The sequence below is a fragment of the Pipistrellus hanaki genome (assembly GCF_964339955.1).
Source record: "Pipistrellus hanaki genome assembly, chromosome: 8".
Classification (NCBI taxonomy): Eukaryota; Metazoa; Chordata; class Mammalia; order Chiroptera; family Vespertilionidae; genus Pipistrellus; species Pipistrellus hanaki.
In genome coordinates this window covers 75,480,678-75,552,766 of record NC_140510.1, presented here as the reverse complement: position 1 = coordinate 75,552,766, position 72,089 = coordinate 75,480,678, and the positions used below count along the sequence as shown (strand labels likewise).

At 39.1% G+C, this 72,089-nt stretch overlaps 1 protein-coding gene and 1 pseudogene across 3 annotated transcripts; one reads left to right on the top strand and one right to left on the bottom strand.

Annotated features, from left to right (window-relative positions):
• Nucleotides 1-9,552: 9,552 nt before the first annotated feature.
• Nucleotides 9,553-10,516, top strand: LOC311626896 (glyceraldehyde-3-phosphate dehydrogenase-like; annotated as a pseudogene). The gene has a single exon. The product of its transcript is annotated as a glyceraldehyde-3-phosphate dehydrogenase-like (transcript).
• Nucleotides 10,517-15,196: 4,680 nt separating this feature from the next.
• On the bottom strand, nucleotides 15,197-35,666 carry ICOS (inducible T cell costimulator). 2 transcript variants are annotated; one of them, XM_084891953.1, is made up of 5 exons: nucleotides 35,531-35,666; nucleotides 22,350-22,673; nucleotides 20,313-20,419; nucleotides 19,194-19,324; nucleotides 15,197-17,056 (listed from the first exon to the last, which is right to left on the bottom strand). In XM_084891953.1, coding segments are annotated over exons 1-5 (621 nt in total). In that variant the 5' UTR covers nucleotides 35,589-35,666; the 3' UTR covers nucleotides 15,197-17,055. The 2 variants fall into 2 exon arrangements, with proteins under 2 accessions (XP_084748079.1, XP_084748080.1); XM_084891954.1 differs by having other exon boundaries at nucleotides 19,240-19,324.
• Nucleotides 35,667-72,089: the final 36,423 nt, after the last annotated feature.

Genomic DNA, 72,089 nt, shown 5'->3' with positions numbered 1-72,089 from the left:
ATGAAGTGATAGAGAGTTCAGAGAGAAAAATGCAAATAATTGGAAATATGGTCATCCTTTTTAGGGAAAATATATTAATCTTTAGAAATATGTTGAATATCAAGGGGGGAAAAAATTTGGAAGAAAATAAATGAAAAAGAAGCCAGTGAGAGAGAGAAAAGAGCATCACAATAGGAAGGAATAATAAGAAGATGGGGAAGATAGGAAGAGTGATGAGTCAATAACTCTGAATGCTCAAGAGAAGCAAGCTCTTCTTGAGGCTGTTTTGCATTTCCTGTGCCCTTTATGTAGTAGGTACTAAATAAACATCGTTAAGTCACAAGTTGGGCAGAGAAACTTTAAAATGCCAAGTCAGGAGCACAGTGGGGTGAGTGCCTTCCTTGTCCTCAGATTTAGTTAAGGCCTTCATGTGAACACATCTTCATATTATTTGCTACATTTATGTTTATATCAGCTCTAACCCATTTCCTGCTACCTGTGTGTCTAGACTCTATAGAGCTTTCAGAAGCAACCCTTTTATCTACATTTACCTACCCTGGTTGCTAGCTCTTTGAGGAATAGGCATTCCTTCCAGATTCCATTTGATTTCTTCTTCTGCCTGGCATTCCTGACTTATTCATGTCCTAGGACACAACCTATGGATCCACCTGTCCAACCTATGGATCCTGGTTAGTAGCTCATCTCCCTCTGTAACTGTCATATGCCTGCCTGTGCAGTTACACCATTCAGCAGCTCTCATTTCCTTCTCTGGTCCCAGCCCTGACCTCACTTAGGTGTGACATATTCAGCGATTAAAATGCTCTTTTTCCCTTGGGCTAAGTGTTTGAAGACTATATCGCTTTGTGTGTTTTTTGTTTTTTGTTTTTTTCCAATGTAGCTTAATTTAAAATCACTATAAGTTCTTAAAAGACTGACAGTTGGTCGCAAAAGACAATAATTATTTTTAAGTACTCTTTCTAAAATCTCTACCATGTTTTGTAAGAAATTACACTCAAATGTTTCTGATTTTAAAATTGCTCACTTATAATTGCTATTTAAGTCCAGGAAGCATTTCAACTTCATTTATAACTTTTTTTATATAGTTATTTCCCCCTTGAAAATCTCATAAAAGAAGCTCATATCACATATATTCTAATTCTAAAAACTAGGAACTAGGTAGTTGCTAATTCAAACATATCCCCCAGTTGGATTGCCACCAATAAAACTGCTGCTTTTAGTTTACAAAGTTGTTCCTTTGCTACCCATTTTCATGGGGCAATCCCCTTCTCTCCATCCAAATATCAAGGGGGAAAAAATGCACAATATAAAAATAAAATGTAAAAATGGGGACTCCGAAATTGAAATAAAAATCTAAACAGACTACCACTTTCCTAAGCAAGTTGTCAAACAGTAAAAGATTGAGGTAGAAAATATCTTGTTAGTAGAGTAGTTTTCACAATGACAGAATTTCCCAGAAATTAGAGAAGTAAATTGTTGAATCCCTGCCTGTGCAGCTTTAAATGCAAGACTTTACTGAACAATGTTTTAAATATAAATTCATCTTGTGAATGTAATTATTATACTTTTGTATACAAGGGTTCTTCTGTTAACCAATTAAAGAAAATAAAGACCTGAACTACAAGTGTTCAGCAGTGAACTAAAACAACGCAGAATCTGATAATCTTTAAAATTATCACCGGGAAAGATTTTAAGAAATGCTAAAATTTAAGTGCTGGGGATGGAGCTAAACATTTTTAAATACTAGAATAGTAAAATTGTAAAGGTCTAAGAGAAATTGGGAACTATTTTGTAAATGAGAGAAATGAGACCTCAAGTGTATCTGACTGTCAGTGAAATTATTGGAGTGTGTGGTGATAGGTGCACAGACAATAAAGAAAATTATGTGTGAAGGTTAAAACCAAATGGGATTCGGCGTAATAATGATGCAATTACAAAGTGGCCTCACCTGCAAGGACCCTAAGCTTCAGTCCAGCCTCCCCTATAGCACACTCCTAGCTCCCTCTCCCTCAGTACAAAGAAGCTGGCAACAATGAAGGTGATAGTATTTTTTTTTTAACTGGAAAATTCAAAGCTAATGATAACAGTGAGAAAATGAAGAGGTGTGAGGTGTGAAAGCCAAAAAGCTCATGCTAATTATAAGAATAAAAAATTGACTAATTTTACACAGATTATTAGTAAAAAATGTATAAGCACATCATAAACGTTTTTTTCAAGCATATAATTAAAAAAGCATGTCGTAACCTATTTTTTAAAGTGTCTTTTTTAAAATTCAGTTTTGCCTTTTGTAAAGATTCATGTTAATTCAATCTACAGCAACAGTAAGTGCCACTTCTTTAGAAAAGCAAATTATACTATTTAAAAAAAAATGCTTAGCAAGAGCTTTTGTTTTGCTCTTCCTTGGGGTGACAGAGCTTCTAGATTATGGGCACCAGAGGTAACATTATCTCTCTGTGCATTGTGTTCTGCCTTTGCTAGCTTCTTAGTAAATGGCCCTCAGTTGCACCCCACCCTCATAGCCAGCTGTGGTTCAAGGTGCTTAGCAGGCAGAGTTTGAGTTGGGTGGGGTGCTTAAAATGGTAATATTCAATGCCTTCAGGCACCAGAGTTTGCTGTTGATAATGAAGATAATAAAAGGAGGGGAAAACCCAAGACTTCAAATAAGTCTCAACATCAAAAGTTTCAAAACTCAGAGGCTGGTAATTTAAGGTAAGGATCTTTTATGGGCTGAACTTGACTTAATGTCCCACCCCTGCTTTACCGATAATACGTTCAAAAGAGAGAAATTGAAACCATCTTTTGGAAATCAGATGAAGGAAAAAAAAAATTAGTTCCATTTGGCCTAAAGCAGAAAAAGTAGAGAAGAGATTTGCTAATGATATCATGAGAGGGTTGGTAGACTTATCCTAACAGGCATTCATTAATTGTGTGTTATTTTCTTTAACAAATGAAGAAATTGAGTTAAATTTTAAAAAATAAGCCCATTCTAGTGAAAATTACTGAAAATGAACTATATAGGAAGTATCCATCTCTGAATGCTTTAATAATTAAATAGAAGACAGGAGCACAGGTTATACTTCTTCTCGAGGTCATATCATGTATGAGCACGTCAAAGTTCGTCTTACATATTGCTCTTGGATACCTCTAGGATTATATGGGAGAAACGATATTGTATTTGTTTTGTGTTCCCAAATTACTAGTAATCCATTTTCCACAAAGAAGTGAGGAAAGCTCTCTGTGGCCACAAGCTTCCCTTGCTGACCCTATGAGCAGCAGAGGATGAAGGAGGTGGGATGAGAAGCCTAGGAGAATAGGAGAAAGGATACATGAGAGTGCTCAGAATCAAAGACAGTCATCTCAACCCAAGGAAACACATGACCCCAGAGTCAAGTAGATATCAGGGACTCATCCTTCACCATTGCCTAAGCTGCCCCATCTGAGGAATAGGACTTCTGGGAACCTGAACTGAAAGGTAAAGATAGTGGATACCATCTCTTGTCATCTTAGCCTGTTTGTGGAACCCCTGCCACCCCAAGAAGATCTACCTTTCTTGAAAAAGCTTAAGTCTGCTCAAGTTTGGCTCAGTGGATAGAGCATCAGACTGTGGACCAAAGGGTCTCAGGTTCGATTCTAGTCAAGGGCACATGTCTGGGTTATGAGCTCAAACCCCCAGTAGGGGCAGAGCAGGAGGTAGCCAATCAATGATTTTCTCTCATCATTGATCTTTCTATCTCTTTCTTCCTCTCTGAAATCAATACAAATATATGTATATTTTTAAAAGCTTAATTCAAGATAGAAAACAGATTTCTAGAATCTATTCCTTATTACATTAGCCAAAATATATTTTTCAAACTTTTCCTCTTTCCCTGAAGCTACCAGACTCTCTAAAACTTGGGAAGAATAATGATATCTGAACTATAAAATCTCAACTATAAATTCTCTAGAAAGCCATCCCTAAATACCACCTACTGCTCCGTTGGTATCCTCCTGTGGAAGCCTAAAAGTGCTCCCAGACAGTACATTCATTAGATAAATTCCAAAGCTACACTTCATCCATAGCTCAGATTTTGCTCCATTTTCTATTTCCCAACCCAAATTATACCCAACTACACTGCCCAATATAGGTATCCAGAGGTTAGGCATTACAATTCACTGGCAACACTAATATATTCCACTAGCAAATTTCCAACAACATAAGTATGCCCAAAATTTGCATATGAATTCCCTCCCATTGTTAAGTTCCCAGAAGAAATTGTGAAGTCCAAAGATTACATTCTCTTGTGTGTTCAAGTTCTAACAATTTAATGTGCACAAGAATTAAGACCCTTACTTCTTCCTCCCCAAGTTCTTATTCTTCTTAGGCTCAGCTAAAGGACTACAAATATCTGGTAGAATCTGGGTTCTTTCAACCACTTCTGACTGGGATTTTTATCACTGAAATAAGTGTAATTTCTTGTGTTCCCCAACATTTCAAGAATCCAAAGACACACCTAGATTATCATGACAGGCAGTACTATGGTCGTAAAATTTAAAGCAAAACAAAACCCAGCTCCTAGAAAGTTTCTCAGGTGAAACTATTTCTTGAACATAATACTTAGTCTAGACCCACATTAATGTGGCCAAAGAACCATAGCAGTGAATCATGGCACTGAGGAAAGAATAGTCAGAGAGGAGAAGACCTCAATGTTAGCCTTGCCCGCTTATGTCAGCCAGCTTATGTCAGTTATATAAAGTTCATGACTATAAAATTAAACCCAATTGGGAGAAATTTCTAAAAAGAGATTAATTTCTCCTTATGTCAAATTTGAGGGAAAATCCCAGCAAATACTACCTTTTCCGTCAGAGAGAGGTGTAGGAGACGTGGTAGCCTTCTTAGAAAGTGTAGAAATTTACAGTGGTTACAGCACCAGTCACAAGATATTTCTATCTCCCCTTCAAGTCTTGTATTTCTGGTGCCCAGGTGCCGTACCTAGTGTGGTATCTATTTGAACCATTATTTCACACCAATTTCAGAACAAACATCTTCAGTCCTATAACATAATGGCTGCTATTCCTATCTCTTGAAGTAGAATTGCTTGGGCTTTTGAAACCTATTTTACAGAAATGATATTACCTTACTTACTACATTTTTTCCCCCTGCTGAAGTCTCACCCTCTGAACTGCAGCTCTTACCATGTTTCAGAATATTTTCCTCCTAAGTATCTTGTCAAAGCTGATTATTTTTTTTAAATATATTTTATTGATTTTTTACAGAGAGGAAAGGAGAGGGATAGAGAGTTAGAAACATCAATGAGAGAGAACCATTGATCAGCTGCCTCCTGCACACCCCCCTCTGGGGATGTGCCTGCAACCCAGGTACATGCCCTTGACCAGAATCAAACCTGGACCTTTCAGTCCACAGGCCGACGCTCTATCCACTGAGCCAAACTAGTTTCGGCAAAGCTGATTATTTTTTACCTTGTATCCTCAAATCATATTGTCTTACCTCATATTTTGAATATTCAAGGCTTTTAGTGGAATTTCATCATTCATTCATTCTTCTTCTTTTCAATCATAGGACCTACTATGTTTCCCCGAAAATAAGACATCCTCCGAAAATAAGACCTACTTACAGGTTTCCTTCTGAGTGAAATATAAGGCATCCCCCTGAAAATAAGGCTCCCCCCTAGGCTAAACATGAGAGATTTGGTCCAATGATTCTGAAAGAAATGGAGTCACAAGAAATTCACCAGGAAATTCAGGAATTGGATTGTTAGGATGATGTTCCAGAAGATGATGACATGATTGTCATTGAATAAACGAGTAAATTCTTGATACTGTAGGATTCACATTTTGTCTGGTTTGTGTTGACAACTACCGTACTACCGTACCGTATACAGGTAATAAATTTCCTTTATTTTCATTTAACAATAAATGTGTACCGTATTCTTCTTCATGGAAAAATAAGACATCCCCTGAAAATAAGACCTAGCACATCTTTGGGAGCAAAAATTAATATAAGACACTGTCTTATTTTCGGGGAAACAGGGTATCTCTGGGGGTTCATTTTTCTCTTCTGCCCTATAAATTTTTCCCCAAAGGCTCAGTTGAGATTCTACTAAACCTAACACTTAAATGGATTATTTTCTTACTTACCACAAATAGGAGTACCATGACTTTTGGACTTCAGTATTAGCAGTTAAGGGCCATTTTGGATGTTCACATTTTTTTAGTTATTATGAACTAGAGGCCCAATGCACAGAATTTGTGCAAAGAACTGGGCCCTGGCTGACACAGTGGCTGTCTCGGCCTCCTCCACCATGGCAGCTGCCTCTGCCTTGGCCCCCACCACCGCAGCTTCGTCAGGAAGGACATCTAGTCTAATTTGCATATTATACTTTTATTATTATAGATAATGCTGCTATGAACATTTGCTTACAAGTTTTTGTGAAAATGTGTATTTTCATTTATTTTGGGATGATTCCCACTAGAATTGCTTAGTCATATGGTAAGGGTACACTAAATTTACAATAAATTGCCAAACTATTTTCTAAAGTGGTGTTACCATTTGGCACTCACACTAGCAATGAATGAGTGTTGCAGTTACATCTTATCTGGCCACATTTTAATTTTGGCCATACCAGTGAGTGGGTAGTGCCATATTGTTGTGATTTTAATTTCTATTGTCCTGTTAAATAGCAATGCTAAACAGATTTTTTTTGTGTGTGTTTATTATATTTGTTTCTATATATCCAAACCAGTGGCAGATCCAGAGCCTAAAACTGGACCATATTCTGACTGGTAGTTAGATAAGTGGATGATACCAGCTGGATTCGTGATAGCACAGTAAAATACAGATTCTGATAAGTTTGGTGTGAAGTTCTGAAATTTTAGTGACTTATCTGTAACTACATCTCTTATATAAAATGCTTCCAGAAGGAACCTTAAAGGCAAAGGTTATTGATGTCAAGTTATTTTCTTGCTGGAGTAATGAGGAGGTGATTACCTTTCTTTCAGGTTTTAGTGATGATGATTAGTAGAGCTGCAAATAAACAGGAAATTTAGTGGGAAGTAAAAGGATATGTCCTGAGTCCCATAACTCAGATATCTAGTCTTCATTTCCACTGACCCTTTCATCCAAAAACCGTTTTTGCCATAGCTTCTCATGTATGGTTGAAAGTTGGATGACAAAGGGGGTGTATCATTGTCTCAGGGGTCAGGGGCAGAGTGGAATGTTGGGAGAACACTGGAGGATAAGCAGGGGCTTTGGAGGTAGAGATGAGTCTTGATGAAGTGGGAGAAGAATGAAAAGGAAATGAATTGACAAACCTCCTTCCATAAAAGGTTCTCCTTCACTTGCTGCCCAGCTTCTTTATTCTCTTTGGTCTTCTTTGTGGGAGGAGGAAGAAGGATGATAGGAGGGGAAAATGAATGTTTATGGGGAGGATATGGGGTATTTGAAGTTGGATTGAGTAAAATAAAGCAAGTGGGAAATGGGAAAAGCAATGGTGTCAAAAATTAGAGGCTTTTTTTTTTTTTTTTTTTTTTTTGCATTTTTTCACTTTTGGTCTGCTTCTGATACTCACTATGATTATAACCATAGGAAGTCATTTTACTTCGTCAGACCATCTATGAAGTTAGACTGTGGATCTTTGGAGACTCTGTGGTTGAAGAGCTTGTGGAGATTCTGTAGCTGTTCTGCTGAGCTTTATAAATACCTTTCTTTGTGGTAATATTTGATACCTTAGACCTTGCCTTCACTCACTTGAAATGGATTCTTCTAGACATTGGTAAATCTGGACAGTGGAATTTCTGCAACATTTTTCTGAAATACAAAATTCAACATCTCTTTAGGGTGAATGAGTGGGGGTTTAGTCAGTGAAGAGAAGGGTATTTGCAGGTAGGCATTTTGATCATTTAAAATCACTCCTTTGCTCATCACATACCAATAGAATGTACTCTCAAAGCTCTGTTTGAGCAACGTTAAGCTGGATCTAAGCTTCAACTGGAAGGCAGTGGATGATTCCCATATTTTTTTTATGTTAATTCACTTGGGTTTCTTTACATTAAAAGAGGAATGCTTCCCAGAAATAGCCATTTATCTTGACTGTTGCTAGGAAATAAATTCAGACTCCACAGCATTTAATATATACCAAGGGATGGAAGGAAATAGAAGATCCCCGCCCTGATTTCCATTAAAGGGAAAACTCTGACCCAAAACAATTTAATTAAGTCTAGTTCACTTTCCACATTAATAAAGTGAACAGCCACTAAACACTAATGTCAACTTCTCTTAGGATTCTGACAAGTCCTGTCAGGTAAAGCAAGAAAACAATTTTATTTCACAGTGACAGGGACCCAGTGGCACAAAAGCAGGATGGGCTTGTGGCTTAGTGAGACAATTGAGTCTTTTCTTAACATGGGTTCAAAATGCACTGATTTCCAAGTATAGACTGTTCTTCAGGAATGTGTTTATTATAATGTACCAACTAGCAAACAGCCAGTGGGACCACAGCTCCTTCCCATAAACATCACATAAAGGAAACTAGAATTGACAAAGTTGAGGTCACCATTGTGCACAGAACTGAAGTTCATACTGACCTGTTCTCTCGACACCTTAGCATTTACTCTGCTAAGAGTAATCAGTGTCAGCCATTGAGTGGGTTGACGTCTAAAATTGGCCAGAGGTGTGGACTCTCAGAAAGAAATAATTAGAGCAGAGGGTGGGGAATCCTAAATATAAGGACCTAGGTTGGGAGTAGAAGGAAAGATTCATAGAGAATACTCCAACCCCAAACCTTGGTGGTTAGGGGACTGTGATAGGCTAAATACTGGTCCATGAAAGGGACCCACGTCCTAAACCCTGGAACCTGTGAATTGCCTCATATGCTAAAAGGACTCTACAGAAGCTTGCAGATATGATTAAGGATTTTAAAAGTTATGGAAGATCATCCTGGATTATCAACATGAGCCCTAAATGTCCTTATAAGTGCCCTTATAAGACAAAGCAAAGAAATATTCAATGACAGAAGTGAAGAGAGAAGTATGACTATAGAGATTGGAGTGATGACAAGCCAAAGAATAATGGCAGTCACCAGAAGCTTAAAAACAAGAAAATGGATTCTCCTCTGGAGCCTCCAGAAGGACCAGACCCACCAGCACCTTGGCTTCAGCCCAGAGAAACTGATTTCAGACTTGTGACCTCCAGGACTGTAAAAATCAACTTATGTTGTTTTAAACCACCATGTTCCTGGTAATTTGTTAGAGCAGTTATAGAAAATGAATGCAGGGGCAATATGAATTAGGAAAAAGAAAATGCTGTTTCATCAGGTTCTTGGAATGGGAAAATAAATATAGGGAGGAGATAGAAGAGGTGAGCAGGCTGCTTAGACTAGGCTTTAGAATAAGCATGTCAAACTCGCAGCCTGAGGGTCACATGTGGCTCACAATGAATATTTCTGTGGTCCAGCCAATATAACGGTATGTAAAAACAAAAAAAAACATTTTAATAAAAATTCCTTAACTCGGCTCTCTGCTCCTCCTGTTTGTCAGACAGCCTCTCATGCGCAGTGCCAGCAACCACAACCCTGAGACACGATGGTGAAGGTCAGAGTGAACGGATTTGGCCACATTGGGTTCCTGGTCACCAGAGCTGCTTTTAACTCTGCCAGAATGGATATTGTTGCCATCAATGACCTCAACTACCTGGTCTACATGTTCTAGTGTGATTCTACTCAGGGCAAGTTCAAAGGCACAGTCAAGGCTGACATTGAGAAGCTTGTCATCAATTGAAAACCTATCTCCATCTTCCAGGAGCGAGATCCTGCCAACATCAAATGGGGTGATGCTGGTGCTGAGTATGTTGTGGAATCCTCCAGTGTCTTCACTACCATGGAGAAGGCTGGGGCCCACTTGAAGGGCAGAGCCAAGAGGGTCATCCTCCCTGCTCCTTCTGCGGATGCTCCCATGTTTGTATTGGGTGTGAACCATGACAACTCCCTCAAGGTTGTCAGCAATGCCTCCTGCACCACCAATTGCTTGGCCCCCTGGTCAAGGTCATCCATTTGGCATTGTGGAGGGACTCCTGACCATAGTCCATACCATTAAAGCCACCCAGAAGACCGTGGACAGCCCTTCTGGGAAGCTGTGGCATGATGACCAAGAATATCATCCCTGCTTCTACTGGCACTGCCACTGCCAAGGCTCTTGGCAGGATCATCCTCCAGATGAATGGGAAGCTCACTGGCATGGCCGTCCGTGTCCCCACCCCCAATGTGTCGGTTGTGGATCTGACCTGCCTCCTGGAGAAAACTGCCAAATACGATGATATCAAAAAGGTAGTGAAGCAGGCATCAGAGGCCCCCACAAGGGCATCATGGGCTATACTGAGGAACACGTTGTCTCCTGTGATTTTAACAATGACACCCACTTCTCCACCTTTGATACTGGGGCTGGCATTGCCCTCAAAGACCACTTTGTCAAGCTCGTTCCCTGGTATGACAATGAATTTGGCTATAGCAACAGGGCTCCTAAGGAATAAGAGTCCCCTGGACCACCAGCCCCAGCAAGAGGAAGAGAGGCCCTCAGCTGCTGGGGAGTCCTTGCACCAGCTCGATCCCCCAACACACTCAGAATCTCCTAACCCCCATTTCCATCCCAGACCTCCTGAAGAAGGGGAGGAGCGTGGGGAGCCCTACTTTGTCATGCCTCATCAATAAAGTTCACTGTACCCAGCCTCTTCCCCCCGCCCCCAAAAAAATCTATAACTTAATTTTTACAATATGCTGTTTAAACATAATTATTAATAATAAACTACAATGTTTGCTAATAACTTATTACTATAATCGTGTTGCATTCATTTCCCTTACATGTCTCATGTGCAGGCGCACCATTTCTCTCCACTAATACTAGCAGTGAATATTTCAGCAGCTGATTACCACTTCTCATTAGTCTTGGACTGACTTGTTTGGTGTGTGCAACAGGAAATATTTCACTTTCGGAGAACAAAAAAAAATAAGTTTATTTGCAATACGTTTATTAATTTGGGCAGTTAGTCAGTGTCTGGTAAGTTAATGTTCAAGAAAATGTATTAATTTTTATTAAAATGTTCTATTATTTTATGTTAATGATTACTACTCATTTATTTCAGTACTTTGTATTCAGCATGTCTCTATTGAAATAAACCTACCTTTCTATGAACATTGAAGCTTTTTCTTTTTTTTTTTTCTTTTTTTTTTTGCGGCCCACATAAACTTAAACCTTGTTTATTTGGCCATGTTAGCCTCTGTGCTTGACCTGCTGCGTTAAGAATAGGAAAGGAGGAAGGAGTTGTTCAAGATATTGCCTCCAGGCATGTAGAAGGCACTGATACTGATGAAAGGGTTGTTTGTTTGTTTGTTTATTTGTTTTGTGTGTGTGTGTCTATTTGTGTGTTTAATGAAGTTTTGCTGTGCTTTGTAAATTAAACCTATCCCCATTTTAGCATGTTCTAGAAAGACTGGGAAAAGATATATTTTCTGTTAATTCTGATTGAAAGTCATTTCTTTCCATGCAACTCATGTGAAGAATATGCATTTAACACTATGAAGGTGAGGATTTTCACTCATTTGAATTCAAGTTGATGCCCCTAAAGAAGGTCAGTTCCTAAGAGGACTCTGGGTCTCAGCAGGGGAACGGAGCAGGGAACAGGCTGTGATTCAATCAGAGCCTCTACAGAAATCAGTAATAACCTAAAGGTTAGAAGTGTAATGAAGAGATGGTTTCCAAAGATATAGATGAAATCAAGGAACAAACATGAGAAGATGAAGCACCAGCGGAAAACCACTGTTCCCTCTGGGTCTGGAGGGACAAAGGGTATGTGGCTTGGAGTTTCCCCAGAACAGAAGCTGAGACAAGCGGCTTATGTGGGAAATTAAAGAAACACCAGTAGGGAAGTAAGCAATTTATGTGAAAAGTGAAAGAAATATCAATGGGGAAGTTAGAAAGAGACACATACCCTGTTTCTTTGAAAATAAGACAGTGTCTTATATTAATTTTTTCTTCCAAAGTTGCGCTAGGTCTTATTTTCAGGGAATGTCTTATCTTCCCATGCGCTAGGTCTTATTTTTGGAGGATGTCTTATTTTCGGGGAAACACGGTAGAAGGAATGGCTGCCAATAAAGAGTATCAAACTAATAATCACTACAGGCAATTGGAACTTAACACAGGCCATAAGGTTAGCCACCCCAGGCCAAAGGAGCCACAGTGGCCCTGGGCTAGGGATGGAAAGACCACCCAGCCTACGGTGTTAGAGCCCAAAGAGGGTGAGAAAGGAATCCATGGGGTGGGAGAGCCAAGCCTGGAGAGGCAGAGCCCAAGCCACTTCCAGGAGTATGTGTACTGGATGGAGGAGTCAGAGCCAACACTGAGAGAGGAGGTTACCACATAGGAGAGGGGGTACTACCAAAATGGGAGATTGATTTAATACTGAGGCATTGCACAAATAAGTAAACATATTAATGATAATGAGCCCCGGCCAATGGCTCAGTTGGTTGGAGCATCATCCCACACACCAAAAAAGGTACAAATTCAATCTCTGGTCAGGGTACCTACAAGAGGCATCTGATCAATGTCTCTCTCTCACACTGATGTTTCTCTCTCTCTCTCCCTTCCTCTCTTTCTAAAAAAATGAAAAGTTATCTTTGAATGAGGGGAAAAAAGGATGAGAATCAGGTTTCTCACTGTCATAAGAGGGACAAATAATAGAAAGGAATAAATGTAGGCTGAACCCTATAGGGTTGTATTGGAGTTAAAGGCATGAGTATGAGCATATGGATTTCAACATATATTTATAGTTACTGATATAAATATAGATGTAAATGTATACATATCCATAAATATATATATATATATATGCACACACATTTATATCTATGTGTGTGTGTGTGTGTGTGTGTGTGTGTCCCAGTTCTGCTCACTGAGGAGCCTAGGAACAGGGAAATCCCAATAGTAATAAACAAAACTAATTCCTAAATCCTGGCTATTAAAAATTATTGCTTACTCCAAAGATACCAGGGCTCCTTGGAGAAACTATGGATTCCAGCTCTGGGACAGGAAAAACATGAGCTAAGTGTGGAATGCTTAATTCTGCCAGAAAGCAAGGAAGTGCTGAAAGAATGATGGGGACTTGTTAGAAGAACACAAGAACTAGTTTGAACAGTTTCCCACTGGCCAAGGAGGGGACAATGTATGCATAAAAGTAAAATGATGATAGTAACACATGTCTATCCATTGGTAGGGAATTTTGGTGAAAAACAGAAGAGTTATGAAATTTCAAAGTACCTCTGCAAAAAAAGAGGAAAGAGTACTTTATAGTGGAGAACTTGACTAACAACACCCCAGTTAACTGACCAAAATCAACATTAAAAGAACATAGCGCCACTTCTTTGTTATTTTTGCCAAACATCAATCACCTGTTGTTGTTTTTTTAATTATGAAGAAACATCAAACTGAATCAAATCAAAGAACATTCTACAAAATAATGGCTCATAATCTTCAAAAGAGCCAAGGCTGTGAAAGTATAGATAGAGGAACTGTCCACAGTGAAGGACACAATAGAGATGTGAAAAATAAATGCAGGGGGAGATTCTGCTATAAATTATATTATGGAAGCATCTGGAAAAACTTGAATGCAGTTTGAGGATCAGATGGTAGCAATGTATCAATGTGAACTTTCCAATGTTGATGGATTGTGGTTATAAAGAGAAGTATGCTTGCTTGTAGGAAATAGATACTATTAGTCATATGTGATAGGGCATAAGGTCAGAAACTTCCTCAAGAAAAGAATAGTAGTTTGGCTGTACTTCCAACTTTTTTATAAGTTTGTGGTTGTTTCAAAAAATTTAATAAGCCAGTCAGAGAAGAATAAGTGTTACATGATCTCACTCATTTGTGGAATATAATAAACAAAAACTATTGAACAAAAATAGATCCAGAGACATAGAATCATCAAACAGACAGTCAACCTCAGAGAACCAATCAAAGGACTTGAATGCATGCTTATAAGCATAACGAATAGATACGGACAGTAGGGGGTGAGGGCATCTGCTGGGGACGGGGGTTGGGAGTGGTCAGGGAGCAGACAATGGGGTAAAAAAGGAGACATATGTAATAATTTCAACAATAAAAAAATTAAATTTAAAAAATAAAGAAATAAAAAAGAAAGAAGGAAGAAAAAAGAAAGAAAATGAAAAGAGTGGCAATAGAACTATCTTCAAGAAGAAGGAGAAAGGACTTAAATAGACACGTTTCAAAAGTGGACATACAGTAGGCCAAGAGACACATGAAAACATGCTCAAAGTCATTAATCATCCGAGAGATGCAAGTCAAAATGACAATGAGGTACCATCTCACATCTGTCAGAATGACTAAAATTAACAAATCAACAAACAACAAGTGCTGGCAGGGATGTGGAGAAAAACGGAACCTTGGTGCACTGCTAGTGGGAATGCAGACTGGTGCAGCCACTGTGGAAAACAATATGGAGTTTCCTCAAAAGTTAAAAATGGAACTCCCACTTGACCCAGTAATCCCACTTCTAGAAATATATCCCAAGAAATCAGAAACACCAACCAAAAAGGATATATGCAACCAAAAAGGAATAGCAGCACAATTCACCAAAGCTAAGATCTGGAAACAGCCTAAGTGCCCATCAACAGACGAGTGGATTAAAAGACAGTGGTACATCTACACAGTGGAATACTACATTATAGTAAAAAAAAAAGGAATTCTTACTATTCACAACAGCATGAATAGACAGGGAAGCATTAAATAAGCCAGTTGGAGAAAAATCTCACTCATTTGTGGAATATAATGAACAACATAAACTGATGAACAAAAATAGATCCAGAGACAGAGAAGCATTGAACAAATTTCAGAAGGAAGAGAGGAGAGGGTATGTGTGGGAGAAGAGGGTGGGAAAGAGATCAACCAAAGGACTCATATGCATACATATTAGCATAACCAATAAACACAGACAGTAGGCAGGTGAGGGCATGTGCTGGGAGGTCGGGGTGGCTGGGGAGAGGTCAACTGGGGAAAAAGGGGACATATGTAATACTTTAAACAATAAAGAATAAAAAAATAAATAACACACACCAAAAAAAGGAAGAAGGAAAAGCGGAAATGTGCTAAGGTAATCATTTCCCTCCCCCAAGAAAACACTGAGAGGTATTTTCAGTTGCTGAATATCAAATGTTTATTATTTAGTTTTCTACTACTGCTAGAATCCATTTCATAAGCAGCTCCTCTTAAAGCCAGCTTTTATTTCACAGAAATTGTATCCTTCCGCACTTCACTTTGAAATGTGCCATGCTGAGAATGGGGGTGCTTCAGGGCACAGCTTGGGCAACCATGCCACATGAAGGGTCTCCCCACCTTGAGCCTCCTCACAGAAAGCTGCCAATACCTTAGGAAACACCTCCTCAGAGTCAGCCAGGTTGTTGGAGTCAGCTGGAAACAGAGAACGCCATACTTGATTCAAATTACAAATTCAGTATTGTACTGTACAAATCCAGCATTACACATGCTTAAAATAATATAAGCATGCCTAATGACAAATCAGATCTCAGTTTTTAAAAAAAATAAACTATAAGCAGGCAACGACACATACTAAAGCTACCATAACATCATTTTTACCTATAGTTAAAACTATTGTTGAATACGCACTGGCTGTTTCAGAAGTCTTTGTCACGCACACAGGAAGTAGAGAAAATATCCAGGCTAAGAGTGACCATGTTACACATATCTGAGAATCCCCCAACCAAATCTATCTTGAAGGGCCAGGCTGGCTTCCAAGTGGCATGGTTTCTAGGAGAGGCCATCGTGCTGATGCTTCTTCACAAATCCTGGGAGTACAAATGCAGGCTCACCCACTGTTGTCCCAGGATTATGTCAGCCTCTGAGGGCAACAGTGCCTGGTTGGCCCTCGCTCGGGGGAGTATCTCAAGCCGTGGAATTCCATCCAGGTCTGGATGGCTACTCCAGGCTGTTGGGGCTCATTTTAACCAGTGGAGCCCAGAGGCAGCAGGGCCGGAGTTTGAAGCTGAATAGATCATTGTCTCTACCCCAGGACTTTGATTACAAAAATAGCCTAGCTTGTAATTAATAGCACCTTGAAAACATAGGTAATGGTAGAAAACAGGATCATAAAATGAAGTCACTTTCCATTCTGGTCAATGTTTCCTACCACTAATACCAAGTCAAGAAAATATACCATTTTAATTGAATCTGGGGGAGGGGGGGGTGGAGATGTCTTTTTGGAGCAAAAATATTCTTGTAGGAAGAATATAGGTAAACCATATTCATCAGAATATATATATATATATATATATATATATATATATATATATGTATGTATTTTATGGAGCAGTAGAGGAAAAAATATAGACATAGCTCCCTCCTCAGAGTGTCTATCAAATAGTAGAAGTACTTTTAAAAGGAAAGTTGGGAGCAGACAGTATCTAAACTCTTGGTGGAGTGGCGGACTGGGGTTCAGAAGTTGGACAAGAAAGAGTACTGTGCACTAATGCATTAGTACAATATAGTCACACGTTGACACCTCAGAAATAAAATACCGACAGTTCTGAAGCAACTCCTCTACTGTCTGATTTAACAAGGGAAGCTCACCCTACAAGAAGAGGTAGTCTGTTCGTGGGTTGCGGACACATGCTGGCCGTCAGCTGCCTGTTTGCTTTGTAGGCTCAGTGCCCTTGGAGTATTCTAACAATGTTTGTAGATGTGTGTGTGTTTCACTGGCTAGAAGCAGATGTGAAAGTGACCCCATTCCAGCCAGGTCTGTTTGTTGGCACACATGACCCCGGCTTTCTGTAAAGTTGCTCTGAGGCAGTCTGTTACTATCCGTGTTCACTGATATAGTCACTGGTCCAGTTTGAACAAAGCTTCAGTAGAAGATGTATGTCGTCAAATCAAGCCGGACACTCCAGGGTCCAGGAAAGGAGGAATTCTTGCACTTCAAGTAGGCGGGAGATGGCCAACGTGGTTCATGCCTGGGTGCTAGAGAGTCCCAAGTTATGAGCAACATCTGTAACAAAAAGGTAGCATAAATTCTTTAAAAGCTCTCCATGTGCCAGTTCCCTTCCTCAAGCTTCCCCCCTTTTCTGCCTCTTATAATCACGTGCACACACACACATGCATATACACACCCACAGACACAACCCATCCAAACTTTTCTTTATCAGTCAAAGCCCAGCACCACTTCCACATTGTCCATACAGTTTTACTCGGCCCACTCTCAACTCCTATATAACAGATTGTATCTGAAATGTACACTTCGCAATTGCGTACTTCTGACACTAACACGTAACTCCACCCTCCGTGTAAACATATCATGTGTCCCGATGACAATTACAAACTGAAAACTAGGACTGTCTTGGGTCTTCCCTCCCTCTGTCCAGTACACTCAGCGCAGTGCTATTCACATGATAATCTTTCAATAAATATTTGACAGAGGTGCTGGGTCAGGCTCTGCTTAGAATTGGGTACGCGTAATGCTTTCAGAATACAGAGAAGGAAGGTCCTGCTTCCCCTCAAGAAGCTTACTCTCTGGCCATTTGCACAGTAATTTGTTTACATCCAATTGGAAGGGATATGCTAGGCTTGGTGGGTGGAACATGAAACCACCCACCTCTGATTTCAGCCTCAGGGGGTGGTCACCTCTGTGCATGCCCAGGGTTCTAGCACAAAAGCCCTTGGTGCATTTCTCTGCTTTTCTGCCTCAGGGCTTTCTCTGAAGACTTCTGAGCCACTCATCCCAAGCACAGCGCACAGTTTAGGGATGTGGAAGATTAAGGTGCTCTGTAGGCAACCCTAAACCAGGGCGGGTGGGAGCCATTGGATAATGCCCCACTTAGAGGAGACATCTGTACACTCCTCAGAGACTCTGTGGCCTCTAGCTGAGATCTCAGTAATGCAACCTTCATTTGTGTTTCCTCCTTACCTGTCTCACTCTCCTTGTTCCCTCACCCCTTCTTCTTGGGGCCACCTTCCACCTATATTACTTGCCCCCAAGACTCTGTCTCAGGATCTGTTTTAAGTGTTCCATACCAAAGCAGACACATTATTAAGAGCACAGAGATTAAGATAAATTATTTTTTAAATAGCAAAGTTATATGAAACACAAGCTCTTTGCTAGTGTCAAAGCTATGGTATCAATTTCTGAGTAATAAAGACACCCTGAGTACCAATAATTTCTTGCATCTGAAAAGTGAGATGGACTAAAAGAGCATTTAGCTCCCTTTCTATACTTTAATTCTATGGCAGATGTTTTGTGTGTTTCTTTAATATAAGTTCTTCACCACTGAGTTGTAGCAAAAATGCAATGGCTTCTGTCTCATCATATACCTCATATCACTGCAACCTCTAAAGCATAAAATTTACATTTTTCTACAATAGATGCTTCAACTTTTTTGAATGCTTCTCAACTTAATTACACTCGAGTTAACAATGCTTAATTTGAATGGAAAAGGTCAAATTCCCACCTAACTGGCCTTCTGTGATATATCCAAGTTCTTTAAACTTGCACATTTTAACAATATCTTCACCAATTCCTCATTCTTTCTCTTGGTAACACAACCCAGATCTCTCTTCCAAATCTGTCTAAAATCTCCATGTATCTACATATCTCCCACAATGCCTCACTTAGATTTTTGCACTTAATTGATATTCAGTAAATCTCATTGTATGACTTAATGAACTTCTTTAACAAGAGAGGCTTTGAATAACCTCAATTTTTAAAATATCAATTGGAAAAGTTATTTGATACAACAGTGATTTATAAACTTGTTTGTTTAATTTTAATAGTAGTTTATAACCTTGTTTATTTTCAATACCCTGGAGAAAAACATAAAATCAGGTAAAAATAAGAGTTAATTTTTTCACAGAAAATAGGAAAAGTCAGACTTAGAGGCATTATTCCTCCCTTTAAAATCATAAATTAAGCCCGGTGTGGCTCAATGGTTGTGCATGGACCTATGAACCAGGAGGTCAGGGATCAATTCCCAGTCAGGGCACATGCCCAACCAAGGAGTGTGGAGGACGCAGCTGATCAATGACCACATCTCTCATCATTGATGTTTCTATCTCTTTCTCCCTTTCCTTTCCTCTCTGAAATCAATAAAAATATATTTTTTAAAAATCATAAATGAAAATTCCAGGCTTACTATGAAGACAGCTCTTCTCTTCCCGAAGCCCTAAAAGTTGCTGTACCTTTGATCCCAGGCTTCTTTGCCGTGTTCACCGCTGCCATGAACATGTACTCACTGTTCGCATCGTGCACACTGGCTTGATGCTTCTGAAAGAGAAAGTCAGACAACAGGTTGGTCATCTGCTCTCTCCCATCTCCATCCCTGTTTTTGTTTGTTTGTTTGTTTGTTTGTTTTTGGTTTATTTGTTTACTGTTTTCTATTCTTTGTCGGACTGGTATGTGACAAATGTTATAATGGGACTTAGGGTCCTGGCTTTCAACTAAGTAAGAGAACAAAACGAAAAGGGCTTTAAATAAAGAGCTGACTTCCTCATTTTGGCCTTTATTGTCTTCCGTAGAATTAGATCATGGGCTTTATCTCATTCCTCTTCATTCTTTATCTCCTTTTTTCATATTCCATTTGGCACAAATATACCCACTGCTACACGTGGGTATTAGCAGACTTGCATCATATTCAGGGAGGTATAAGTTCTTTGAGAAGGTGTATTGCAAAAGGCTAAAAAGAATATTCTCAGCACAGATTTTTGTTGTTGTCATTATTGTTGTTGTTTTATCATTCTGCATAGCTTTTCAGTGGTTTTTCATAAAAAAAATAAGGAGCCCTAATAATTTACCATGGAAACAAGCTAGCCATTTACTTCTCAGCTACTACTGGTACCTTATAAGATTTTATTACTGATTATTTCTTAATTAGCCAATGGAGTAAAATAGAACAGTTTCATCTTTGTCCCGACTCTTAGGAAGCTTAGGATAAAATGTGCAGCCCACATTAAATAATTTTTAAAAGCAAGAAGCATCAATTTTTATGTTTTTACCTTCCTCCTGACTTTTTGTCTTTTATGGGCTTCAATTATCTCATATTTGTTAACATATCTCTTTGTAAGCCATTGAATAAGTTTTGAAATGAAGCAGTTGTAAAGCTTAGTTTAGTTAGTAGGTATATCTTGAGAGAAAAAAATATATAGTCTTCCTGTTGATCCATGTACTCTGATAAGAGTAATATGTACTTTGATGAGTAAGTTTCCACTGATGTTCCTAAGTAAAGTTGATTCAACAAAAGGTAGATATTGCTCACCTTATTTTTAAGCCAACAAAAAAATGTGCATCCAAAAATGAAGACGACACCAAAAGCTGCACATCCTATCGGTAGCCAGAACTTCAGCTGGCAACAAAACTGTGATTCTGGGTTAGAAAAAAAGAGATGTTAAGAACAAATTCTAAAAATCAAATCTCTTTCAGGGCTGAATCCCAAGGTGGTTTTTGTTTTGTTTTTTTTAAATGTAAAGAACGATTTAATCAAATGAGCTTATCTTCATTCATTGCAACCATAAACCCAGTAAATAGTAAAACATCATTTTAGTATTATAACCAGGATCCAAAAACTAAAACCTAAAAGACTGTAAGCACAAATATGTTTACAAATGGGACTAATAAAAAAGACTTTTCTATCTATACTTTTGCAAAAGAATAAGTAGAAAAAAGTAATGACTTAACACTGTTCTTTTTAGTCATCTCACTGAATTCTGCAAATTCAGCAAAAACCCACAGCCTTATGTGAATAGAACTAATAGTCATTAACCATGGGTTTGGATATTTGTCTACATTTTTCCTGATTTTTGATGGCATATGTGTTTTAGTTATTTTTTCATATTTTTATTGATTTAAGAGAGGAAGGGAGAGAGAGAGGTAAAAACATCAATGATGAGAGTCATTGATTGGCTGCCTCCTGCATGCCCCACTGGGGATTGAGTCTGCAATTCAGGATTTGCCCTGACTGGGAATCAAACTGCGACCTCTTGTGCACAGGTCAAACCACTGAGCCATGCCAGCTGGGCAATGGCATATTTGTTTTAGAGACAGCATGATCTATTTCTAACTCAGCAATCTACATTATCAAATGGCATATTACTGATTAATATCAATTATTATTAATAAACTAGAGACCTGGTACATAAAATTCGTGCATTGGGGGTGGGGGGTATCTCAGCCCAGCCTGCCCCCTCTCACAATCTGGGAGCCCTCAGCGGGGATCAGGCCTAAGCCACAGTCTGGCCTCCCTCTGCAGGAGGTGACCAGGCTGATCAGGGGAAGGTGCCATCCCCATCACCCCACTGCTGCTGCCACTGCCAGCCACCACAGCTGCCAAGGTATTTTCATCAACATGGACTCCAGTCCCTTCACCATGAAAAATGACAACTTTCTTTAGGCATTTTCAAGATGTGTCTTTCATAGGATATGTTTCCATTGATTTTTAGAGAGCTTGGAAGAGAGAGGGAAAGACAGAGAGAAACATCAATGTGAGAGGGACACTTTGATTGGTTGCCTCCTGCATGAGCCCTGGCGTTGGCCATGGTCAGGGAGGAGCCTGCAACCTAGGTACATGCCCTTGATCAGAATCCAACCAGACCCTGTAGTCAGCAGGCTGAGGCTCTATCCACTGAAACAAACTGGCTTGAGCAGGATATGACATTTCTTAGCCCCTCAGCTTTCATTTTTTCCTCCAGGACTGAGGTGGAAAAACCCTAGATCACCTTCTTGGATTCTTATTACCCAAGTTATCAAGAATACTGCAAGTGGCGGTGTACAGGGAGCTTAGCCAATGAGTGGTCAGAAAAGGTATAAAAGGTGTTTTTCTCTGCAGCTCATACACAGAGGCCCCCCGTGTGTGTCTGCAGGGGTGGGGTCAAGCTCCAAGCTGTGCCATAGGCTGCTGTGAGCAGGCCCCCACCCCTGTGTGTGTCCACTGGGGGCCTGCTCCCAGCCATGCTGTGGTGGTTCAGAGCAGGCGCTCCTGTGTGTTGTGTCTCTGCTCTGGCCCGTCCCCATCTCCAGCCTCCCCTAGGCTGCTGGGGCTGAGGGTGGCACTCAGTCCCCTCCCATCCATCTGCATGCACAGCTGACTCCTGAGCCAGTCCATCCCAGCTAATTTGCATATTACCTCTTTTTATATATATATATATAGATCATTCCTTACATATTTTCATCATAATTGTCATCAATTGCACCTAAATGAACTCCAACCCAAAATATACTTATTTTTTTTCATTAGCAAAAAAAAGTTGTCAAAATGCATATGTATATTTACATCCAGAAGATGAAAACAATATCTTACCGTAAATATGCAAATATTCGCTCTTGATCTGCTCTCGAAAAGGAGGAGGATCAAAAATTGATAGTTTGCAGGAGTAATAGCTGTCATGAGAACTGTCCAAGTTATTCAGAAAGTAAGAGACACTGTTATTGGATGGTTGACAGGATTCCAAACTCTGTTCGGATATGGTGTTTCCTTTCTTTGTCTTACTGAAATCACAAATTATTTGCGTCCCTTTCATCAACTCCATTCTAAATTGCTGGACATCCTCATAGCATTTGCATAACATTTGTACACCTCCATTGTGAAATGTAAATATTTTAGACTGGGCAAAATCGATTTTTTCTGGATAAAAAGGGGAAAAAAACAACATTTTAGGAATAGGTTGCCCTAATAATTATATTTGAATACAAAAGTAATCTCTTCATAAAGTCACCTCTATTGTATAAAAATGGAAAAAAAAAACTTCACAACAATAAAGAACATAATAGTTAAAACTGTGCCCTAGAAGAACCCTAAACAGAAGCTTGTTTGTCATATATGAATATATAATATGCAGCATATTAGACAATATATTTACAGAGTATGAATGAAACAGATATGGTTCCTGACCTTTGGCAACTTCCATATTGGAAAAAGATGGTTAACAAATAAATATGTAGTAATGCACCATGATTTGTGTAAGGTATGGAGAACTAATTGAATGAAGGCGGTGATACTGGTTCTAATTTTTATTGTAAAATCAAAAAATGCCACTTTTTGGCTGGTGTGGTTCAGTGGTTAAGCATTGACCTATGAACCAGGAGATCACGGTTCGATTCCCAGTCAGGGCACATGCCTAGGTTGTGGGCTTGATCCCCAGTAGGAGGCATCCAGGAGGCAGCCAATCAAAGATTCTCTCTCATCAGTGATATTTCTATCTCTCTCTCCCTCTCCCTTCTTCTCTGAAAGCAATAAAAATATTGTTTTAAATAAGAAAATGCCACTTTGAGGAAATTATTTTTAATATTGAAATTGAGGGAGGATTTACACTTAGTCAAACAAGGAGAGTTTTGGGAAGATATTTTGAGAATGAAACAGTTAAGAAAAAATTTTTAAAAGTACAATAGCTTACACTAAAAATAAGTGATAATATTTAAATATACATTGATAGTATACTCTCTTGCTAAAATGTAAAAGAACAGATGCATCATTTTCAAATGATAGAAATGTGTGTCTTCTCAGAACCTCATCCAATAAAAACTAAATTAAGGTCTGATGAAAAAGGTAAGGACCCAAATATTTATTTACTGTTTCATTTTTTAAAATTAATTTTAATCTTCTAGGAAGACAAAGTTGTCTTTGAGAGCTACATAGGAATCACAGAAGGAGGAGACTGAGATGGTTTTGGCCTAGCTACAGATTCTGAGTTATTAGATTACTCAGCTCAGCCTGCACCCTTTTGCAGGCTGGGAGCCCTTGGGGGATGTCCAACTGACAGCTTAGGCCTGGCTTGTGGCTGAGCAGCACTGACCACCAGGGGACAGCTCCTGCATTGAGCACCTATACCCTGGTGGTAAGTGCACATCATAATGACCTGTCATTTTGTCATTTGGTCAATTTGCATATTACTCTTTTATTATATAGGATAAGTTCAAACTGCGCATTGCCTTCCTTTTTTTCTTCTTCCTTTTTTTTAAATGTGAGAAAGTTTTATGCTGAAATTGTTTTGGGAAAATATTATCATGAAAGTTTTCTACTTGTTTTAAAATCTCTATATTCTGAAACGTTTGTATATTTTTGGGTTTTTTTTTTCCATCCATATACATACTTGTTTTATATAGCAAACATATTATTTTGTTTTTCTCCATTGTCCTTTAAGGATATATCATAAATGTTCCATTTTGACATAGTCATAATAATTATCCTTTTTATGGTGGTATAAAGGGCCATAATGTTAATCTATCATAATTTGTTAAAGCATCTACTAATGCTGAAAGAACTGCTCCAATTTATAATGTGATTGGCATTAGGCAGGAGGATTCATTTACTAGGACTCTACTTGCACAAATTTTATTTAAAATTTTACTTAAGATTTTTTATTAATTTTATTTAAGGTTTGCCACAGTTACTTATTTTTCTTAATATATGCAGGCTTCAATGCAAATCTGTCATATTACTTGGGAATAGATTTTCAACTTGGGGTTTGCTTGTGAATATACACACAGGTATTCTAGCTTTCAGTATGGCAGTCCAGGTTGTTCAAAATCACCTCATACCCCAACAACTAAAATGCTGAATAAAATGTCTTGAAATATTATTAAAAGAGAGGAAAGTAGTTTAAAAGTACTAGGTTAAACTTGAAGAACCAGAACTCAGAGATATAAGCAGAGTTTAGGAGCTACTTTTACTCTGAAAGCACTTGCTGTTCTCCCAGATTCAAACTTTTGTTTTCCTGTTTCAACTCCCAGAGTGTGAAAAGTGAGAAATCTAGTAGGAGATCTTTTACTCAATAAGCTGGGATCCCAAAAGGTTACATCCTTGGAGTACAGGTAAACCAGAAGTAAACCAGCCCTCATGCAGATTATAAACCACCTTTGAATCTCTTCAGTGGTCTATCTCAATTCTTACATTTTGTTTAAAGTGATTTTGGATTATTATTACCCAGAGGCTTTAGAAAATAAAAATGCAAACTATTCCAGGAAGAAAAAATTTACATCTCAGGCCTCACATCATATTTACAAATAATAATTAAATACAATGACAAACACACTATAAAAAAATAATCAGACACAAAGGGAAACATAACAGAAACAACAGACTACAAAAACAAATCTACAAACAATTATATATTTGAATTATCAGACCCACAAAATAAAACAATTGAGCTTACTATGTTTAAGGAAACAAAAGACAAAGTTATAATAATAATATCTGCAGAGCATAGAAAATTCAAAAAAGATAAACTAATTTGAAAAAAAACCACACACAACAACTAATACTGGCAAAAACCACACAGATTAAAAACTCAGTGGAAAGATTGAGTATGAAAGGTAAAGAGAAAGCTGATAAACTGAAAAAATAGGCTAGAAAATTTATTCACAGTGCAGTCATAATCCACAGATTCAAGAATCCCAACAAATCACTAGCAGGTATTTGCAAAATATTTACATCTACACATAGCATAATGAAAATCCTAAAAGCAGAGAGAGAGAGAGAGAGAGAGAGAGAGAGAGAGAGAGGGAGAGAAGAAGAAGAAGAAGAAGAAGAAGAAGAAGAAGAAGAAGAAGAAGAAGAAGAAGAAGAAGAAGAGGAAAAAGACTGATTATCTTCAAAGAAGCACCTATTAGATTGACAGGTGATGTTGCAACAAACATAAAAGCCATGATACAGTGAAATTGTGTCTTATATCTTCAACGTGGTGAAAGAAACCACCTATAAACCTAGAACATACTGTCTAGAAGGACAGTAACTTAAAATTTTGATAAGTGAAGTATGCATGTTATGATAATGACTAAAAGGATAGATAGAAACAGAATATATAACCTCAGTGAATATCACAAAGTTCAGTCTAAAAGGGGAGAAGAGTTGGAATAGTTGACATCAGGAAGGAAAATACAGGCATGGAAGACTTCTATGTGCTGACAATGTTTTATTTCTTAATGTTTGTGGTTGTACGAATGAGGTAGTATGCTTTATAACTTACTCATGGACAGAACATTTATATTTGCTCACTTTTCTTTATAGATGTTTTGTTCTAGAATTAAAATTTTTAAAGTATAGAAAAACAATGCTTAGTTCATTTTTAAAATAGAGGGAATAATATAAGCTAAGGGGAAAGAACCAATAGCATGAGTATAGATGAAGTCTGTATTATATGAAAATGAAAGTTGTTTTGCTTGGGGACTTACTTGTCTGAGTAAAGTATGTGCTACTATTGTTTTGATGCTTATGTCTCTACTGCTCTACTGTCTGCTGTAGAAGATAAAAGCAGTGGGCTGGTTCCTTTAGAAATAATCATAGTAAATCTCCCAGGGACTTTACAATGGCACTAAGTAAACCACAAAGACATCTTGGAGTAAAAGTTTCTGCAGCCACTGAGTGCACAAACAGACATAAATGCATTGCTCTCTATTTCTGAAGATGATTTTGTCATCATATTTTTCCCCTTTTGTGTTCACACAAAATGGTTGACAGTACAAGATGGAAGAAGTCCAATTCAGTGGTTCCCAAGGAAACCAAAAGCAAATTCTGGCTCTGGCATTAGCAAGCCTCTGTGACTAGAGTACCTCTCTTGACTTCAGTCTTTTCACCTGTGAAAGGATTAGTGTCATGGTTATGGTTAGGGTTAGGAAGTTAGAAAACATCTTAAAGTTTTCCCTAACTACTAGTCTCCATGGATCCAGGACCAGAACATACCATCTGAGGCTGCAAATAACCAAGAAAGCTATTATTTTGTTGTTGGGTCTTCCAGAGAAGAAATCATATTCCCATAGACCCCTCTCTGCCCAGCATCTTAGTGGGCTGTTTCAGGGTGTTGGGAAAAATATAAATGAATGAGACTATCTTATTTGCCCATAAAAGTATTTTGGTAGGGCTAGAAAGACTATCTCAAGTTTTCTTGAGTGACAGTGCCAAGGGTTTGTGCCTTTGACATCAGAGGAGTAAGTGGAGATATGCTCCTAAGTGTCATTTCTACTGGACATGCTTACTTTTTTTATTTTATCATAATTCATGTAAAAATTACTGGTCACCTCTTTATTATCAAACTAGAGGCCCAGTGCAGATTCATGCACTGGATCCCTTGGCTGGCCTGTGGAAATTGGGCTGAAACCAGCTCTCTGACATCCCCTGAAGGATCCCAGATTGCAAGAAGGTGACTCACCCTGGAATTTGGCTCCCTCCTTTCTGGTTCAGGTGTGTTACCCAAAAACTACAGCTGCCAAGTCATTACATCTCTGAGCTCCTGCATGGAGCATCTGCCCCTTGGTGGTCAGTGCATGTCATAGCTACCGGTCAGATGGTCAAATGGTCAAATGATTGCTTAGGCTTTTATATATATAGATGTAGTGATAAACAGCCTGACTTAAGTTTCTACATATTCAGTGCTTAAGTTCTCCATCTGAAAAACCACTTGGTAAATCTGTTTGCAATTTGAATGGTTTCAACTAAAGAAACTAGGTATGGCATTTAATGGATTGCTTCATAATTATTTTGGCATCTACAGAACAGATATGCTCAAATACCTAATCACAAATTCTCTTAATCTTTGGTGACATTTGAAAAGCAGTATCAAAAAGGATAGTTACAACTATCACCAAGACTCAAGTATTTAATGGATAGATAGACACTTTAAGGAAAATCTGTGCATTATTTTATACAACAAGAGAAGAAGCTAGAATGTTTTCTTCACTCTCCCTGGATGTTTTTATCTCCAAGTCTAATTAATATCCAACCAACATTTTTATAGCCAGTGCTTGGGTGTCATTTCTGCTTGATCAGTTCCTCTGCCACATCAATAATTAAAAATTGCAAGTGTCCCCTTCACCAATCTCTTTCATCTTGCCCTTTGTTCCTTTCTCTCATGCTTGAATTTTCTCCAGATACCAACTCAGACAACTGACGGCTTAGGCAGTTTAGATTGTCTATAAGGTCACATAACTTCTTGGGTGCATGAAATATTTGGGGTTTAATTTAAGATTGGAGTGCCACTAGCAACAACCAAGGGAAGGGTTATGGAAGCAGGGAGCCATATGATGCTAAACGGTGTTCACCACAGTCTGAGTCTTATAAGACCACTGTTAAAATCTGTCTATTGGGAAGAAAGTCTAATTTCCTGTTTCATGCCCAGTAGAATGTACTATTCACTTCTCCATCTAAACTACAACTGTCCAAACCAGCATCATCTATCCCTGGGACTATAAGAGCTTCCTAACTCTCCGTTGTCATTCTTTCCCACTTACCATCCATTTTCCTCAAGGAAACCAGTATGATTTTCTAACACACAAAATTGGATAGTGCCATTGCCATGCCTGTATCTCCCAAGTTCATAAAGATGTATTTAGATGATTAATGATTCTCTTGTCTTTTTTATGTCTTTAGAGGGAAGGTCAGGTTTAAATCTGGTTGGTTATTAGGACCGCCAGAGTTCACAGTCATTATATTTGTCCAATGTGCAGGGGCTCTGGGACCAATGAGTATTCTAACACACCTAGATGTCTCATAACCACAGCATGTGAGTGATTTCTGCTACAATAGCCATGCTATATCTTTTAGCATTTAATACATTATTAAAAATAGGAATATGTTCTCTTGAATCCTGGTAAGGAGTCTTAAAAATTTGGTTATTAATTCTTAGTTTTTTTGTTGATATTGTATCTATTTACTTCTTGTTGGTATTCTCGGATTATAAATACTGTAGAGCAGTGTGCCTTTTTCATTTCATGGCACACATAAACTAATTACTAAAATTCTGTGGCACACCAAAAGATATATTTTTTGCCAATCTGACAAAAAAAAAGTTAAATTTTGACTCATTCACACTGGATGGCTATTGTTATGTTGGCTTTTGTCATTTTTTGTTTGTTTGTTTGTTTGTTTTCACAATCTAAGGGAAAGAAGTCAATGTCCCTGACTAAATAGTCAGATATTGCACATTTTAAAGATTCTTGGGGCACACCAGCTGAAAATCACTGCTCTAAAGAACAGGTACTATATCTTCTTAATCATGTTGACTACATGTCTGTAGGGCACAATCTTTTCCCAAGAGGTTCAAACCTGTTAACTGCTGCTAACTATGATTTGTATAATATTACTATTGATATCCATGGACTAATGTTTTCAAGAGAAAAAACAGAATCTTTATATTAGGTGACCTTTCTTTAGGTTTTCAATTTTTTTCAGATAAAAGCATTTGCATCTTTGTTTTGGGGAGCTGTTAAGAAAATTTTCTGAAGAAAAATGTATTCACCTGGGAAACGTTTATTTGCAAGTTGATTCATTTAATATCTAAACTATTTCATTTCTTCAGTATAAGACAGTCTTGTCTGAACCCATCCTGCCAGGACTCTTTGTAAGCAGTTGTACTATCCCCGGTTGAAAATCTTTTGACAAAAACATTCAGAAAATCCACACAGTGCAGGGATGTGAGACAAATCAGCAATTTGACTTTGTTCTCCTTAGCTCAGACTTCTAACCACAAACCTCCCAAAGGTGTCAGGGTGATAGAAAGATAAGATCTCCTGAGTTCACATTATTGATAGTGCTTATTAAACACATTTTCTTTAATCAAACCATGATAAGCTATAGCTGAGCACAGCACAGGAATGTGACATAGAGGCAAGTTCTAAAAATTGCAACGTTTATTTTTAGGCTTCTGTTACATTTGATCTTTTACTAAGAAATTCTAAAAATGTGCTTTCTAACACTTTTTTTTTTCTCCTTTCATAAAAGCATTGTCACTTCTTATGAGTTCTACTAGCTAAAAATTTAATACATAGATCATTTCTATATTTGTATTATTATTCAAAGGCACCCATAAGTGATTGAAATCAGTAAGAAGAGTAGGCAAAAAAACTAAATCCAAACACTTAACATTAACTAGGGAAAAGGCCAAAATGTGGAAAAGGAGGAAATGTAAAATAAAAAATAAACAAACACACACACACACACACACACACACATACACACACACACGAGATGTGAATTGTTTGTATGCTCCATACTCTCCAAGGAACTTTGTACTGGGGAATAAAACAAGCCTTGTCCTCTAAGTCAAATGAAAGATTAATTTTCTTCTAGTAAAAACCGATTTTCTTCACGAAAATTGAAAAATCCCAGAGGTGATATAAAACTTTGCAGCAAATACTCACTAAGTAATTAATTTGCAAACAAGTTATTTCTTCAGTTATTTCATTGCCATTGATTTGAAATTGTCCTCCTAGGAAAATCACATGAGATTAAAATAGACCCAACTCTCTTCCAGGGGGAGGGAGAGAGGGTTTTGTCAGTACTCTCGAATATCCACATACTTCGCTTCCTTCAACTGCTGGGCAAAGCCCTTAGGGCACGCAGACAAGGTGTTCACTGGGTGAACTTGCTCACATTTAAGGATCCACTGACACACCTTTTTCTCAAGCCCTGGCTCCAGGGAATGTTTCCCATTTCCTTTCAACATCTCCACCTGGAAATCCCCTGACACCCCAAAATTAGCATTTCCAAACTGAATTCAATATTCACTCACAAACCCCAAAACCTCATGCTTTGAGGGAGTCACTTGTCCAACTCTCAGAAACTCAGAGTCCTCCTATTCCTCCCCCTCTGACTCTCCTAATCCAATTGGTCACCACAGCTCAAGGATGTCTTTTGAATCCCATTGTTTACCTCCCCTCCCATTCCCAATCCAGGTCTTTCAATGTCTTCCCTCGTCTGTGAAAGCATTTTCTTGACTGTCTTTCTCAATAGCAGTCTCTCTCCTCTTGAGTCTCTTCTCCAAGTTGCTCCCAAAATTGTATTTCCAAAAAGCATTTCACTCCCCAGCTTAAAAGGTCCTATTGCATTGTTGCTTACGACGTAAAAATAGTAAAAAATGTTTGCCATGACACAAAATTCTTTGACCATCTCAGACAGTATATTTAAGCCATACCAAAAATTTTGGCCATTCTTTTTACATTGTTACTTCCATTTCCATAGACTAGGGTATCCTATTACCCCTTTATCTGCCTAGAGAAACCCTCATTCATTCTTTAAGAATCATTTTGAATTTGTCCCTTCTCCCACAAAAAAAAAAAAAAAAAAAAAAAAAACCTCTCCTATTTCTATTCTCTCAATAGTATTTTGTTTACACCAGTATATTTGTAATGCATATATGTTTAGAGCATAATTATTTTTGCCCATCTTTCTCATTTAACCATGAGCTTCACAAGAATAAGAACTGCTGCCCTGCCAGTGTGGCTCAGTGGTTGAGGGTCAATCTATGAACCAGGAGGTCACTATTTGATTCCCTGTCAGGGAATTCGGGCTTGCTTGATCCCCAGTAGGGGGCGTGCAGGAGGCAACCTCAATCGTGGATGCTTCTATCTCTCTCCCTCTCCCTTCTTCTCTGAAATCAATGAAAATATATTTTTAATAAAAGAATAAGGACTGCATCATGGTCCCCAAAATAATGCCAGGACCTGGAACATATTAGAAGCTCAATAATATTAAATGAATAAGTACATAGAAAAATATAGAGGATAAGCATGGTGGCAACTGTCCTGCAACAGGCTGAGCAGAGCAAGAAAGGCAGAGCAAGAGACCCTATTTACCATCAGAGGACACTGGTTTCCCAGTCCAAAGACAAAGATTCATAATGATGGGAAACTCAAGATTTTAAAAATCTTAGCTTGTTATATAGTTACTGGGCTTGGTAATCAATGCATGTAGAAAGCTATTGTTCCAGGGACTGGAATGTATGACTGGACCTGACCTGACTTGGGGAGGCCTGCCCGCAATTCGACCTCTGTGCCCCAGGAGGACTGCAAGGAACCAAGAGGGACCAAGACGATATCTGAGTCATGTGCTCCAGGGAGAGGACATCAGCCCCCCCAGGACACAGATGAAGAATCACCAGTCATCAGAGGAAGGGATGCCTGGAAAACCACCAGATTGCAGCTCTTATCTGAGTAACCATTTTCCCTGGATCCCAAACCCCTTACCAATTGTTTTCCTGAATCCCAAACGCTTTACCTACTCTTTTCTTCTCATAAAAAGGGTCAGCTTGAGATGAGCTGGGAGACAGAATGTAGGGTGTATAACACGCCATCTTCTCCGATCCCTGTCCACCTGAATAAAATATAAAGATTCAAGCCTTGTCGCTACTTATTGGTTCTGTTAGTGACAGGCAGCACGAACACAGGCCTTTCTGGTTTCAGTACTGAATGATTCCAAACCAGTCCTCTGAGGCTCAGTAGGTCTAGAAGTTATATAAATATCTAAGCTTTCAAAAGCTTCCAAAAATAACAGCAATAACTTACAAGCATGGAGTGTTTCTTATACACCGAGTACTATGTTAAATGCATTGCACGTATTTGTTGTTCATAACAGCCTTTTCAGTCAAATTGTCTATTTTTATCCTTGTTTTACAGATGAAGAAACTGTGGTTTTTAAATTACTGGCCCACGGTTATAGAGCCAATATATGGTAAAGCCATAATTTGGACTAAATAATAGGAAACCAGAGTCCACACTCTTAAAGAGCCACTTAGTGCAGTGGTCGGCAAGCCGCGACTTTCGAACCACATGCAGCTCTTTAGCCCCTTGAGTGTGGCTCTTCCACAAAATAACACGTGCCAGAGCGCACATACAGTGAAATTGCAACTTCGTGGCCCATGCGCAAAAGTTGGTTTTTGGCTCTCAAAAGAAATTTCAATAGTTGTATTGTTGATATTTGGCTCTGTTGACTAATGAGTTTGCTGACCACTGACTTAGTGCATTAGGCTAGATTTAGAAGGTATTTTCAGATATTTATTTTCCTTCAGGATATATTGGGTATATAATTGTCCCAAACACTTAAAGTAGTCACATTGGTGTCACATGTATGTTGTGATTGTAATTTCTTAGATATGAAATTATATATGCTTAACACTTGATCCTGCAAAGATGTCTAGATCTTTGCTGTAACAGGGTTTAAATTCATAATGATTATTCTGTCACCTGCCTGTAGAAATGTAAAAATATGAATTCACATATCCAAGAAACTCTCATCATATTTAAATAAGTGCAAACAGATACTACTATGAGATTTTTGCTTTGATCTATATAGTACAAAATGAAAAGAGTTTTAATCGTGAGGGCAATAGAGATGTTGGTGATGGTAGCATTGTTGAGTCATGGATGGACTTTTTTGGTGCTGAGCCCAAGGAGAATATAAACTTGTCTGCTAAATTCAAAAAAGTTACATTTAAACGCTCTTTAATGGATTATTGAAAGTCCCACGTCTATGTCAAATTGGCTCAAACAAAAGATTCTATCAGAACTGGTGGTTGACAGAATCAAAACTCTTGAGTCTGTCTTCCTCTTTTTTTAATTTAATTTTTTTATTTTTTATTATTTTTATTAAGGTATTATATGTGTGCATATCTTTCCATTGCCCCCCACTCTTTTTATTTTTGATATAAAAACTAGAAGGGACATTCAAGTTTTAAGGCTCCACATTGAACTAAAAAAAAAAAAATCAGCAGCAGCATATGAAGGTAACTCCAGGAGGTAGAAGCCTTCTATTTGTATTATATGCACATATGCACAAAAGAATTTAGTGTTCCAACAGAAAAAAGTCAGAAAAAATATTTTGTCAAAAAGTAACCAGTTATTTCAAGACTCCCACAGCCTTGCCTAAGGACAAAAACACTTTTGACTTATTTCCCTATTTGGCTTTAAATTTTTTTAAAATTTGTTTCTGTCTTTTATTTATTTGTTTTTAGTATCCAGTGTAGGAAAGGTCTTGCAAAATTTCATAGACCTAAAATGTGTGAAGTAGTTCTTTCTATAGACAGCCATGTTGGGATTCTGCTTCCCTTCCCAACCTCATCTTGCATCATCCCCCACGCCTCCCTTCTCTGTACGCAGGCACATTGCCTTCTTCCGGTTCCATGGCCTTACCTTATTCCTTCCTGCCATTGGGCCGTAGCACTTACTCTCCTCCCGGTATGGAATGTCCCTCACACCATTCTCCCCATTTACTCCTACTTGACCTTCACATATCAGTTTAAGTACCACTTCACACAAAAGACGTCAATGAACCGTGCTCCCCAATACCACCTCTACACCCACCCAGTCTAGATGGGCTTCTTTAATGTATTCTTTGACAGAACTGAGTTCTACCTGTAATTATCATTACTTCATGGGATTATATGATTAGTCCCTTTCTCCCAACCATTTATTTAGCTTCATGAGAGCAGGGGCTGACCTAGCTTTGCTCATCATTGTATGTACAGCAGCTAGCAGAGTACCTCCTGAATAGCAAGTGCTTGATACAATATGAATAAATTGATAAGTGAGTGAATGAATAAATACATTTAATTCTGAAGCTATTTGTTCATTGTTTGTGTCACTAAATGATTCCACTGGGTTGTAGAAAAACCGTAGTTACTAGATAAGCAAGTTGTCACAAACTGCCCTTGGGATTTATAAGTAGATCCTATTTCCTCATTCCTCGTTCTTCTTTACAAGAGCATTCCAGCCACCTTGAGCCACTGAAAGTCAAACATTTTGACGAATTTACTTTTGAGTGTGTGGTGTTTGTGTGTGTGTGTGTGTGTGTGTGTGTGTGTGTGTGTGTGTTTTAATTAGTCTATTTCTTTGTACCACTAAAACAATTTATTATTTCTAGATGAGGTTATACCTACTAAAAGAGGTGATTTCACTTTTAGTATTAATAGAATTCCCCAACTTAATATAATTTCACTTTTCTTTTCCCAGTCTCAAACACATGGCTCAGAGTTAAAGATAAAATAAATGTAATACTAAATAAAATGTACAGAGTAAGAAGCAGTAGGAACACATATATTAGTTCAGTTATAGATAGTATTATTTAAATTGTTTAAATATAGTCTGACATATGCCACTTGAGAGAAAGAATGAGAACTTCAGAACTATTACTTTTTTAATGTCTACAAGGGCTGGGGTGTGTGTTTACATCATCCACTACTCCTTGGCCTTTTAGAGGGTCTCTCACTCTTGGTGTTGAGAAAACTCTGTGGAGGCCTGGGCATTTCTGATAATAGACCACCCAGATAAGATTAAAACAAAAATCCTTTTTTTCAAAGTTCTTCCATTTCATTTTCTCCTTCAGAAATAATTCCCAGCCCAATATCAGGACTTTTCATTTTCATTCCATTGATACAAGTCATTCTGCCTTTCATCTTTCTCTGAGAATAGTAGGCCACTCTTCTACTTTATCCACTAAAAGGTAACTCCAAGCAGGTAATTAAAAACTTTAATGGACTGATGAAAACTTTTTCTTTATCTTAAAACATAATATCAAAGGAAGCAGTACAAACTCAATGCCATTAACAGTAATATGAGTGATAAATACCCTTAATCATCCATGTACATGGGCCCTTCTGCAATTGTTCTTACTTTCAAAAATATTTTTTTTCTATTTGATGGGTAAATTTTCTACCTTTGATTTTTCTTACTGTCACTTATTAAAGTTATAACCTAAGAAATATTCAATAGACCACTTACCTGTTAGAACTTCAACTTGGAAGTAGAAGAGAAAGAAATACCAAAGGTCCAACTTCATCTTTGGCAAGAACAGATAAAATCCTCTTCTATAGAGCTGAAAAAAATAACAGCAAAATTCATGTTCCTAGATGTTTTCTACTTGCTGGAAAGGAAGTGGCTTTGTGGGGGTTGATGCAGTGTCACACTTACCCTCAAGGCAAGGATGTGACTTTTTTTTAAATGTATCTTTATTGTTGAAAGTACTAAAATGTCCCCCTTTTGTCCAATGACCCCTCCACCCCACTCCCACCCACTTCTCTAGGCAAGGATGTGACTTTTAATTGATGACACTCAGTGGCTGTGCAAGGGGTATTATTGCTACTAGAGGGGTAAGCATAACTCGTGGATTGTCAATGATTTTGAGGACACAGGAAAAGTCTACCGTCACTCTGGTTCCAGTGAAACGAGTGAAAGAGACAATGCCTATTCTTTTCAGAACTACCCTCCTTTTCTGAAAAATAGATATTGGGATACCAGAATCTAAAAACGGACACAAGATGAATAACATATTTTGGCACATTTCTGTCTTCCATTTGCCTGAGAGATGGAAAGCCTTTGAAATAAGAAATAAATGGTATTACAGAAATGGAAATGAAGATATCTGAAAGAAGAGTAACATAGTAAGCTGAGAAATAATATTTACATGCCATTCATTGTTAATGATCATTTTCCAAAGGATGGAGTCAGTTTTAATCCAACATACGCCCTGCTCTGCATGTTACAAAGGAGTCTATGGAAACCAGGACTCTACATGTATAACCTCAGATAAAAGCAAGAAAATGGAAAAGCCTACCCATGATTTATCTATCCTTGTAAGGAGATAGAATAACCAATTACAACAGTAATAATAATATAAATAATAATATTTGCATGTGTACAAATTTTTTGTGTGAAAGAATACATGTTAATACAAAACATGTATAAAATTAAGTACAAAGTTGTATATAATATATTTAACATGCATAAAATATAATATAAATATAGCTAATATTTTTTACATTGTCTCACAAGTATTTCAGTGAATTAGTTGTGTATATTTATACAATATTATGCTTTATGCATTTATTAATCTATGTAATCCTTGTAACCATCTTATGAAATGGGAACTACTAATCACCCATTTTACAGATAAGGAAAACTGGGGCACAAGACTGTAAAGTACCTGGCCTACCCTGCATGATTAGTAAGTAACAGGGCTGGGAGGTGATGTGCCACTGGCTCCAGAGTCCTCAGTCTTAACCAAGCAGGTCGAACCATTAACCACTAATGCCAAGGCTTCTGAGAATACCATCCAGGGGGCTAGACCAGCTTCCGGAGGTTGAATCCATGCTGGGTTTCTGAGAAGTGACAGGGCAGAACCAACTCTTAGCCTGCAGAGGTGACATCCAGGTAAAGTTGGAATCCATTGGGCAGGGCAGCCAAGGTGTCAGTCTGAAATGTCCAGACTTTAAAGTAGAAGCCAGGTTTGGGGTTCTAGCCCTCATTACTACAGAAGAGTAATTAGGAGACTGGATCAGAGCCAAGGGGTTCCAAAGGGCAAGTAGGGGGCTGATTCTGCAGTGATTTCCCTCAGCTGCTGCTGTTTTCCCAGGCACCATTTTTAGGGCTCATAGGCCTCAGTAGTGGGTGTGAAAGAAGCTTTTGGAGAGACTGAGCTAGTCTGAACAGTAAAGACTGGACCCCCAGGGCCCCTTAGGACCTGCTACCCTGATTTCTTCTTCTCCCTTCCACTGTACCCCAGACAGCATCAAGAGGAAATGCCTCCAGAGGCATTGTCATTGCATTGGAGTCTTTTTCCAGCAAAAACACAGGCAGAAGAATAATTGACTTTTTCTAACCTTCTTGTGGCCTACCTCTGGAACTAAGCACAGTGTGGAGAGCTTTTACTTTATTTGATAAAAGCTGCGTTCAGCTGTCGTGATGCTGGGGGAAATGAGGTGGACAGGGAGGAATGAACATTTACTGAGCACATGCTATGTGTCAGACATCGCACCTCACACAATTATCTCATTTAGTTCTCACCGCTATAAGATAGATCCCGTTATTATTCCCATTTCAAAGGTGAGGAAACTGATATTAAGTAACTTGCCTCAGATCACACAGTTGATAGGTGATTGAACCACACATGTCAATTCCAGATAAGGAAACTCTGAATTCCACACTCTTACTTACCACACTGTACTCTCATGTTAGTCTTCATTTATCTAGCCAGAAATGACTGATAACGTGATTTTTTTTTTGCCTCATATTTTTTTAAATATATATATTTTATTGACTTTTTACAGAGAGGAAGGGAGATGGGTAGAGAGTTATAAACATCAATGAGAAAGAAACATCAATCAGCTGCCTACCCCACACCCCCTACTGGGGATGTGCCCGCAACCAAGGTACATGTCCTTGACTGGAATCGAACCTGAGATCCTTCAGTCTGCAAGCCGATGCTCTATCCACTGAGCCAAACCTCTGGCCTCATATTTTGATGGAAGAAGGGTACCTTTAGGTCCTAGACGAAGTTCCAAAATATTTGAACGCAAGAGATTTTCTAACAAAACTTAGGTGTGACATTTCTATCTCAAGAGGAGAAAATTACACAACTATAAACACAATTACTTACGGTTTTAGATATTCAGAACTACTTTTCATGTGCCTGCAAAATAAAATGGGCAAAAAATTTCCATTCACCGCACAGGAAGCACTCTTGATTGCTTTTATGTTATTTTTTAAAATTATTCCATGACTTAAGAAGGTTTTGATTTGTGTGTGCAGATGCCTGTGTGTGCAAAGGTGGAGAATGGAAAGTCTGTTAGATTAAAAGTAGAATGTTTATTATGACTTATCTTGTGGGCACCACAGTTCTAGATAGTGTGTGCTTGCTTTTCTGAAGTTTCACCGGTAAATATCTTTCTTTTGCTTTGTTTGAAACTCACGAAAAGCAACATCTGTATGTTTAGGGGTCCACACACAGAGGCCATTGAGTCCAAACAACGGGTTAAAATGCAGCCCAAAATACCTGTGTGTCACCTGACCTTGGCTTGCCTTTTTGAGATAGAAAAGCCCAGAAAGAGAGGGTTCTTCCTCATCAAAATTGCTTCTCTTAGCTCATTCCCTTGATTGTTGAGTGGCAACACCAGCCAGACACTTAGCCAGGAATCCCTGTGTCAGCTCTCTTCACTCTCCACTAATCTATATATATAAAAGGCTAATATGCAAAGTGTCCCGTCAGGAGTTCTACTGGGAGACCAGGAGTTTGATTGCTCACTATGACATGCACTGACCACCAGGGGGTGGCGCAGAAGGAAGAGAGGCCCTGGCCTAGCAGCTGGAAGGCCCCAATCAGCCCTGATCACCAGCCAGGCTTAGGGACCATATCTGTTCATGAATTTCATACATTGGGCCTCTAGTTTACCAATAAGCCCCATTCTTCTATTTTCTTCTGTCACATGTTTCTCTCTCTCTCTTGCCAGGGTCACTGCCTTAGATCAGGCCTCCAGCATGTCTCTCCTGGTCTTTCTGTCCCCACTCTTGTTCCATTTCAACCTGCCTCCATACCAACCAGAGAAAGTAATCTTTGTAAAATGTAAATCTAATTTATCTGTGCTTCCCTGCTTAGCGTCCTGTCAGTCTAAGATCAGGCCCAAACTCCTTATAGGACCCTTGACCGTAGGCATCCAGCTCCTCTCCTGACACATTTGTTCCTTCTTCCTCCTGCACTGACAGTGTCAGAACAATTGAATGATTCTGCCTTCCCCACATTCCCAAGCTAAGGCTTCCCCCACCTGCCAGGAGCCCTCTTCTTATCCCCACACCCCCTCCTCACCAGCCCAGCTTCTTTTCTTCTGCAGAAATCCCACCATTCTTCAGATCTTTGCTTATATGCCCATCACTTCATAAAAAAAAAAAAAAAAAAAAAAAAGCCTTTCCTGACCCATTCGTTTCACTTCCAGTCACTTCCATAACTAGTGTCCATTAGGTAGCTTTCCTGCATCCTCCTAAGGCCCCTCTATGTCTCCCATTCTAGAACTCATCATGCTACTGTAAAGAACTGTTTGCTTTCTTGCAGCCCCTACTGTGAGCAGCATCAGAACAAAGACCGAAGATGCCTTCTTTGCAGCCATATCTGCAATGCCCAACACAGTGCTGGGGCATAGCAGATGCTCCATAACTGTCTCGACTGAATGAGTAGCTGAAGAATTTTTGACTTTTGAAGGAACTATTGCCAACTAGCACTTTGCTCTTTGAATTGTATGCATAATGTGAGGGCAGGAAATTATCAAGATGTTTCTGTATTTCACATTGAAATTAATCCAACAAATATTAAAAAATAACCATCCTCATTTAGCTCTTATCTGATCATTTGTTCATCCAAGTCATCAAACAAAAGAACCTCCTATTTTAACAGCCAAATCATATTTTCTCATTTAAAAATAATTAACCTATAAGGCTCTGAAAACCAGTTGCCCATTTCCACAAATGATAAATAAATCACAGTGTAAGATATGACTATAAAGTGATATTATTGATACTTTTAACACAAATATCCAACTTAGTCACAGCTTTCATTGGCAGCAAAACTTTCATTCTGATGATGGTGCCATCGCTCAAACCATTATGAAAGAGCCCTGGACCCCATTCCCTCAGTCCTGTCTTTTGATCCTGGACTGCCTTCCTAGAGCTCCTTCCTTCATTTATAAATCCTCTGATGATAGAATTTATCTAATCATTAACACATACAAGCACATTTCCTCAGATATTATAACCCCTGTCACAGTCATTTCTCTCTTCTTTCTTAATAAGGACAAGTCCACACTCAGTCTCTGCCCCTCGGTGCTTCCTAGATGCTCCTCAATCCACTGTAGATGGGTTTCTGTCTTTATCATTCTACTGAAACTGCTTTCCCAAAGCCCACTCTATGGACTCCACATTGCCAACTTCAACCAATACTCTCTATCCTTCCCTTCCTTGACCTCGGTATCACTTGATGCTATACTTATTTTATGTTGATGTTATACTTCATCTTGAAACAGTTCCACCCATTCCTGACTGAGTTATCAGAACTAAGGGCCATTCTGCTCATTTTAGGTTGCTTTGTATACCTCTACTCTGATTTATTCTATGTTAAATTTAAATCTAAACTCTCAGAAGAAAATCTTTATCCTCTTAATTTCAAACAACACTTCATTGGAACTACTCTGTGGTCCCAGGTATGATCAGACTCATTCCTCTCTTCTTTTTAACTCCCATCTCTTAGACCTCTCCCAGCTTGGGTGTTCCTGACAGTTGTAATTTCTCTCATCTCCTAAATGTTGATGTTGATATTCCCTAGGAATTGAGCTATTCCTCATCTTTCCTCATTCTATCTACTCTTCCTGAGTGACCAAGCAGATAAAGTCACTGGTTAATTTAAAAAAAATTAAATGGGCTAAAATACTGTCCCAATTATGCTCCAATTGATTGATTATTTGTCTAGACTTAGTGGGACAAAAGCAGGTGACCAGGAGTCAGCAATAATGGCTTATCCCCTGGTACTTCAATGTCTAGACAGCTGAGCCGAACCGGAACACAAGACACACAAGATAGAACTAGTATGCAGTCACACAGTGTTTATTTACCTATTCCTAGGGGCTCCTAGGCTCAAAGGCCGCCCGGTGATGCACACTGAAGGACAGACGATGAAAACAGAGACAGGCAGGCGGCCGCAGTTGGTTCAGGCTCACACAGCAGAGCAATCAGGAGCTGGTCTCTCGGAGCGACATGGAGTCCTTCTCTTATCGGGCAGGAGACCACAGCTGAAGATGGTCCCAAGGTTATATAGACCAGGATAAACAACTTGTGCCCCTACCAGTGTGGGCCAGACGGTGTGCCTTATGTTGGGAGCAGGGCGTTTACACTTTAGGGCTTAGAACTTTTACATCAAGATAGTGGGATGTTCATTAATTTTGGAAGTTACATAGTATTGGGGGTTTCCATACAGCAAACATTTCACACAATAATTATCTCATATATTAGAAGGGTTACATTATTATAACAAATACCAACACCATTTTTCTTCTGTGACTCATAATCTGATTTTAAAAGCTATTTCAAAAATGTTTTGAACCACAATAACATTGTTAAAATGAGTACATAATCCTTCCAAAAGACTAAAACTCATAGAAGACTCACAAACTTATATACATACAAGGGCCAGGTGGATAAAGAAAAATGAATGAAGTAGACCAGCTATAAGGCAATAGGGAGTGGTAGAAATTGGGGCAAATTACTGAACACATAAATTAAGAGAAGCAGCCAATCAGATCCAGTGTCCATTGCCACAAGGGAATGTGAGTCCAATATAGCCATATCTTCTGATTTTCTCCAAATAAATATGAAAGTCAAGTCTTTGTGGGAAATATCCCAATATTTACATTTTGCAACTCATTCAAAACACTTAAAATAAAGTGAGAGCCAACACTACAGGAGGCAAACAAACATATCTAAAGATCCAGTTTGGCCATGTACTACCAAATTTTTAACCTCTGCTTCAAAGGATAGCATGCACTTGACAGTACATACATATACATATACATATACATATACATATACATATACATATACATATACATATACATATACATATACATATACATATACATATACATATACATATACAGTTAGAAAATCCTTGCTCCAGACCTGTCTTTATCATTTACCAGCTATGTGGCCCTGAGCTAATCTAGGGCCTTTTCTGAACAGAAGTTTACTCATTTTTAACCTCAGAGGATTCTTGTGCAGAAGGGAAGGTAATGCATAGGAAAGCTCTGAAGAAATATTGCATGACAGCAAAGTAATCTAGTTAGTATAATCACAGTTTATGGACTTAAAATGCCATGACTCTTTAATAATTTTTTGATGTTTTAAAATATCTTATTTCATTTTGACTCATCTTGAATTTTTATACATGTGATTAAGATTGGCAAACCTCTTACAGAAAAACATAACAATAGCTTTACTGGCTTTCTTTGGATGGCTATTCAGTGTAGGAATTTAGAGTAATTGAAGTATTTTAGGGAATAAAATGATCACTCCAAGCCTATGAAATGCATTCCATTTCAAATCTCTCTCTCTCTCTCTCTCTCCCTCTCTCTCTCTCTCTCTCTCTCTCTCTCTCTCTCTCTCTCTCTCTCTTCTCTCTCTCTCTCTCTCTCTCTCTCTCTCTCTCCCTCTCTCTCTCTCTCTCTCTCTCTCTTTCTCTCTCTCTCTCCCACACACACACACCTTGAAGGTAAAGGTAGCATCACTTCCCGGTGACTCAGATCGGCTACAACGTAATACTGGAATTAGTAGATAGTACAGAGGTTAAGTCAAATTATATTCGATTTCCTGGGTGAGCTTTTTGTGAATGATGACACCTGCTGGTGGAAAAAAACCAGCTTTTTCTTTTTAAGAAAAAAAAGTAATTTTCATCTTTTAAGCCAAGAAAAAAAAGAGAGAAGGTTATAGCCAGCAGAGTCCAATGCTATCAAAAGTATAATTGCCAGATGTACAAATTAAGAATTTTTTGAAATTATGAGAAAATGTTCATGATACAGTAGGTGTAAAAGCAGGTTATATGTATTATACATATATTATATATATAGTATATAATTAAATATTTATAATAAATATATATATATTGTATGTTATATGTTATATATAATTTTTGCATAAAAATTTACCAACAAAAATATATAATGCCATAAATAAAAACTATACATAGAAAAAATTCTAAAGATAAGCACCAGAATATTAACTTGCTAGCATTATAAGTGATTAGAGTTAGTCTTCAAAATTATAAATTGACAGTCTATCTTGGGTACACTAAGTCTTTCCCCCCGAGGATCCTTCATTGTGTTGTCACCATTTTCTTTATCCTTATCAGACTCTACCTCACTGTTCCATTTTCCTCTATCACTAGTGTTAGCTTTCAAGAAAGACTCTGGTACCAATCATTTATAGAGTGAAGACATTTTAAAACAGGGAGGTCTGCACATTACATTCCTCTCCTGAATACTGGAATGAAGGGCTTTCTCTCCACTCACAGGAAATTCACCATCAATGAGTACCTTCAGCAGGTGAGGGGTGGGGTGAGATAAGCCTTCCCTTGCCTTACTCCTGAATTAACCATACGTATCTAGTCAGGCATTTACTATTAATGTCTTTACAACATTGGTGCTTAGATCTGTGAGGCACCTCCCCGCCTCAAAGGAAATAAACTCAAACAGGAGTACCTGAAGAAAGTTTAATAAAGGGATTATTTGAAAGGTGTACTCAGGGTTAAAGAAAACCAGAGCACAATGGAGACGCATACCAAAGCAAGCAACAGAAGGAAGCCATTGCCCCCTCTAGACCTGAAGGTCAAGGACAGGGAACGTTACCAGGAGCCGGGGTAGGAGTAGCTGGAGCTGTGAGAAGGGCTTTCTGATGGAAGATGCGGTTTTGAAGGAAGGCCTAGGGACTAACTACTCAACTTTACTTCCGTCCTGCCCTACACTCTCCCACCAGAGTTCTCACGGCCGAAAGCTAATGGAAACCAGAGGCTGAAGTGGTCAGTAGCTCCAACCTCCCAAAACACAGAGCAGAGTGGAAAAGGTCCTTCTCACTCGATGTGTTTCATTTTTTGTTGCAAATGGGGTTAACTACTCAAGGCTTTGGAACAGTGAGTGTTAATTATAGGCTCTTGTTTTTTCTCCTTCTCCATTTCACTGATGAAATGACCAAGAAAAAGCTTCTGTTAATCACTGTCAGTGATTTAGTCTAAATGCCTGGCTATTCAGCCTATCTCAGTGAGTTTCATACTGCGTCTCGAGCACTTATTTTGTCCCCGGTGTCAAGATGAAGGCAACATCTTCCCACTTTGCAGACTTCTGCTGCTTTCATCTGCCCAGTGTTCCTTTCCCTCATTTCTGGTAACAGCAGAATTTTCCTGTAGGAGCCACTCTTCCCCAACTCTTAGTTCGTGTGGTTGGGCTGGGGCTCCTGGTCTCTACTTCCACAGAGATCTTGAAGAGATTCAAAAAGGAGAGCAGTCCTAGCCAGCTTGGCTCAGTGGATAGAGCCTTGATCTGTGAACTGAAGGGTCCCAGGTTCGATTCCGGTCAAGGGCACATGCCTGAGTTGTGGGCTTGATCCCCAGTAGGGGCCATGCAGGAGACAGCAATGATTCTCTCTCATTATTGATATTTCTATCTCTCTCTCCTTCTCCCATCCTCTCTGAAATCAATAATTTTTTTTTTTTTTTAATCAAAAATCAAAAGGAAGAGCAGGCTGCTGTGACCAAGGAGGAGTTTCAGGGTGGATGGACTGCTACAGCTCCCAAGTTCACCGCTGCTCAGCCCAAGGTTGCAGACTGGTCTGGAGGCTCAGGTGCCCTCTGTGCCTGTTGAGCAGTTTCCCACCGAAGACTGGAGCTCAGCCTTCCACAGAAGACAGGTCTGCAGCCCCCACCGCTCAGGCCACTGAATGGGTAGGAACAACCACTGAGTGGTCTGAAGCTATCCTTCCACAGGCTCTTAACCAGAAAATGGAAATATGGTTGAAAGAAAATAAACTTACTAAAAAGTATTTAATTAAAATAGAAGCCAAGTATTGAGGCCTAGAATAGATCCTTTCCTCATGGCTCTCAGAAGAAGCCTACCCTGCCAACACTTTGATCTTGGACTTAGAGTGTCCAGAATTGTGAGAAATTTCTATTGGTTAAGCCACCCAGTGTGTGGCACGCTGTTATGGCAGCCCTAGCAAAGTAACACACCCACCTTCATGGTTTCTAAGGTGAAGACTTCTCTTCTTTCTGCTGCCAGGGGGGGAAAAAAATGCCTTCTCCACCAGACCAAGAAAACCAAATCAATCGTTTTAGTATCATGAAGCTGCAACTTAGGCATATAAATCCTAAAGGGGGATGACCATGTTTTAGAACCTACCCATTAATATGTGTCATCAGATCTATTAGTGTAGGCAGCAAAATTGCCAGTGCATTTATTTCCTCTCCCCCTGCCCCCACCCCTTATTTTTTAAATTAAATTATGGCTGGACTACTCGCCCATCCTACCAAATGTTAGGACAAAGACCCCTTTCTAAACAAGGATTTGGCATTTTAGGGCTTAACGTGTTATCTCTCCTCACACAATGATACTGTGCAAGGATCACTGAACAAAGGGTATGGAAATGCAACTGATGTGGAGAGCAAGAAATAAAATAGGGAAGGTAGAATGCCTGGAGTGTAGAGGGTAGTTCCATAGCTAACCAGTAGATGGTGCTACTCCAACAAAGTTTATTTAGAAAGCCTTATCTAAAACTTCTGGGGCCCCTTGAGTTCATACCCTGACCTTCCCCAAACCCCTTAATTTGTAGGAGTTGTTTGCTAGAGGGGTCTATCTAGTATGTTGTTGGCAGTATTTTACATAAACAGGGAAAGTCTATCTAAACAGCAACAGAAAGCAAAGCAAAGCAAGGGCCCCACACAGTCACATTTTCTTCTTCCCTCTAAATACTGCTGGGATACACCCTGCTTTCATGCAATTATTAAAAAGTAATAGAATTCTCCTTTGATATTTTTCCTTGGGAACTTGTTGCCTTAGAAATAAATGTGAAAGCATCAAGTAGATTTGGGGCAGATTAAAAAAACATGGAAAATGAAAACCAAAATGCTAAAGTTTTAGAGAACTCAGACTCAAAGATGGAATACCATATGTGAAAGAAACCCCGTTAATGGAATCATTTGTTTCACTGTCTCATTTTAGTTCCAAATTCCAGAGTTGTCCACTTGTATTTAGTTTAGTGAGGCTCCATGATCTTAGCAATCATTTATAGGAGTGAGTTTTTCTTCCAAGTACATAAAATTAGACATTTTGCTGCATTCTGAAATGGGATGTTTTTACACCCTCTGCCCAGAAATTTTTGCAGTAAAACACAACTTGATTTCAAGACACAAAAACTGGATTCTTTTCACAGACTCTTGTTGGCTCCAAACTGTCGGAACAACAGTGCTTCATCCAGAAATGGAGAGCTGGGCTTCTGGATCTGAACCCGAGCTTCTGGTTTTACTAGCTGCTGGCCCGTGGGTGAGTGACAGAACTGAGTTAAGTTTTTTCATCTTCAAAATGAAGACAATGACAGTACCTGTCTTGTTCGTTTGTTGTGGGAATTAAATAACTTAACACAAGCAAAGTACTTCCTCTAGTATCTAATATGGTTTACTTGCTCAGTAGGTATTGGCTGGTGTTAAGGGAGCAGAGAAATAGTGTGAGTTCTCACCCTGAGCTGCAGGCCTCAGCTCTACCTCCTACACCAGTCAAGCAGTCAATGAGGGGACTAGGAGGCTGTGTGTGAATTGAGGGGTGACCAGCGTGGTTAGCTCAGGGGCCCTGAGCTGAGCCTGTGGTGGCGGTGAGGTTTTGTGGCACCACCTTGCTTGGTGGGTTTTGTTTTAAAGCTGTAGAGGTTAATTACTTTCAAACAACAACAAATTACTTCAAACTTTCTCTTCCTTGACCTGTAAGACTTCATAAAAAATTTAAAGTATTTTTTTCTTATGTGTGCTCAAAAGCTAAATATAAAAAGGATGACTGATACGAAGTGTAAGAAAGGAGAAGGGTCCTGAAAGAAGCTAACAGCAACACTTGACATAATTTTCAGATCTGAGGTATTATACTACCTCATAGTGGGAAAGGCTCCACTGACTCTTTCCTTCCTATCAAATTCCAGCCAGGACAATGGGAGAAGAGAGGGGAAAATCACTTTTTCCCAAATCATTTTCAAATTGACTGCCTTGTTGGGTATAGTTAGTTTGGATATATTGGCAGTGTTTTCCCTACATTCCCCCAGAATTTGATTCAATAATATCATTCAAGAACATAAATCATCCAAGTCATATTCTAGAAGTTTCATTCTGCTGCCCTTTGGTGCATAAGATAGGAAAAACCATGTACACCCTACCCTACCTTCTGATCCAAGGAAGCCATGGGAAATGTTCCCCTCCGTGGAGAATAGAACCCTCCAGTTGTCCAGAATTTTAACCCAGAACTTGTTAGAGTAACCTTAAAGGGATTAAAGAATATCCAGGAAATGTCTTGTGTATACTTGGGTCCTCTTTGGAAAATACCACAAGGAAGCTGAAAGCCCAAGGATTCAGAAGCTGCATTCTGATTGGCCAGCTGTCAGAACACGAGTCAGAAGTGAGCGTTGATTAGTGGGTGAGGAGAGCCAGAACATCGGCTGGAGGGTGGGAAATAAAAGAGGAGGCCAGGAGAGGAAGCAGATGAGGGGGATGAGAAATAATGTGAAAGGGGAAAGGAGAGACAACAACCACAGGAAGAGAGGACTGGAAGAAGAAACAATCTTTCCAAGGAAAGATTTAATGAGGGAGCTTTTGCCCCCTGGTGGTCAGTGCAGATCCAGAATCTGAAGAGGAGGAGACATCCAGGGTTATCACTGCTACACTTTTCAAAAGCCACAGCACCAGTTAATTCAAATCCACAAGTCATGCTCTCTCAAGAGTAAACTCTGTTTTAGCTTTTCTCTCTTTTGCTACATGACATACCCTGGGAGAACTGACATTAAGTTTCTATACACTGTGCTAAGCATTCAATCCACATTATCTCCTTGAATGCTCATGGCAGTTCCATTTCATGGATAAAAAAAACTGAGGCTCAAGAAACCAGCAACTGTCAGAATCTGGGGTTCACATAATTCACTCACTCTCTTTCCATTATACTCACATATCCTACAGTTGGCTCACCTGCTTAATTGTTCCATTTTGCCATATTTAAATGTTTAGTTTAAAAAAAAAAATAAATCAGTGCTATACTGTAGAGATGTATCCATCCGGAGGCTTTATGATGAAAAGGTAATGACCCTGATGTGCCTGTTTCAGTTACCAAGGGAGAAAATGGCATCACTTTAGTACAAAGTACAAAATGGGTTTGGCTACAAGTATGGGAACCCTAGTCGTCTGTGTAGGGAATGTAAAGTAGCTCTCGATTAGCTAGAATGTCTAATGAAGAAACCAGAGCGTTGGACCTATTTGTAATTATCTGGGATGATTCCTTTTGCAAGTCGCATGAATGCTTAGCATCCAAAGCAAGGAAAGTGATATCAAAATGGAGCTGCCTGTGGTTGAAAACAGAGTCCACTGTGTTCGTCAAGTCCCACCACAATGGCTGAATGACAGGATCTTCTTTAATAAAAGAGTAGAACTGGGCATCACTAGCTCAGGCTGTGCTGCTTCAATGGGACAGAAAGACATGTGGCCCAGATGGAGTATTTCAATGACTCCTGGGCCCAAAAGCAGAGAGATGCAATTGTTTCTCTTTGTTCAATGGAGTTGCCTTTTTAAAAAGTAATGAGGCAATTTAAAAGAGTTTTATGTAATTAGCCGAAACCGGTTTGGCTCAGTGGATAGAGCGTCGGTCTTCGGACTGAAAGGTCCCAGGTTCGATTCCGGTCAAGGGCATGTACATTGGTTGCGGGCACATCCCCAGCAGGGGGTGGGCAAGAGGCAACTGGTCGATGTTTCTCTCTCATCGACATTTCTAGCTCTCTATCTCTCTCCCTTCCTCTCTGTAAAAAATCAATAAAATATATTTTTTTAAAAAGAGTTTTATGTAATTAAACATACTTGAAATGGTTGGGCATAGCTCTTATTACTAGGTATTAAAAAGAGGGGGAAAAATTATTTCTGTGTGTTTCTGCTTTGAGGTCCCAAGATTCCTTCACATCTCAGAGCCTTCTACAGTTCCCAATTATGGCCACTAGAGGGTGCTGCTGAACCATACTTCATGCAAAATTCACAGCTTTATGGTGCTTTGTTTCTTTTCTGGTGGGAGGAAACTAACTTCATAGGCACTGTGTTCAGTGCAGTGTTAAGGGGCAAGATTTGAGGAAAAACCAGTTTCAATACAGGCCCATAGAGAAAATTTCGTGAATTCCTATACTGCCATCAGAAGCAAGCAAATCTCAGCAAGAAGAGAAGAGATGGACAAATTGTCAGATGTAGTGAATTATTCTCTTGAAAGTATTTTATGTTTTTTCTTTGAAGGAGATGATTGCCCATGCATGTTTTGTCTTGCTTTACTTGGGGGTGGGGAGTTGTGAGAGGGCTTTTCTGCAGATATTTCTTGATGAGGAAACGGAAATGTCCTTGGAGAACTGCATATCCCAGTTAGAGCGAGAAAGCCAGCTGAAATTGATACGCATCCACCAGGCTCATCTTGGTCCCATTCCCACATCCTTTAAGTGAAAACACACCTTATCTTTCTCATGAGCCTGTCTGGCCAGCAGTAAGCCTGTACCCCACAGAGCAAGATGAGTAACTTGAAATAAGATGCATATTCCCACATGCAAGAACAAAACAGAAGGAGGTAGCAGAGGCTGCTGAGAACAGAGCATGTCCCCAGTGTCTGCTGGGACATGTCATGAACCACTTGAAGAGAATGAACAGTCAGGAAGCAGGCGTGCCCCAGCTTACTGAGAACATACATTCTGAGAGTCCATCGGCAGGCCCATGTTTGGAATTGAGAGAACTATGAAGGATGACTCAAACGCATCCTATCCATAGGTGGGACTATAACTAACATGGACGGAGGGAAGCAGACTGCCCTGGGTTTGAAATATATACCTCTACCACCAACCATATCTTACCTTATTTTATTCTCAAAGCAATGCTTTTAGGTGGGTATGACTATCCTTGTTTTACAGATGAAGATTGGGATTAGAGGGCTCATCAAGACTCACCCCAAACCACACAGCCAGCAAATGGCAGAGATAAGCCAATTGGCTTCCAAGCTGTGCCCTTTCACGTACTCACCTGTCCCTATGGAGTGCTTCCAGTGTGCCAGGCACCCGCTCACACGTGTCCCATGCCTCATTTCATTTATACCCACGATGGGTGGGATGGATAGGTCCTGGTATTCTGTCCATTTTTAAAATGAGGCAATTGAAGCACAATTTGTGTAAGGTAAGAAACGTAGTGAGGAGGAAGTCATGCGGCACAGATTCAAAGCCAGGCCTGAGGCTCCAGAACCAAACACCCCCCAGGGTACCCTCACGGCCTCGCAGCAAGTTCTCAGACATTGGCTGAGTTGTAAATCACCAGGCCCACACCACAACTGCCAAAAGGGAACGGAAAGCACTGCTCTCCCTGAGCTGGGCCTGAGATTAAGTACTAACACTTGTCTGGAGCCTACTACCTGCCATGTTCCATGGTTCGTGCTTTATGTATACGGTCTCATCTGATTCTCACAATGGACCTGGGACAAAGGGGTAATTATCCTCATGTACCAGAAAGGTTACTGACCTACCCAAGGACATGCAATTAATAAGTAGCAAGGGCAAGACTAAAATGTGACATCTGTTTAACTAGGGGAATTTCCATTGCTGTGTGAGAAAAGCAAATTCCAAAACAGAATAGACAATGCACATATGTAAAGAATGAAAAAAGATGAAAGGATACATCTTAGATTGCTAATCAAGGTTATAGGAGAAAAGTTGGTAAGGATGTAAAAAAGTACACACATTATAATTTATGCATCTCTGAAAATTATGCATGTGTGTAAGTAAATATATACATAAATAGTTTGAAATTTAAACAAAGGTTATAATTAAAAAATTAAATAATTTAAAATTCATAGATATATGATAAAATTCAATAGTCATTTATAGTAAAGGCTTTCAGTATACTTAATTCTTATATGTGTCTTTCTAATCCTGGATTATTAACAGAAATAAAAGTAAGCATTACATTTAAGATTAAAACTACAGATATATTCAAATTAAAGTCAGGAACAGGGCTTGAATTCCAACTATTATTCTCTGTTACTTTAGTGAAGTTATAGTTTATGTAATAAGATAAGAAAAATTTAGAGCAAGAGTTTTTAATTTTAATGAGGAAATCTATCATATTCTATTATTATACTTGGTAATCAATTTTTTTTCCTGGATTATGCCCTTGATGTTGTATCTAATAAGTCACTGCCATACCCAAAATCATTCAGGTTTTTCCTCCATTTATTTTCTAGCACTTTTATAGTTTTATGTTTTACATTTAGGTCTATGATCTATTTTTAGTTAATTTTTGTAAAGTCTTAAAGTCTGTGTCTAAGTTAATTTTTTCCACAGGGATGTCCAGTTGTTCCAGCACCATTTGTTGAACAATTATTTTTGGATGGATGGATAGCCTTTGCTACTTTGTCAAAGACCTTTTGACTACATTTATGTGGGTCTCAATGGGATCTCCATTCCATTCCATTGATCTACAGTCATGTGCTGAACAATTAAGGTTTACCTTCTGAGAAATGCATCCTTAGATGATTTTGTTCTTGAGGAAGCACCATAGAATGTATTTACACAAACCTAGTGTTATAGCATACTACACACCTAGGATATGGCTCATAGACCACAAGCCTGTACAACTGGTTACTGTACAAAACAACACAAGATTAAATCTAGCACAAGAGAACATGATGCAATCAAGAGATGTGAGAAAGACAAGTATCACATGATCTAACCCATGAGGAATCTGATGAACAAAATAAATGGATGAAGAAAATAGATCCAGAGAATAGAAGCATGGAACAGCCTATTGAATCTCAGGGGGATGCAGGGATAGGTGAGTGGGTAGGAAGAGATCAACCAAAGAACTTGTATGTATATATACATAACCCATGAACACAGACAATACTATGGTGAAGGCCTGGGGTGGGAGGCAAGGCAAGCTAGAGGAGTCAGGGATCCCAGAAGAAGAAAGGGGAACAAAAGGGGACATCTGTAATATTTTCAACAATAAAGATTTAAATAATAATAATAAAGAGAGGTGATAAATATAAGATGTCTGGGGCTGCAGTGTAACACAGCATACTGGTTCATAGCAAACTTTTTTTTAAATATATTTTTATTTATTTCAGAAAGAAGAAGAAAGAGGGAATGGTAAAAAAAAAAAAAAAAATCAATGAGAGAGAATCATTGATTATTGATTGGCTGCCTCCTGCACACCACCTACTGGTGTGCAGGAGGCAGCCAATCAATGATCAATCTCTTACTGGGGATTGAGCCTGCAACCAGAACAGGTGCCCTGACTGGGGATTGAACTCTGACTTCCTGGTTTCTGGGTCAACACTCAACCACTGAGCCATACCTGCCAGGTGCAGGTGTAGCTCAGTAGAGAGTACACTCTAAAATAATGATAAAAATGTACAGTATAGTAAAAACAAAATCAGTAGCACTGTCATCTATTATCATTATCAAGTATAACAAACTGCTTTACTCAATCTACCAATCTAAATCTTCACCTCATTCAAAAACACCTTACCAGACATGCCCAGATGTTTGTCTAGATATCTCAGCACCTAGGGCCTGGTCAAACTGTTTGTCTAGATATCTCAGCACCTAGGGCCTGGTCAAACTGACACATAAAATTAACCATCACAACCATATGGACATAGGAAAAACTGTTCTTGCTATGCCTCTAGCTTCAGAATCAGCTTCGAGTAGTTCCTGCTTTCATGGTACCTGTCCTCTTTCCTGTGTCTCTGAACCCACAGATGTTTTAAAAGCTCCAGGTGTTTTGTTAAAGAGGGTTCTGAGGCAACAGCAGCAGGGGATTGACGATGCTGGCTGCCATGAAAATGAGTCATTTCTCACTAGAAACAGAGATGAAATAAGATCCAAAATGTAAGGATTACGTGGAACGTTAACATGTAAAGGGTGATAAGGAATGCCCATATTTATTTACATACACAATCTTATATATGCTTTTGGTTTTACACATCATACAAATAATTAAAAAATTATCGAAGGCCTAGCATGTAACAAAAGGAAATTTTTTTAAAAATTTTAATCAGATTCAAACGGTCAGAGAGAAAGGAAAAATATGTTCCCTACAAATTCTTATTAATCCAAATGAGAAAATCAGATGGCATTGAACTACTATGCCAATGATAATATGTCTTCAAAGTTCTAAAGGAAAATTATTTTTAACTTAATATACATAATCAAGTATGGGGGCCAAATAAAAACTTTTTCAGACTTGCAAAAGGATCAAGTATTTGCCTTACACACACCCTTCCTTAAGAATTTACTTGATAGCATAACCGATGGACCCAGACACTGGGGCGGTGGGGGCTTGTCCTGGGTGGTGAGAGTGTCTGGGGAGGGTTGATGGGGGTAAAAGGAGACATATGTAATACTTTACACAATAATAATAATAATAAATTACTTGAGGGTATAATTTTAAAAAAATAAAGGTATATGCTCAATTTCTTTAGAGGTAAAATGAGGGCCAAAGACAAGGCCATTGGTCTTTAAATCGCTAACCATGGAGCCCAATACTCTAACACAGAGGTTCCTGGGGGTGAGGAATGACAGGGAGAGTGATATAGCCCTTCCCCCAATCTCCTGCTCCCCTCTCAGTGGGAGGAGCTTCACTTGGAAGTGCCTTTTAGTATGGATTTCTATGGAATCTTTCATTTGAAGAAAGAGTTCTGCAGCTTTGAGTCCTTTGGAAGCTTTTAGATTAGCCAATCTCAAAAGTTCCCAGGTTCTAACACTTCACAAGCCTGTGAACACAGATGAGTTTGAGCAAACAATATCATTTGTTGAAATGTGGAGTGCCGGAGTTCCATTTTGCAAACTAAATCATGGCATCCTTCGTCAAAAATAAAAAGATGTGCCACAATTTCTTTCACCTGCTTGACTCTTCCTCCTTAAAGATTTTTTTTTTTATTCCAGAGCACAAATCCTGACAGTTTGATGATATGGAAAGAGTAATAGGCTAGCAATCAGGAAATCTGGCTTCTAATCTTTATTGCATTACCTTAAGCAAGAGAGTTAACCTATATGGACCTTCATTCCTTCTCTTCTGTAGAGACTTGGAGAACGTTTTCTTAGCTCAAAAAGAACAAAGCAGAGTGCCATTCAAAGCACTTACTGGTTCTAAGTCTAATGTTGTAAAAATATATAACTTTTTAGATAAAGAATATGTTTAGAAAATACTTAACCTTTTATTTCACTTTACTGAAGACATAGAAATCTCCAAAGATTTTAAGTGAAGACACCTCGAAATCTCCAAAATTTTTGTTGGCTTCCCTGCAGAAAGCTTGCAGGCTTTTATCATTATGAACAAGATAATCATGAAATAATTTAAGTCAACAGAACACTGAAAACGGAGTACTTCAAACTCTGGCTACTGGTTTTTAGGTTTGTTTGCTTGCTTGCTTGTCACTTTATTGGTTGCAGCACACATCTTTATGCCCCTGGGGTCAGTGCTGATCTACAGACCTTACTTTAAAAACTTGGAAAGTTCGAGAGCACATGTGGTGATGTAAAAACCATGCATTAATGTCGGGTGAGTCATCAAAATGTTGTGTAATTAGATAGCTGGGATGACTCTCCAGAGATTACCAGGCCAAGCTTTAATATCTGAAACTTGGACAGATGTTAATTGACCTGGTCAGCATTCCACAGAGTGAAAACTCCAAACTGGATCTCAGAAGGCTGTTCCAAAGTTAAGAACTGCTCCATTTCATGAATTCCTTCCTGTTGCTCAACAATTTCAACCCAGTTCTTCCTATTTTACTGACTAAAAATATTTAAGGTTCATACCCTTCACATTACAACTTCTCTATTTCTGAGGAATTATATTAAGATTCCAAGTTAAGCAATCTTGAACCCTTCAAGCTATTTTCTGGTTCTTCCCACCCCAACATTCCCCTAGGCCTAGTTCATAATAGAATTGAGAAGACTAGCTTATTAGATAAACTACAAAGAGGAAGAGAAGGAGGAAAATGAGGCTAGTAAAGAGGAGAGATACAGTTTAGAAGAGAGCCCTAAAAACACAGAAAAAAAAAAAAGCTAATGTAACTTTCACATATGATTTCTAGAGTCTTGAATTTGGCAAAGTAAATTGATTGATCAGTGGGGAACTTTGTTAGCTTTCACTTTGCCAGGTAATAAAATTAAGTAAATAATTTTTAAACAACAAAGATCATAGTATAAGCTACCAGAGAAACTCATAAGAACATATTCTCAAAGTAACAAAGGTTATTTAAATGCAATTAAAAGTATACTACATCAATCATGTTTTTCTCACCTAACTTCAAACAAGTGAAACTATGTCAAAGAAAAGTACTCCTCCTTCTAGATCTGACATTTGAAAACCACTAGACTACTCCATTGTGAACAAGAAATTAGACAGAAAAGCTCAAAATGCTGCAGACAGAGGGTGGTTTCATAGTACTACATAGAAAGCGCCATGGCATGTATAACTCTGAAGAGCCTTCTTAGAATACCCATCAGAAAGTGATTGTATTTTCCAAAAGAAGCAAACCACCAATCTTCATCATGCTTTAAGTAGACACAACAGATTTTTGTATATTGATCATATATCCTGCAACCTTGTTGCACTTGATTATTAGCACTATTGATTCCTTGGGGATTCTTTAAGTTTTCTATTATATGATTGTGTCATATTCAAACAAGAGAGTTTTATTTCTTCCTTTCTAATCTGGGTGCTTGTATTCCTTTTTTTCCTTAATTTCTCTGGCTAAAATGTCCACTACAATGTTGATTAGAATTGGCTAGAAGACACTTCCTTGTCTTCTCCTGTTCTTTGGAGAAGAGCTTTTGGTCTTTCACTGTTAAGTACATAAATGATCTTCATCAGGTTGAGGAAACTCCCTTTTGTTATTAGTTTATTATGTGATTTAATCATGAAATATATTCGATTTTGTCAAATGCTTTTTCTGCATCTATTGAGACAATATTTTATTTCATTAACATGATTCATTTCATTGATTATTGATTGATTGATTTTTGTATGGTGAACCAACTTCGCATTCCTGGAATAAATCTCACTTAGTCCCAGTGTGCGATCCTTCCTATATAGTGGTGGATTCATTTTGCTATTACTTTGCTAAAGATGTTACAAATATCCCTTATATTTGTAAGGGATATCAGTCCGTAGTTTTCCTTTCTTGTGATCCCTTTGTCAAGTGTTGGTGTTTCAGTAATACTGACTTCTTAAAATGGGTTAGAAGGCGTTCTTTGGGGAGATACTGAAGCAAGAAACGATGGGCAGAAACAATGGAAAGGTCTCAGGTGAGATACAAAAAAAAGAGAAGCTATGCCTTCTTAAACAAATAGCTGGCAGCAGGCAGTTTGTAGACTATACATTGACCAAATGTATTTTCAGAAAACAAGAATTTTACATAATTGGTAGATATAAGATATAAGCTAGAGAAAAGGAAATAACAATTGTAGCACAGAAAATGACTGATTTTGGCTAACTCATAATGGAGAAAAATAATTTTAAGTTATTTCTTAAACGTCATTATGCTCCAGTTAACTGTATTGAGAATATATATAGTTTTCATTTCATAGTCATAGTTCAGTTGTTTTCAATCATTCTTTGTGACAGAGATTGCTAAGTGTCCCTCATAACCTTGTTCCTTTTGCATTTTTACTAATAGTAAAATTTAGCTGGGCACATAACTACACGACCAAAGCCTACATTTCTCAGTTACCCTTGCACCTCGGTGTGGCCACGAGACTAGGTCGTGATAAATAGGATGAGTGATGTACAACTCACAGGTCACACCCTTAAAAAGATAAAAATATTATACTCTTCCCTATTTGTGGGAACCCCTTTCACAACCCGCATGGTTCAGGGTTCAGATTCAGGATTCAGGTTCTGGAGAAGGCCACACACAAATGAAAGAGACTAGAAAAGTATTAATTTGGGAATATTGGGGGCCAGGCAGGAGCCCATCTCTAGAGGGAGGACTATGCCTTGCTCTGGCCTTGCTATCCCTTTTATTAAGGTTATGGGATACACTCATATCCTTTAGGCAGGAAATTCCAATAATAGCCAATCAGCAAGAATTTACATAAGACTAACAGGTGGAGGCTGCTTTAACTACCAATGAGTGATTAGCTCGACCTTTCAGAGCAATTATGGTTGACCAGCCTTCTGGGTTTCCTGTCCACATCTTTCTATTAGTGAAACAATGATCGGTTTCCAGCACCTATACCTATTTGTTGGAAATCATAGTGGAAGTTAGTGCAGACATCATACACCACAAGATGGAAGCCATGTGCTAAGTATGGTAGAGAAAGAAGGACCCCAACATTGTCGGTCATCTTGATTTCCTTCACTAGGACCATTAGTAAGAGGAATTTTCATATTGTTTGAGCCATTGCTACTTTGGCCTGTGTTACAGCTGCCAAATGAGTATCCTAACTAATACAATCTTTGTCTAAAATTCCAGGTTTAAAAAAAAAATACAACTTAGAGTTGTTGAAAACTAGTACTTTTATCTAATGGGCTGCATATTTTAGTTTTAGCCATGATATTGGCAGTGCAGAATAAATGAACAAAGAGACCAAATAAGTAATATCCTTGATTGAATGTTGCCTTGATACCAATTTATTATTATTATTATTATTGCCATATATTTCTCTCCATTCAGTCTATCTTGAACATGTTTCAGTCAAGTTCTTTCTCCTTACCTCTCCATCAAAACTAATTTTTATCAGGATCAACAATGATCTCCATTTCATTGGTTAATTCTGAACCCTCATTGTACTCACCTGTTAGTACGATGTTTTTGTGTATCTATTTTATACTCTTTCAAACACTCCACTTAATTTATAAAACATCTCACTCTCCTGGATTTCCTCCATCCTCACTTGAATCCTCACTGCATATTATTGGAATGCTCCCAGCCCTTAGAAATCTCTAGTCTATCTATATTCACTTTCTTGGTGATGTTATCCAGTCTCATACCTTTAATACCATATAGATACTGCAACTCCCAAATGTTTTTCCAGCCTACTGAGTGTAAATCCTACGAGGCTAGGAATCCTTGTCTGCTTCTTTCCTGATGCAAATTCAGTGCCTGGAACTGGACCTGCCATGTATCGGTGAAGTAAATAAATATTTGTTGAGTGAATGAATAAATAACGAGAAGATGCTTTGCTTTATAAATAATCTCTTTAAAGTATTTAATATTTATGTTCCTCTTGAATGTTTTAGTAGAGGGCAGGTAAAACCGTTTCCTTGCTCAACATACTGAGCATATGCTGAATAAATTTCAACTGCGAATTTCTTGTGGCACAGCCAGGCTATTTCACTCTCAGTATTCTTGGCCAGCTATGCAGCAACTGTGATGACGATGGATGTCCTCGGTTGGCTTTAGGAATTTATAGCACTGCAGGATAGGGAGTGATATGCCAAAAGCAAGAATAGGCTTACAGAAAATGAGTGCTTATTAGTATTCAACTTTTCATGTCTGTGAATTTCAATCCTTAAAATTAACTCCTTTAGGGTCAAAAACAATGTTCAAAGACCAACACTTTCAAAGGGTGTTTAGAGGGCCTTCTATGATTCTGAGCATATTTAACAACCAATTATACTCAGTGGGATACTAGGAACTCAGAAAAGAGCACATGTGCCTAATTGGAAGTATTATCAGTTAAATGCAGGCTCAGATAGTCCTAATACAGCCCCAGCTGACCCAAAGCTAAACCAGGACCTAAAGTTAGCTTTTCCCTTGAAAATCCATGATAATGGTGTGCACACATTTATTGAATGGTCTTTGAGTGAGCAGTTCTAGGGAATGTCTCTTTTTATGTCTTTCTATATGTCAGTGTGTGAATATGTGTGTAAGAGTGATCTCCAGAGGAAAAGCAGAGCTGACCATCTCCTGAAAATCTGTGTATAAGCAGGAAAAAAAAAAACATTCAAGAGACAAAATGCTTTCCATCTGGGAACCTAAATTCTCAGAAATCCTTTCTTCATATCTGATATTTGGCAGGTCATTTCCAGTGCTTCAGTTTGGCAGTGCAGACAGTGGAACTGTCATTATTTGCAGATGACATAATATTGTACATAGATAACCTTTAAGACTCCACCAAAAAGCTAATAGATTTAATAAATGAATTCAGCAACATAGCAGGGTACATAATTAACACCCAGAAATTGATGGCATTTTAATACACAAATAATGAACTCTCAGAAATAGAAACTAAAAAATAATTTCTTTACCATTGAAACAAAACAAAAAAATTTAGATGCTTAGGAATAAACTTAACCAAGGAGGCAAAAGACCTGTACTCAAAAAACTACAGGATGTTGAAAAAAGAGATAGAGAAATATATAAGCAAGTAGAAGAATATACAGTGTTCATGGATTGGTAGAATCAACAACATCATTAAAATGTCCATACTACCCAAACTAATCTATAGATTCAACACAACCCCAATTCAAAAACCAACGGCATACTTCACAGATCTAGAACAAACACTCCAAAATTTTATATGGAACCTAAAAAGACCCTGAATAACCACAGCAACCTTGAGAAAGAAGAACAAGGTTGGAGGAATCACAATATCAGGTATCAGGTCATACTACAAAGCTACTGTACTCAAATAGCCTAGTACTGGCACAAGAATAGGCATATATGCATAACCCATAGACACAGACAATAGTGTGTGGAGAAGGCCTGGGAGAGGCAGGTATGAGGTGGAGGTGATCAACAGATTTAAAACACACACACACACACACACACACACAAAAAAAAAAAAAAAAAAAAAAAAAAGCAACACAAAGGGGGAAACTTGTAATACTTTCAACAATTAAGATAATTTTTTTAAAAAAATGAAATGAAAAACATAATAAAAAGGAAAGATGTGGTTTAAAGAAGTGTATTCTTAAATCACAAGGATTTTGGAAAAGTGGAGAGTTTTATGAGAATAGAACTATGTTTTTGTGGGTTTTCTGGAAAGCAAGAGTCCCCATGGGATTTGATGACAGAAGCCATTTTGCATTTCCCAAAACTCCTGTGCTCTCGCAAGTATCATGCACCAGAAGGGGGAAAGCCATAATGTGGAATAGAGTGGAGGAAGGGGCTCTTCCTTAATGATTGGAATTTTTGCAAACCACAGAGCTCTCTGCTCATGGTTGTAAAGACCATAAGTTCCTCACTATGAAAAGATTAAAAGCCTATGGTTGCAGTTCATTGGTGTTGACACCCAACACCCTACAAATGTTAAAAAAAAAACACACACACAAAATAACAGGAAGAAAAAATAAGAAAGAGCTCTAAAGAAGTCACGAGTGATAAATGTACAAAAGTTTAAAAGTAATGTCAGCACTTTCTAATGGGAAGTGAAAGACAGATGAAGAACTCTCTAAAGAAATCGAGAGAGGCTCATGAAAATGAAGGCTCCATTCACGGCCTTACATTAAATGTCCTCTCAAACTTTTGAGTGATGACCTGGAATGATTTTTAGGGAAAGCACATATTGCCATTTCATTGCCTGGAAGAAGGTGTGGCCATTATTTGAGAAAGTGATTTTATGGCTTGTGCCAGCACCTATGCTAGAAGAACACCCAATAAGACCACAAATGTAACACACCTGAGCAGCAATATCCTGTTTTTAAAAATTAAAGAGAAGTCGGTTAATTACCACATTTTTTTAGATCAAATCTGGTTCCACCCTTCTAGGTTTTTAACCTTTTCTACCAAATAATGTATTTGGAAACCTCCCCAAAAAGGTTCATGTGGCCTCCATCCTATCTGAGAATTTATCTCTTTATCTTCTGCCAGATCAAAAACAAAAAAGGAGGGGGGAGGGGGCGGGATCTGATTTTTGAGACCACAGACCTGGCACATTATTAGCCTGGCCTCCTTCAGAACTGTGGCAAGGGATAGAAAGATTAGAAGCAACATATTTGGAAATGAGCTATAAGTGAAAAAAAGAAAGAAAGAAAGAAAGAAAGAAAGAAAGAAAGAAAGAAAGAAAGAAAGAAAGAAAGAAAGGAAGGAAGGAAGGAAGGAAGGAAGGAAGGAAGGAAGGAAGGAAGGAAGGAGGGAGGGAGGGAGGGAGGAAGGAAGGAAGGAAGGAAGGAAGGAAGGAAGGAAGGAAGGAGGAGAAGGAGAAGGAGAAGGAGAAGGAGAAGGAGAAGGAGAAGGAGAAGGAGAAGGAGAAGGAGAAGGAGAAGGAGAAGGAGAAGGAGAAGGAGAAGGAGAAGGAGAAGGAGAAGGAGAAGGAGAAGGAGAAGGAGAAGGAGAAGGAGAAGGAGAAGGAGAAGGAGAAGAAAGAGAAGGAGAAGAAGGAGAAGGAGAAGAAGGAGAAGGAGAAGAAGAAGAAACACCAAGTATCTACTTATTATCCAGGCCATTGTCAAGGAACTGAAGTATTATCAGTTTAGCAGAGTTAGCCATTCAAGATTCCCTCCTCTGGAGCAATCTCACCTCCTGCATAACGGGCACATATCTCCAGGGACCAGCAGGGTGAATCACAGGCCTTAAGCAAAGGGAACTGAACGGTTGGGGAAGTTGTGGTAGGGGGTAGGAAGGAATGCTGTCAGAAATCTTGGGGGATGGTTTCCCAAGCTATATCATTACAGTAAATTATATATATACTAGAGGCCTGGTGCGCAAAATTCATGCACTTGGGGGGTAGCCTCAGCCCAGATTGTGAAAGGGCAAAGGTCAGGCTGAGGGACCTCACTGGTGCACAGTAGGAGCCAGGGAGGGATGTGGGAGGTTTGCCAGCAGAGGAGGGAATGCAGGAGGACTCCAGGGCCTGTCCAGCCCATCTCGCTCAGTCCTGATCCTCCAGACACCAGCGGACCCCAGCTAACCTACCAGTTGACTGTCTTCCCTGGTGGTCAGTGCACATCATAGCGAGTTGTTGAGTGGCCTTAGCATATCATTAGCATATTACACTTCAATTTGTTGAATGGCTGACTGGATGACTGGACACTTTGCATATTAGGCTTTTATTATATAGGATATTAACCTTAGGAAATAAGGATGGTTTTGTTTTTTGTTTTGTTTTTTATAATAATTAAGTACTACAGTGTTTGGGGACATGATTGTATAAACTGTATAGGCTAAAAAAATCTTTCCTGATCTGACTGCTTAAAATACTTAAAATTACTGACAAGCCCAAAGACAGTACTACACTGAATCCACACAATAACATCGGATAATAGGTATAATGATCTTCTCTGTCCTTTATAGAAGAAAAGAAAGAGGGACTCAGAAATGAATCGAACTGTCAAGCAGTAATTTAGAGGTTTGGCTTGGAGGGAAGGCTGAGCTTCTGATTCCAGAGGGTTTAGATTATTCCTCCAGTTACTATTACACTTCCCCCCCCCCCCCCCCCCAAAATTGAGAACAAGAAGAAGAAAGGGAGGGGAAAAAACCAGGAAACTGTTTCATTTTATTTGGGGTTTTTCCTAGAATTTTTAAATCGTCTAGAAAAATGCCGGACATTTTGTAAATAATAACAGTTAATATGCATATGTGCTAATGATAGCCTACATTTTTAAACAGTCCCTTAAATAACTGCTTATCTATCAAGTTTTCTTTTTTTCAAGGTCAAAAGTATAGAGAAAATACATCTGCAGCTTTCTTTTGCTTTACGAATAAATGTGCTTCAAAGATGACTTTAAAGGAACTATCGTTCTTACATCCGTTGGTCTTCATGATAGCCAATGAGATAGAGAGTCCCATGAGAAGGGAAATGTGGGAGAAGCTGAGTCCATATCCCTGAGCAGGAAAGGCGTTATGTGTTGTCTCTGCAGTCTTAGGCCAGTCAGTCTCAGTCCAGTGTACTCAGTGCCTGAGCCAGCACCAGTTCTCAAAGGGACAAGTTGAGGTGTCTGATTCTTAGCCAGCAAGGTGCAGATGATGTACTGGGAATAGGGTTCTCTGCCAGCAAGACCAGCTAGTCTCATTGGCAAAGGAAGACCAACAAGATCTTGAGGTTAATAGGTATTTGAAAGGATAGACAAAGGTGGTTCAGGAAAAGGGCACTGAAGTAAGTAATTCTCTGTGTACATGTGAGACAGGAACTGGCACTTGACACACTCAAGTCCCCATGTTTGGTGCTTCAGAACATGACTCATTTTATGTGGAAGAGAGACTATAACCATTATACTCTGGCTCCTCCTCTTGGCAGATCACTCCCCATCTAAAGGATCTTGCTTATCCTGAAAGGATGGAGTCTTTCTGACCACGTTGCTCAGAAATGGTGTGAAAGAGGCTGATCACATCCTCAGCTCAGCAGAAGCCCTAGTCAGAAAAGAGGTGGTTCCTCCTGTCGAGAAGCAAGAACTTAGAGTCCATGTCCTCAGTGACCCAGGACAAAGAAAAGGGGACTTAGCTGTGCCATTCCTGATGTTGCTGAGTAGTCTTCAAGCTTTGGAGTCTCTCTTCCTGACTCACAGTCATCAGCCTTTCCTAACCAATACCTTTTCTTTTTTTTTTGCTGGCGTGTCCTCTAAGCCATTCCATAGTTTTCAGCATCCCTCTTTTTTTTTTTTTTTTTTTTTTTTTACTGGACCTATTTATCAAGCCTAATAAACCAGAACTGCAATGCCCCATTTGACCAGATCATGTAATAATAGATGATGTAACAAATTCCTTATGTTCAACATTTCTGGTGCTGAAAAGTGAAATTATCTTTTTCCTCACTTCTCCAAATCCAAATTTTAATATTTTTTCCTATCAAAGCAAGATCTTGACCTTTTCATTTATTTCATTCATTACAAATTTATTTCATTTCTCACATTTGTGGAATGTTTTGGATATTCCAAAACACTTTCCCATCTCACGTATATTTGACCATTACCATACCTTTTATGGATGGGGAACCCAAAGCTCAGGGCTAGCATGAGGTCCCTCAAGCAAAGCTTCTGACTCTGAATCCAGTGCTTCTTCTTTCCTTTATTTCTTTTCTGGACAGGAAACCAATCATTTCAAAGTAGGTTTCTTTCCTTTTCTTATCCTTCCCCTTTCCCCATAACTGTGTGGAAATAGGTCTTGGACTGGGTTGGATCTGATTCCCTCAGTGTAAAACCTCAGGCTCATCCTGAAACCTTCCTTGTCTCCAGTTCTGTGACCATAAAGTGGAGATGGCAATGCCTATTTTGCTGAGCTGGGTTGTCAAAGTGTGGTGTCTGAAACAGCAGCAGCAGCATCACTTTTAGCTTTTCATAATCCATGCCCACGTTTTTAAATGAATTAATTACTTTAAGAAGGAGTCTGGGAACATGAGGAGGAAACAAAGAAGCATTACCCTTCCAGCTTTATGCCACAGTTGTCCGTGACAATAAAGTTTCCATTGTACATTAGAATGTGTTCTGATTGAGCACTTTATCTGTGATTCTCAACCCTGGCTACACATTGGAATCACCTGGGGAGCTTTTACAACCTAGTGCCTGTGTCCCAGCCCTGGTGGTTCTGATTCCAATTGGTCTGAGTTGGAACCCAAGTAACAACAGTGTTTGAAAGATCCCCCAGGTGGCTGTAATGAACAGCTCAGGCTGAGAACCACTGCTAACTCCTCAACAGTGCCTCATTGAATCCATTTTTATGAGTCAGAATTCGTTGTTCATCTCTGAGGAAAGTGCCTCAGAGGAGATAGTTCCTTGATTCATGGGCTGTTCTTGCCTGTCACGTACACGTTCTTCATAATTGACTTAGATTAGTACTATGACTCATTTCTCAAAAGTCACAAAAAGCCCAAATTCCATTTTAGGTAGATCTGAACAACTACAACCATTTTCATTATCTTGCTTTTGAAAAGTGCATTGTACTTTACAGATCCTTTTCCTGACGCTCTTGTTCGATTCTAACCCTATCCTGAGGTAAACAAGTCAGCTGTAATGCTCCCATTTTAAAGATGAGGAGATCAATGCCTAAAGACAGGGAGTAATTTCCCCAGGGTTACACTGAGGGGAAGCGGCAGGAATGGGTCTAAACCAGGTCTCCTATCTCAGTCTGGTTGTCCTCCCATCCCCTACCAAATTTGCTCTCTAATCCCACTGACCCAGTAATGCAACCTGATTTTGTTTACCTTTTACCATGCTCCTCAGTCCTAAGGTTTATGTGAATCACCTGGCATCTTGGTGAAAATGCAGAATCTGAGTAATTGGGCTTGGGGTGCAGCCCGAGACTCTGCATTTCTAACCTGCTCCACGTGACACTGAGAATGCTGGTCCATGAACCATACTTTGAATAAGAAAGTCAACAAAAATCACAAAATATGTCCTTTCAAATACTACTGGAGAAAGGAAGTAAAATGAGCTTTACCCATTTTCCGATGGCTCACGAGACAGCGCACACTTATTGAAGCAAATGATCAGATGCTGAGAGTTCTCCCTTTGGCTAGAACATGTGTTATAATTTTGGCAGCCAAATCATTATTGCACTCATGTCTGGAATTGGATCAACAGCTGGGGTTGCAGCAGCCACTGGCCATAATTTCTCTCTCTCTCTCTGCTCTGCTCTAGTTCTCAGGCCAACAAGATATTCCCAGTGGGGCCACCAGGCCATCTGGCCATGCAGCTGGCCTGGGCTTCCGAATCTGAGAACACAGTAGTGATTCACCACATGAAATCCAAGTCCTTAGATGACATCTTCAGTTCCTGGAAATAAACTCCAAGGAACAGTTATATTGACAAAGGGTTTTATACTGAAACCTGTAGAAATAGCATTGTATTGACATTGATAATGTTCTTTTTCAGTTTGTTCTTATCCTCAAAATTTTAAGTTAATTGTTAAATACCTTTACAATATACAAGAATGTCCTAGGAAGCACGAAAACAGAAGGAAAAGGACTCAAAGATTTAGTTTCATTTTTGCCATGGACTAGACTAGACAACTTGGGTAAATGCTATGACCTTTGCATACTTCAAAAAGTTAAATGATGAAACTGTAGGCGCTTCAACAATCTTTTTTAGTACTAATATTGTATGATTCAGTGGTTCTATCTTCACAAAGTAAAAGGAGATATAATTTTAATGAAATTTTATCTCTCTTCCTTCTACTTAACATACCCCACCACCACCACCAAATGTATCCTACATTCCAATTGCCCCACAGGCCATTTGATCATTGCTCAAATGTTCCCCATTCTTCCCACAGTTGCCCCTCTCCACCCAGGCCCCACCCCACCCCAGCCTTCCCCACTATTGTCTATGTCCATAGATTATGTATATACAGATAGACATTGTTTGGTTAATCTCTCCCCAAACCCCCTCCTCCCGTCTGAGATCTCTCACTCTGTTACATGCATCCATGCAGTAGACCTATTTTGTGCATCCGTTTATTTTGTTCATTAGTTTTCACATGTAAGTGAGATCATAGGATATTTGTCTTCCTCTAACTGGCTTATTTTGCTTAGTATAGTAGTCTCCAGGCCCATCCATGCTGACTCAAAAGGATAAGAGCCCCTTCGTTTTTACACCTGTGTAGTATTCCATTGTATAAATGTACCACAACTTTTATCCAATCATCTACTGATGGACACTTGGACTGTTTCAAGATCTTAGCTATTGTAAATAATGCTGCTATGAACATAGGTGTGCATATATTCTTTCTGATAAATGTTTCAGGCTTCTTAGGATATATTCCCAGAAGTGGGATTAGTGGATCAAGGGAAGTTCCATTTTTAATTTTTTGAGGAAATTCCATACTATCTTCCACAGTGGCTGCACCAGTCATTTTTAAGAGCTGCCCATTATATGCCATCCAACTTTAAAAGCACCATTGAGGATACACTGAGAAAGCTATGTCTGAACACACCAGAGATCCTCTCAGTTCTGTTTAAGTTGGATTCTCCTTTTCTCCAAGTCCCCTTTGCCCCTCCCCATGCAGGCTTTTGACAAGTATATACATGCATTTCCACGAGGTTGTTAAAGGCTAACAACTATACCAATAAAAAAGAAACATGCAAATTGACTGTACTTCTGCTATGCCCACAAGCCACACTCACCAGCCAATCAGGAACAAGTATGCAGATTAACCCAACCAAGATGGCTGCAGCCACAGAGCGAGCAGGAGGCTTGGATTTCCTCAGCAATGGAAGAAGCCAAGCTTCCCACCAAGCCTGGCCTGCCCTGACCTCTGCTCAAGGCTACAAAGTTTCAATTATAGTAGAGAAATAAATCTTAGATAGCAGGGCCTTTGCTTGGGTCACGGGGGGACATGGCTGGCCTGCAAGCCACCAAGGCCCCTCACTCAGGTCACCACATACCCCAAGGGAACCCCCACCCTGATTCGGGACACCCTTCAGGGCAAATCAGCCAGCTCCCACCTATGCACCAGGCCTCTATTCTATATAATAAAATAGTAATATGCAAATTGACCATTACTCCACACCCAAGATGGCTTCCCCCATGTAGACACAAGATGGCTGCCACAAGATGGCCAACAGGGGAAGGCAGTTGGGAGGGGCCAGGCCTGCAGGGGAGGGCAGTTGGGGGTGACCAGGCCTTCATAGGATGTCAATTAGGGGCAATCAGGCTGGCAGGGGAATAGTTAGGCATCAATCAGGCTGTCAGGAGGTGGTTAGGGGGTGATCAGGCTGGCAGGCAGAAGTGGTTAGGGGCAATCAGGAAGGCAGGCAGGCTAGCAGTTGGGAGCCAGCAGTCCCTGATTGTGAGAGGGATGTCCGACTGCCCATTTAGGCCCGATCCTGGTAGTCAGACATCCCTCAAGGGGTCCCAGATTGGAGAGGGTACAGGCTGGTCTGAAGGATACCCCCCCATGCACGAATTTCATGCACCAGGCCTCTAGTTCTGATATAATAGTTTATTTTCCCTCCCAGCATTATTCCCTCTCACGTCTCTCTACCCCCTTTGCAGGTTCCCATAACTTGCTCTTCTTTGCCTCAGGGAAAGAATGTGCCAGAGGAAAAGGCAGAACTACTCCCATTAGTCTTTCTGCCTTTTGTTTAACAAAATCCTCGAGGTAAGGAAGTCTCTCAAAGAAATCTGAACATAGAAGGCTGCTCCTCAGCCCCTAAAGAGACTTCCTCAGCAGTAAGGGGGAGAGAAGGTAGGTCAGGAAGCAGGGGGTATCTATACTTCACCCCTGGTGCAGCCACCTGAAAGGCAAAAAGACCTCGGAGAGAAAGAAAAGAAAAAAAAGGAATGACTATAGGCTGTACAAAGAGACAAGAGACAGCCTCACTCAAAATATCCCAGCCCCAAACTGAGTGGGTGGGAGTCACCATTCCTGAAGGGTGAAGAAGACAGCAACAGCAGAACTGGGCATGTGTGAGAGGACCTAATGACAACCTACCCCAGTCCTCTTAACATTGCACAAGATCCAAAAGTGTGACACAATCCTGGGGAGAGATGGGGAAACCCCCCGAAAGGGCTGAGGTTAAAGTTTCTTTCCACTAGCCTAGCAAAATAAAATGTAAAGTCAGAAATTAAAGCTTGAAATTGATCTATGACCATAAACTGAAATATACAGATCCCTTTCTTAAATTCATACGTGCCCTACATCCATAGGGTATTGTATTGCTTTGTCTTGCACAAGCAAATCCAGTTGGAATCTACTCTTCGAACCCCTGGGGGATCCAATGATTGTTCATTCAGTATTCCTTGTGAGCTAGGTGTCCTTGAAGCATGTAGAGCAATGCATGGTGTACAGCAGCCTCGATGAGTATTGATTGCTGGCTGAAAAGACCAGCGTACTTACTGAAACACTGAAATGACTCCTTTATTTTATTGCACTATTTAAATAGGGAAGGATAGAAAACTATTTGAATCAGTAAAATGTGAGCTAAGAGTGGACCCTTGATAATAGCTTTTTCCAGATTCATTTCCTCAGATTACTCCAAAGATCTAGCCTGCAAAAATACCATCATTTTCACCAGAGAACTAGCCCTGGACAGCAGACAGCTACTACATGTGTTTTCACAAGGACTGTAAGGGCATTCACAGTTTTGAAGCCCTAGGGCCACTGTAAAATCTGGGATGCTACGTTTTGAAGTGAGAAGTCTACCTTTGGTAGCTGTGCTGGAACCAGGCTTGACCAGGTATTATCTGAAATTGAAAATAGCTTTTTCAACAGCCCTGGGTACTCATTATTTTTAACATTATAGTTCATGTCGCTAAAATTATTCCCAGGTCTCTTCCTTTAGATAATTAGGAAGGGGAGGTATTGTATTGGGAAATAGCTGAATAATAACAAATAAACCCCAGTGAAGGCTCAGATGCCCTCTGAGTGGCAGCCATCCTGGATTCTGTCTGTGGCTGCAGAGATCTCTCTCCTCCTGGCCAAGATACACTTCAAAGAACAGCTTCTACATCTCTTCTCGTCTGAAAGTGACATGATTTTTCATATTTCAGATTTGTAACAGTCACTACTTCAAAGTAACTCACCACCCACGAATCCTGTTTTGCTGCTTCCTTTCTCTTGACAAATATTGCTTTTATTGGGGGTTGGAATTTTAAGTGTAAGCAAGAAAACAGGGAAGGGATATAATTTCCATCCTCAATCACGAATGTCAGGGTTTTGATACTGGGTCTTATTTTCATGTGAATCCCGATTCCTGATGAGAATGTCTTCCTTACTAGAGTTTCAAACCCTAGCTATATTTAGCTCACTGGACAGATGACTTTACTGGTTGCTGTATTCATTAAACCCAAAGTAAAGAGAGGGAAGGAGAGAGATCAATGTTTACTCTCCACTTTTAGTAGAATGCAAAGGGCTCCATGGGTACTAAATGGCTAACAAGAACCTCCTGTCTAAGTTTCAAAGGGGCAACTCAAAAAGGAGGAGCCACAGACCCAAGAATTTCTAACAAGTCAGAAACCTGAAGATTGGTTATGGGATAAGCAACGGGGGTTGGGGGGGGGGCATATCTAGGGAGGGGCTTGGTATGGGAATGGGGTAATAAGGACAATTATGTGAGACCATAATCAATAATAAATAAATAAATAAATAAATAAATAAAATGTTGATGATGGCTTCAACAGAAAAAAAAAAAAAAAGGAAAAAAAGAAAAAAAGAATAGGAATGCTGTCAGCATACCTCACCTAGATGCTGTTCCACAGCCTAGTTAGGTCATTTGAAATTAATTGTCCTTCTCTGATGCCCAACACAGTCACACAGCTCTTTATGTGTGATGTCCACCACAACTACCAATCTGATATTACAAATTTCTACTTCATCTTATGAAGATAAACTAAATAATTCAATTTCAAAAGTTGAAAACAAGTTTTGGTGCCAAGCTACACTAAATATTTGTAATTATTATCCCTAAAGACTCGGAAAGATTTTTCTTAAACACACTCAGATACAAAGATACCACTTGCCAACATTACAGAAATGCCATTTTCAATAGATATATCATGACTATTTCAGAACCTGTAGGTTAATTACATGTTTTTCATCAGGGATTTGTCTTAGTGTGGTGAGTCCACCATCATTTTCTTTGGACAGGGTTTGTGATCACCTACTCTGTTTTTTTTTAAAAAAAAATATATATTTTTATTGATTCCAGAGATGAATGGAGAGGGAAAGAGAGAGAGAAAGACATAAATGATGAGAGAGAAACATTGATCAGTTGTCACCTGCACACCCCACAGTAGGAATTGAGCCTGCAACCCAGTCATATGACCTGACCAGGAATCAAACTGTGATCTCCTGGTTCATAGGTGAAAGCTCAATCACTGAGCCATACCAGTCAGGAGTCACTTATTGTTTCTTTATCAAACAGTCAATAAGAAATTCATAGGTGTCACAAATGAATCTAAGCTTAGCCCCATTGACCTAGAAGCCATCTCTCTATTCTCAGTCTGAGAAAGTGCTGTCTGTCAACCAACAAGCAACAATAGAAAATACTGACTCTGCAACTGGACAGAGACAATTCAGGGCTCTTCAACTACACGCATAATCAGTGAGGAGGTGGCTAACAAAGATTTTTCAGGTGGGCCTTTACTGGTAGAAGCTATCCCAGAGACTCACAAAGCATGGCTGCATCTCAACACAAGTGGCCAGTATTTGTCTCCTCTTCTCTTTTAGCCCTCTTCTCTTAAACTATGACTTGGAACCAAACAGACTACCAAGAGTTATAACAGCAGTAGATTTCTATGGCAGGGAGGCTCTAATTCCCACTTCAAAGTGGTTGTTAAAATAAATAGAACATTTATAGAGTTGGGACAGATATCACACCTTCAAGGTGATCACAAAAATTGAGCTTGTTCCTATTCAAAAATGACTGCTAGCACATTGAGTAGACCCCATATGTTCCCAGTCCAACTTTTTGCAAGTTTCCAAGAGTTCCAGACAATAGGCAGCCCAATTCATTTCTGACAAACATTTGATAGTGTTTTTTCAGTGTGGCCTATCTCTCAGCTCCTCCTGATCCTGAAATCAGAACATTTCATTTTATACCTCCAGATGTGGACCAAATACAATAGTTTAGGCAAGCAGCCACAAATTACCAAATGATCTCTTCTTGCTCACTCCCCTCAACGTTCCTCACTCCATTAGCCCCATCTCAGTTCTTCTCTTTCTTCTACAAGATCACATGCCTTTGCTTTTTCTCCATCATCCCCAGTCCCAAAGTTGTCTTACCTAATGGCTTTGTGGAGGTAGATGATCAGATTGTATATAAGCTTCTCAACAGAGAGAAGTTATCAAGAATATGTTTGTTCAACATGTTTTTATTAAGCATTCTTCAGTACTTATTCTGTTAG

Coding starts and splice junctions, on each gene's coding strand:
- ICOS (XM_084891953.1), bottom strand. CDS start 35,588: ATGAAGTTGGACCTTTGGTATTTCTTTCTCTTCTACTTCCAAGTTGAA. Junction 22,674..35,530: donor CCAAGTTGAAGTTCTAACAG/GTAAGTGGTCTA, acceptor CTTTTTATCCAG/AAAAAATCGATTTTGCCCAG. Junction 19,325..20,312: donor TTTGTTGGCTTAAAAATAAG/GTGAGCAATATC, acceptor TTTCTCTTTCAG/AAGCATCAAGCCAGTGTGCA.